At 41.5% G+C, this 72089-nt stretch overlaps 1 protein-coding gene and 1 long non-coding RNA gene across 3 annotated transcripts; both read right to left on the reverse strand.

Moving 5' to 3' along the window:
* Window positions 1–10938: 10938 nt before the first annotated feature.
* On the reverse strand, window positions 10939–15361 carry LOC131529065 (uncharacterized). 2 transcript variants are annotated; one of them, XR_009267994.1, is made up of 3 exons: window positions 15232–15361; window positions 11973–12035; window positions 10939–11344 (listed from the first exon to the last, which is right to left on the reverse strand). It is a non-coding gene; the product is annotated as an uncharacterized LOC131529065 (long non-coding RNA). The 2 variants fall into 2 exon arrangements; XR_009267993.1 differs by lacking the exon at window positions 15232–15361 and adding an exon at window positions 12293–14680.
* Window positions 15362–26288: 10927 nt separating this feature from the next.
* On the reverse strand, window positions 26289–50416 carry LOC131528285 (uncharacterized). Its single transcript, XM_058757341.1, has 2 exons — window positions 49208–50416; window positions 26289–26298 (listed from the first exon to the last, which is right to left on the reverse strand). The coding sequence occupies exon 1, from the start codon at window positions 50412–50414 to the stop codon at window positions 49605–49607; it is 810 nt and encodes a 269-aa protein (XP_058613324.1). The 5' UTR covers window positions 50415–50416; the 3' UTR covers window positions 26289–26298; window positions 49208–49604.
* Between the last annotated feature and the right edge of the window lie 21673 nt (window positions 50417–72089).

The raw sequence follows: 72089 nt of genomic DNA on the forward strand, positions 1-72089 counted from the left end.
GAATGGGATCTTGGGATGCTGGTAATTGAACAACTCACCCCACTTTAGGACTTCTCCTGTCCTCCAGGATAGATGGGGATCGTGCTGCACCAGCCACGGGCGCCCAAGAATGATGTCTACAGTGGAACCCTCCAGAACCAATAGATGGATTTCTTCGTGATGCAACTGCCCTATTTGCAGGCCGATAGGACCAACACTATGGCGGACGTAACGTCTTGTTAGCGGTTGACCGGTTATTGACTGGACCTCGTAAGCGGTCTCCGTAGTCGAGGTCGAGAGTCCGAGCTGCTTGACGAGGTTTCCTGAGATGAAATTCCCCGCAGAGCCTGAATCGAGGAGGGTGGTAACTGAAATCATAGAGGAGCCAGCAGTAAGTTGAGCGAATGTAGCTAGAGGGTTCAGTTTCTGGAAGTGAGGGCGGATGGTACTCACCACGGCTCGCGGAGGTCGAAGAGGGCACTCCAGGATCCTGTGCCCGCTCTCGCCACAGTACAGGCACAATCAGGGCTGGACTGGGACAAAAAAAATCGGCCCTGGCATTTTTTGGTCCTGGCAGCCCACCACCATATACCATTCAAAAGTTTTTGAACAGTAAGATTTTTCTTTTTTGAAAGAAGTCTCTTCTGCTAACCAAGCCTGAATTTATTTTATCAAAAATACTGCAAAAACAGTAATATTGTGAAATAGTTTTACCATTTAAAATAACTGTTTTCTATTTGAATATATTTTTAAATGTAATTTATTCCTGTGATCAAAGCTGAATTTTCAGCATCATTACTCCAGCATCATTACTCCAGTCCCATCTTTTGTAACATTATAAATGTCTTTATCATCATTTTTGATCAATTTAAAGCTTCCTTGCTAAATAAAAGTATTAATTTCCATAATTTCTTTCCCAAAAAAAAATTATACTGACTCCAATCTTTTGAATGGTGTATTTTATAATGTTACAAAAGCTTTTTTTTATTTCAGATAAATGCTGGTCTTTGGATCTTTCTATTCATCAAATAATTAATGGGGGGGGTACTCGACTGTTTTAAATATTGATAATAATAATAATAATAATAATAAATATTTATTATGAGCAGCAAATCAGCATATTAGATTGATTTCTGAACGATCATGTGACTGGAGTAACGATGCTGAAAATTCATCTTTGATCACAGGAATAAATGACATTTTAACATATATTCAAATAGAAAGCAGTTATTTTAAATAGTAAAAATATTTCACAATATTACTGCTTTTGCTGAATTTTGGATAAAATAAACGCAGGCTTGGTCAGCAGAAGAGAATTCTTTAAAAAAAAAAAAATTCAAAAATGTTCAATAACATTTGACTGGTAGTGTAGATATGTATCATTGCATCTAGTTGTTTTGGATAATAAAAACCGTCAGGTTTGACAATATCGTGTCTTTTTTCGAATTTAAATCTAGATTTATTCGCATTGGCCCATGGAAACCTCTATGAACACACTTGACATGACTTGGCCAAAAAATGGCGGTGGATGAATTTACGTTTTATTAAGAAGTGTTTGCGTATTCTGCACTAATGGCGCGCGCACACAGGATAGATGCAGACTCCGGTGCGAGTCCCGATCAAGCACTTTACGCCGCATCACTCACCGCAGAGCAAGCCTGTTCTTGATGAAGCTGCTGCGAAAACGTGGAAAAAGCCGACGAGGAAGAAGCTGGGATGAAGCCTTCTATAGGCGGAGGCTTTGTCTATAGCGCATTGTGACTGGGTGGTTTACGCTGTCAATACAGGAGACAAACCAATGGGCCACTGGCTGCTCGTAGTCCCTGCGTGATGGTCCTTGGCAAAGAAAAAAAAAAAAAGAAATTCTGTCGGCCCCTTCAGTGCGTCGGCCCACCGGGAAAATACCCGATATGCCAGATTACCAGTCCAGCCCTGGGCAATCCTTCGCTGCCTTTCTCTTAATGATAGGCGGGTGGAGTCAGTTTGCATCGGTTCTGGAGGGTCACTGGTCTCTGGCTGATGGGGAGGAGATGCAATGGCTATGGATGTTTCTGTATTGCAGGATTGAATACGGTTAGAGCACCGAATGGCCAGTTGGATAAATTTCACCAGACCATAAGTGTCATTGTATGCGGAGAGGTGTAGGCGAAGAGATGGATTGAGCCCTTGTCTGAATGCTGTCAAGAGAGAGGGTTCACTCCACCCAATGGCTGCGGCGAGGGTACGGAATAGGAGAGCATATTGATGAATGGGCATTGTACCTTGTCGCAGTCGATAAAGCTTCTCTCCCACAGTCAAGTCTCCAGGGGAGCTGCTGAATACCTCCCTAAAGTGATGGATGAAGTTTGCAAAAGTTTGAGTAGCAGGTCCAGCCTGGTGAAGAATGGTTTCCGCCCAGCGGAGTGCAGGCCCAGTTAGGGAGGTGACCACAAAGGCGATCTTGGACTGGTCGTTCAGGAACATATGGGGGTGAAGGTCGATGGTGAGGTTGCATTGTAAGAGAAAGCCATTGCATTCCTCCACCGAGCCAGAGAAGGGCGCTGGTCTGGCAATCGGACTGGTGAAGACAATCGGAGAAGGAGTGTTGGCGTTAGTGCGGGCTGGTGGTGGCGGTGGAGCTGATGGTACCGGTGGCGTGGGTGATTGAAGTAAAACCTTCTTAAGTGATTCCACCAACTCCTGGAAGGGATCTGAAGCAATCATCCTGTCTGTCGATTTGAGCGGCCCGATCTTCTGTCACAGTTTGGGCCGGACACAAGGTGAGTGATAACACAGTGTTTGAGACAGATGAATGGCAATGATATGGAGTAGAAACGGAGGCTGGCGCTGACACACACACTGAACTCTTTTCCAGGGACGAGGAGAGGGATTCTTTGCAGGGAGCACGGATCCGGGGTTTGACGATCTAGGAGGAGGAGGGGAGGAACACAAGGAGCAGAAACAGAAGGTAAGGCTTTCAAGGTAAGTAATATTCATAAAGAATATCATTCTTTGTCTTAGCAGATTGCTGAGTGAAGAGTCCAGGTCTAGCTGACAAGATCAGACAGTGTGTGTGACTGGTGATGGGGTTTTTATCTTCAGTGATGGTGATGAGCGGATGAGGTGCAGGTGGACGTGATTAGTACTCAGGTGAGGTGGAACGTTATGATTGGTGGAGAGTTGGGCCTGGCCGATCCGTGACAATTATACCTTATATCTCTAAACCTAGCCATAACCATTTCTTTAAAAATATATACAATATGAAGACAAATGAGACAGAACATCAAGTATAATAATAATAATATATTCCAAAAATGCAAAAAAAGTGATTACTTTCATAACAGAAAATAGATCATACTTATAGACACTTGCATCAGCCAGTTAATAAGAATGTTAAAATTAGTTTAGTTTACCTTTATTGTCCGTTCTGCTTGTCACGGAGCGGAAGTTTGTCTTTGACACTGCTGACATAAATACATTCACATTAATACTTAAAAGCACATCACACATGAACAGCACAACATAAAATTACACAAGTTTAGGCAACTGACTCAACCCCAAATATGCCATAAACATTACAAATCATCATCAACAGTAATATATATATATATATATATATATATATATATATATAAAACCAAAATGTGTTCTTGTCTTAGGACAACTTTAATAAACATTTTTTGATCTACATCAAATGTTGACTACTGTATATATATATATATATATATATATATATATAAACAATTTATTCCATTAAATCCATTAAAACACTGTGCTGCCAACCACTCTCTTGCATTTCCCTCAAACAATAATCTGATTTAAAATAACAACTGCCATTGGGACAAATTATTTTTCATAAGCATTTCTTCTGGCCAGAGAAATTTTAAGCCTACTTCCTGATACAAGCATTTCAAAAATAGAGTGGAGGAAATTAGTGTGATCTTTAAAAATACCAATTGCTGTACTTTTTCCATAATACAATCAAATAAGACCTGAAGTGAATGTTGTTTATAGCCAGTAATCTTATTTGCCAGTAATCTAATTATTTGTGAGAGTTTGTTCTTTAGTTGTTACAGTACCGTACCATGAAACAATATTATATGTAAGAATACTCTCAATCATTGACCTGTATACCATAGTTAGAGTCTGTGTACTAACATTAAAGCTCCTCAATTTTCTAAGAAGACTAAGGCGCTGTCTTGCCTTCTTTTAGACAGACTCTACATTACTTTCAAAGTTGAGTTTATCATCAATAATTGTTCCTAAATATTTAAAATTCGATACCTGCTCTACAATTTTTCCTTTTTTAATGACTGGTTTATATGGGCTTGTATCTTCTATTCTTGTTTGACTTCACAAGCATAGCTCTTTTGTCTTTCCAATATTAAGATGTAAAGAGCTACTATCAAACCAACCAATAATACTATTGATATACTCAATATGAAGGGCTATTCATTTCTTTCTGACAAGTGTAACAGAGTGAAATACCTGTCACAGTTTTTTCATATCCATAGAGTAATGGAATTAAACATTTCTATGTCTAGTAATACTACATGGCACTAGAGGGTTCCCGTTAGACACACCTGGATTATATGATAGTTGCCTGGTTGCCTGAAGAAGTAGTTCATTTGTGGTAGAGGGAACGCATGTTTCTTTGTAGCTACTGGGAACTGTTTCATCTTTCGTAGTCCTGGTTGGGAAACCTTTGGTTTTAAGCTCAGCCTTATGGAGTTTCATTCACTTCCTTAAACCATCTGCCAGTAGTTATGTCAATGCAAAAGCAGATCATCATATTTCAATGCACTCAATGTTTTTTAAGGATTTAAGGAACGGATCATCATCCAACAGCTAAGACATTTTTTTTTTTAAGAAAGGTTTCAAAGACAAAGTGTGTGTTTGTTTGTTTTTTGTTGTTTTTGTGTATATATAACTTTATTCTTCACTTGTACATATTTTGCACGTAGGAAATAAAAAAAATAAATAAAAAATAGAACGAGAGTTTGCTGGAGTTTGTATTTCACTTTGGTGAACCCTCACATGTGACTGCTTTGAGTAAAACAACGAGAAGTCACACAGGAAACCAGTGCCATATCATCAGCATACTTTATGAGGGAGAGATAATCATCATCACACTGAAGTTCATTGATGTATACAGAGAATAATATTGGAGATAATACACATCCCTGGGGTACCCCAGTATTTAAAACCAAGCAGTCAGGCATGACATTATTAATACAAACATGCTGTGGTCATTTATTTTTTTTTAAATTCCTTAATCCATGAAATCAACCAACTACTAACACCTAAATTGTGCAGACGCTTTTAGGTTGGACATTATTAAAAGCAGACGAGAAATCCATGAAAAGTATTCTTACATACATATTTGACTTATCTAAATAATGATTAACTTTTTTCAAAAGAGTAAGAGAGGCATCCACTCTGCAGGGGATTGATAAAACTCTCAATTTGGGATGACAATTCCTTACACACCATGCGTTCCATATATATATCATCATGTGTATGAGTTTTATTGTTGCATAAGTCAATCATGTCAACACCTATATGAGGTGGTTTTTAAATGATATGATGTTCATAACCAGCTACTTTTCATAGTTAATCTAATGTTTAGATTCTAAACAAATAGATCTCACATCAAATAGCGTGGGATTTGTAACTTTAAAAAAGTCATAGAACATAATATGTTGTTACTAGAAGAGCTTCATGGTAAATTACATCTTGTTTTGTTTGATTTCATTGTAGCTGATATTGTTTTTGTAAATCCATGTGCAGAGTATCAGTTGTCAGTGTTTTCTTCTTAGTTTACGATTAGGTGGTTGTTGAAAGCAGGTGTTTTTTAGGACTTTTTGTTACGTGACAAAATGAATTGAATTCACATAAATATTTAAATTGTTGGATGATTTGAGTTATTCAAAAATCACTCAAGAAGTTCAAGACCTCTTTCGTGGGGAAAGCAAAAATCATTTTTGTAAGAGGAATAGACATCTGAAACAAGATACGTTATTTATTTTATAATAGTTCATCAAACATAGGTATAGTTCTTACTTTATTGGGATTTGTGCCTGCAATATTTCCATGTTTGCACCATATTTGTGGAATGTGCTGCAAGGTAAATCGTGCACATCTGCTGATGTTGTTTTTGAGCTAAACCAGTATGACAGAAGAATATTTGTTTTCAGTGTTTTGTATGCAGCAGGTGGCTCTTTGGGGTGTGATAGGATGTTTTTGAAAATCAAGTTACTTGCATGCCCCTCAGATGATCATGAAAGGCTTTTGTTAATCTTGTCCTGCACTTAATGTGGAAATATTAACTTATTTTCTCTTGTGTAAATTGAGATTAATTGTCTTTCAAAGTTATGATGTCACTTGCATGACATATACATGTATTTGCATGTCTGGGTTTCAGGAAACATCCCTGATTTTAAAGTGTGAGAGTCATCCAATGAGTTGAAAGGCAGACAGTCCAGATACAGTATCATATATGAGACAGATATATGAATATAAAAACTTTGTTCATTTATTTATTTATTTCAAAATTGCACGAAGCATATCATCTTTACAGAGGAAAAAAGGTAAAGAGCTTATTACTGTCTGATTGGGCCAAAAATAATCATTATTCTGTTAATAAGGATAATATTCTGAACATTTGAAGACTAGAACTGTTCTCTTTTCTCTTTTCCTAATGTGGCAAGTAGTTTTGATCAGGTTACTGTGTACAGAATGTTTTGTTTTACTAACACTTGTATCTCAATCATAGATCACAGTTCTGTTTTTTGACTGCATACAGTGAAGAGATGGACATCTACAGTGAGATCTTCACCATTGCTGGGTCAAACTCTTCAAGTTACTTATTTCACAATGGCACTGAGGTAGAAGATCATTTCCGTGGGATCCCAGTATTGTATCTCATCAGTGCGCTTCTGGGTCTTCCTATCAACAACTATGTGATTTGGCTTATAGTGACAGGAACAGGGAATGGACTTGCAGCAGAGTTCTTCAGTCTCAGTCTCGCTGTCTGTGAAATCTTCATATGTGTGCAATATGTTTTTAATTTTCTCTCTTATGAATTTGAAATTCTCTGGATAGTTGTGAATTGTTTGGATGGATTCTCCACCACTGGTCGTCCTCTGTTTCAGTGTCTGATGTGTGTTGAGCGTTACCTGGCAGTGGTTCATCCTGTAACCTTTCTGAAGTACAAACCTCTCAGATATAGAGTGATTTGTTTTGTTATTGTCTGCGTGGCAAGTTTTGTCTCTGGTGGTGTCAATTTAATGTTTTTAATGCTACAGTCCATGTGGGGTTTCCTTGTTTCTTTTTTTGCACAGTTCTTCCTCTTCCTCTCTTTTCAGTTGTTCTGCTGTTTTGCTGTTCTCAGAGCTCTGAAGCAGTCAGGACCAGGAGAGAGAGGGAGAGAGAGAAGCGAAGAAAACCACATGAAGAGAAGAGCGTTTTATTTCATTCTAATATCTACTGTGACTATGCTTATCTTATATACTCTCTATATAAATGTAGTAGCTAATTTTTGGTTATTGGAAACTGAAACAAGCTGCTTTATTGTTTCTGTTTGTTTTATTTTGGCTGGTTTTGTGCAGCCTCTTCTCTTTCTCTACCGCACAGGGAAACTCCCCTTCAATAAATATTAATAAGTCAACTTTAATCATGATGATGAGTTCTGTATAATCCATATTTTATAATCATACTAAAAGATACAAATAGAAGGTTATGTAATGCTGATTTATAAAAATGTTATATTACTTATATTGTTTGGTTTAGAGTTAGAATGCAGCTTTGGTGCTGCCATCTTATGACCAGTTGTGTCATGCCAATTTTGTTGTATAAACAGGTATAATGTATGTAACTCTACATTTTTATGATGTAAAAGTAATAAAACATGGTGTGCTTTGTCATTCAAACACATAATATCTAAAGATTGTCAATGATTTTATAAGTATATATTCAACCCAGTCTCATTGTTTAAATATGTAACATTTATAGGGACTTTTTTGAATGATTGGGTAGATGCTGAAATGTTCAGAATGCACAAATTCTGTATATTTTGCTAAATGATGATGTCATCACCCCATGTCCCGCCCCTAGTCAGACACCGCTACGTAATGTAACAGCAACAACATGAACAAACACCGAACGATTGTCACTTTATTAACTAACATTAATAAATGTAGCGTTCCATGTTCGTTTTATTGTGTCTATATACAGTTAACATTTATGCATTTAGCAGACACTTTGCGACTTACAGTGCATTCAGGATATACATTTTATTTATTTTTTTTATCAGTATGTGTGTTCCCTGGGAATTGGACCCACAACCTTTTGCGCTGCTAACAGACACAAAATTCGGGGGCGAACGCTGGCGCGTCTTAGCTGCCGCTGTTCCCAGATGTTTATTGTTTTAATTGTTTTAACTTTTTATTGAATTGTTTCTGATGCTGCAACGGTCTGGTTTAAGTTTTTAAACTATAAGCGCTATATCCGGAGAAATCCGTGTCCGACTCTTTTAAACTCTGCTGTTACACGGAGTGTTTGGTTGCTCTCTGTGTTATTTTCGGCTGTTTAAGATCGGAAAAATGAGGCTCTACGCGATGGTTCCATGGAGCATCTTGAACTGGATGATCTTACTTATGCCGAGTTCACACTGCACGATTTTCAAACTCGTCGGATCGCTGTTGTGTTCACACTGCGTGACTATCTGGGGAAGCATTCAGTCGCTGCTGTGTTCACATTGCACGATGGATCGGCGACAGGGGCTTTCACATTGCACGATTTCACAATAGGAAGAATCGCCGACAACTCTGTCTGATCCGCAAACTACGTTTCACAACAAAACACGCGCGAGAAGTGATACGCGAGAACCTGCGTGCGTCAGCCCGTTGTTCTCGAGCTAGACTGGAAGTAGCTATTAAAACAATATAGCCCGCAAATGCACTGATTCCCAGCTACAAAAACAGATTGCAGGAGGGAGATGCAGGGAACAGGGATTGTGTTCTGCAAAGAGTGGTAAATAATAATTTTGCAGTAACTGTTATGCTGATGTTGCGGCTGGTCAAGCGTTTGTGCTTGTTTCTGTATGATATAATTGTACATATTAAAATACTGATATGGTCTATAACTCCTCACCGAACTTCCCTCTGCCTTGTATCTTTGTCTCTCAATGGCTGAAGGTCATCATGATGTAGTTTTCAGTCAGAAATCATTGCACACAGCCTGATTGTGAATCGCCGACAGCTCCAGATATTTAGCATGCCAAATATTTCACAGGCGTCGGCGACGTGTCGGCGATTCCCTCAGATCGCGTCTGTGATAATTCAGACTGCGCGATTGTCACTCGCGTGAACGAGATGTCGGGCATTTGTCGGCGATTTATCAAAACCTGTCGGCGAGTGAAAAATCGGGCTAAAATCATGCAGTGTGAACTCGGCATTACACTATTTCAGCCTGCTGTGTCGGTACTTCAATATAGTGCCGAAGAACTTCTACAGTTTTGTTTCAATCACTATCCATCTCCTCTGGATCTTAATTTTTTCACTGACATTCCTAAGCCTCGTCGCAAATATATTCATTGCGGATCAAGACGGAATTAGAATTATGATGACTCAAACTCTATAAAGGAAATCGAAACGAACCGCGGATCACTCTGTCCTAGCCCATCTAGGCAAGTCAACAATCACTGAATCTACAACGAATGTTTTTACGTTTGGATTATTTAACATTCGTTCAACGTTTTAACTTTATTATGTTCTGTTTCTCCGAATGCGATTATGGTTGGTGATTTTAATATCCATGTTGATAAAGCTACTGCTACTGATACAAAAGACTTTCTATCATGTTTGGATAGCTTTGGACTGAAACAGTTTATTGATTTTCCAACTCATTCAAAAGGTCACACACTTGATCTTATTTGTTGTACTGGAATAATACCTTTTGATTGTAGTTCACGTGACCTGTCTATATCTGATCATAAACTTGTATGTTTCAGTGCCAAATTAACTGTATCAAAAATTGCTCAAAGCCGTACTATCACATTTCGCAATATTAAGAACATTGATTTGTCTGTGTTTTCCAATGAAGTTGATAACTTGTTGAACACTGGTGGATTACTTAGCCTGGATGAGTTGACTTTTTATTTCAACGACCAGTTGCAGAATGTTTTAGATGTCGTTGCACCTGCCCACATAGCAATTTTTCTCTGGCCCAGCTCCGGCCCACACAATCAGCTTTTGCTTGGCCCACATACCGCAATGACTTACGGTCCTAGTGTGTACCAAGTCTGGATTCCAGACAAGGGCCACACATGGGCCAGAACTGGCCCAAGTCTCAGCCAAGTTAATTACCTGGTACTTGGTACACACTAGGACCGTAAGTCATTGCGGTATGTGGGCCAAGCAAAAGCTGATTGTGTGGGCCAGAGCTGGGCCAGAGAAAAATTGCTATGTGGGCCGGAGCTGGGCCAGAGAAAAATTGCTATGTGGGACCATACCTGTATGACCATAGCTGGCCCTATTCTGGCCCAGACAGCAACATAGTGTTGGCCCAGATCCTAGTGTGTACCAGGTCTGGATTCCAGATAAGGGCCATAACTGGCCCAAGTCTCAGCCAAGTTAATTACCCATTAAGGGTAATTACATAGTTCTGGCCTATGTTTGGCCCTTGTCTGGAATCCAGACTTGGTACACACTAGGACCGTAAGTCATTGCGGTATGTGGGCCAAGCAAAAGCTGATTGTGTGGGCCGGAGCTGGGCCAGAGAAAAATTGCTATGTGGGATCTGAGGTCCTGTATGATCATAGCTGGCCCTGTTCTGGTCCTATATGCTGGATCAGATGGGTTCCACATGTCAGCCTCAACAAAACCATAACCAAGCCACTTGATACACACCCCTCCCAGATGAATAGTCACAACAACAACAATATTCTGAACAAATATTTAATCATGTTTAATCAGCAAACCAAGTTGAATGAATCTCACACCTAACATACAGCATTGTCAGTTCACACTTTCACAAAAACTATAAAAACATGCTTATTTGTTTTGCTTGGTCAGTGTGTTCACCATGTTGGAGTATGGCAGTGTGAATTGGCTTTTAGGTGCTTTGGAATAAAAAACAAAAAACAGTAAAATAAATATATATTTGTTTAATGTTCACGCAATTAACGCAAAATTCTTAAATAAGGTAGTTTCTCTATTTTTGCAGTATTCAAGTGTTCATGTCCCTGAATAACATCTGCATGAACCTAAGTCTGAAGAGTACACATAATATCTAGTAGACAGCAATCCTTGTGAGTGAGAAGTCTGGTGTGGAGGCTGGATCTGGAACCGACTTCTGTCCAGGTTATCCGTCTTCACGAACTGCCCTGAAATACAATTCAAACAAACAATGTAGTGTGAGGCTCTTACATTCACAATGCTCATTTTTGGCCTCGGTGGTGAAGTGTGCAGAAAATTCTGCTGGACTGAAATTTAGTATTTGGTGAACAGTATTCAAGAGTGCAAATAATATTTTAAGTTTTAAGTGTCTTTCAGGCTCGCGTGAGGTTTCCACGAGCAACAAAGTCTGCTTGAACAAAAATGTCACTACATTTAAAGTTTAGAAAATAATATACAGACCATTACAGTTTGAAGTGAGGTGCGTTCACAGTACTGGTTCTGTCTTACCGTTATAAATTTTAATTTCAAAAAACTTTTTTATTATCATCTGTGTCTTTTTTTTTTTATTATAATTGACCCCTCTGTAGGTTGTTGTGTATGAAGTGTCCTCAGAGCAGAGTTAAACAAGATGGCCTTGTAGGACATACAGGAACCCAGACAGCAACATAGTGTCGGCCCAGATCCGCCCACATCTGGCCCGCGTGAAATCCATGCGGGCCAGATGTGGGCCGGATCTGGGCCGACACTGCTTGCTGTCTGGGAAATATTTGATATTTATTTGATATATTTTTTTGAATATTCGACAAACTTTTGAATGTTTGAGGTTTTACTTACTAGTCAGATGGTTCATGGTGCTTTGGAGATGTTCTTCGACAGGAGATCTGCTCCGCTCCAGCTCTGCAGCACAGCCATCAGCATGGAAGAATAGAAATAATATGTCACATAGCCAACAAATGTAGTATTCAATGTCAGGATTATTAGAAATAAACACACTACAGCAGAGGTGAAATGCAATAATAATAATAACAATAATATACAAAACATCTTAAGATACCAGAATTCATATTTTTAGGTTTTACAGATGCATGCTGATATAGTTGAAATATACTGTGAAAAATTCATATAAAGTTATTTAATAAGATTTCTCAGATCACCTGTGTTTCCTGTATCTCTGTCAGCAGCTCACATTACAAATTTTTTTGTAACTTCCCGTTTTAGGTATTTTATTCTGACGCTCCTGAAATCATAGTACAATTTATCAATATTTGTTTGCAATCAAAGTTCAAATCGTGTTTGAATTAGTTTCAGCCCATTAGTTCATTCATGTAAGTGACGTCACCGATTGACCCCACAGTGCAGACTTTTAGGTTAAATTAATTAGCTTATACCCAGACAGCAAGCCAACATTGAATAAACATTGTTTTTCCATCTGAATCATCATTATGGTTGATGTTGAAATTTCAATGCAAAATAAATGTTGAATCACCATTACCATATCGATGAAAACCTGATGTTATTAATGTTGATGGCAACAATATTGGAACAACATTGATCTATAGTTATCTTTATGATTGATTAAGCATTGATATTTGGTTTACCGGGCGATCGCTGAATGTGTTGAAAAGTCATTGATTTATAGTTGACCGGGAAACGACGCTGTTGTTGAAGAGTCATCGGCATATAGTTGACCGGGAAATATGATTGAAAATGCATCGATATATAGTTGACTGGGAAATATGATTGAAAATCCATCAATTTTTGGTTGACCGGGAGATCAACACCAACGTACTGCACCGGACACAGATCATTTCTGGACCTTGGCACAAGCGTACAGGTAAGCATGCTTAATGTTCGATATGAATGAATTGTACCAAATCAAATACTGTTAGGTTGATCGTTAACATGATGGTTAATGTAGTAACCGACGCAGTGCTGCAGTCACTGAAATAGATTTTTGTTTTAGCCTACCAATGTGTCAAAATCTGCCAAAAGTACTTGATCTCTTTTAGGTTATAAAGTTAGCAAAACCTCATTGGTCCAGTCTATTTTTGTGACAGCTAGCTCAAAATACATGTCTGTACCCATTGCTAGTGTCGTGAAATCTATTAACACAGCACCGCTATTTCTTCTGACCGCCGGAGAACACCGGCGGAACCAACGCTAGCATAGTGCTCTACCCACAGCAGCGGCGGGCCAGAATTACACAAAAGACATGGTTTACCTTTACTTTATTCAATGCAGAACTGTCTCGAGTTGTAATGTTAACTGGAAATGCCGATTAGACCATCTCGTAGCCTACAAATCCAAAATATGAATAATCCTCGAGCAGGGCTGCGATGTGCAATACAGTTTTGTAACTCCATTGTGTTTGTTTTCAGAAATGATAACAGTCGTTTCATACTGCTTATGCGATATCACGATTTTTGATGATCTTCTGCACCTTTTCTGAGCGCGGGGAAGCGCTGTTATACAGCGCCTGACAACCAGGCCTGGCGTCTTAGCCCCACATACTTCATTTAGAAACAATTAAAATGCCTCGTTAATTTATTAGCCTGTTTTTGCGGTGAGATTTATGCATATTCCTCCATGCACCCAGTATTTAAGCAGAAATTAATGTGCAATTTAGCCAACCAGAAAAATCTTTTGTCTATGGTAACTCTAATCAATACATTTACTATTTAATTAGTTATAAGTATCCAGTTATTTATATTTAATTTGTTGAGTTAACAATTAGTTCTGATTTAATAAAATAATAAACATGATTTTTTTTTTTAGAGTCACTTGGCCTCATAAATTGTCCTTATGAAAGATGTCACTGCAAGCTAATCCTTTGCCTCCCTTTAATTCGAATACATCCATGAACATATTGGGCAGTTTTGAAAAGTGCTTTGAATGTAGTCCGTCTTATACAGCCTCAACAAAAATGCGTTTCTACCCAGAAATATAAAATGATTTACCTAACTATGAGATGGCAAGATAAGAGAGGGGGTAAAATCTTTGCGTGGCAGGTGGATATATGTTCCATTCAGACATTATAGCACATGTGACAGAAAATTACGTGATGTGACGTGATATAGGTATCTTGTACTTAAATATAGTGAACGGAGTCCATTATTCATGAATAAAAATTGTTCAGTCTTTAGAAAAACCTTTCAGTGGATGATTCTGAATTGCTGTTTACTGACACTGTGATTTACTTTTTGTCCTTTTTTTCAGATCATTAATCCACATCGTTTTTCAAGTAAGCAAGTCTTTAGTATAATAAGCCTCATCTGAAGTGGCTGCAGCAGACAGACGCAGCAAGAGTTAGCACTTTAAAAGAAAAAGAAAAAAGAAATAATACAATAAAAATGATTGTTTAATTTTTAAAGAATGCGTGGGGTGTCATTTGTGCTAGTCTAGGTTATAGCCTAAAGGTATTTCTATTTTCTATATTTTGCTAGCCCATCCTGGCTGTCGATAAAGCAGGATTATAGCCTAATAATAATGTTTTTAATATTATATTAAAATTACAGACCTTCAGATTAAACCTAGCTGTGGTATACTAAAACACCATTGAAGTTTTGTTGATATGCTGGGATTTCAACATTGTTTCAATATCCATTGTAATCGAAATACCATTGAAATTCTGTTGATCTCTAGGTACGATTTAAACGTTGTTTCAATGATAATAGAGGGTGCAACATGATGAAGAATCAACATCAGAGTTCGACGTTGATTCAATGATTTTATCGTTGACAGTGGGATGTTGATTTAACATCGTTTCAATTACTATTTGCTATCTGGGTAGTGACTTCCATTTATCTATTGACAAATTATCAGCAAAACATTTACAAAACTATCAAAGCCGCTCATCTACACATAAAAGGTGATTAAAAGCTCAAACGTTCATTAATAAGAGCTTAAATGTATAAGTTAGCTTCCCTCTAATTGTTAGCCTCTATAGTTAACGGTTGTGATGCTAACGGTCTTTTTGAAGACACTATACCACTCCTGTAAAGTAAAGATTCAACAGAAACGTGTCAGTAACATGTAAGAAAGTGTCAGGAACAGTTGTATGTATTATTTGTGTAACTTTAGGGACTAAACTTACCGGAAAGCAGTGAAAAGAGCAGAGAGACAGCTTCTCGCTACTTGTCAGCTGAGTGAGTTGACGCCCTGTTACCATGGTAATCTCCTCCGCTACAGTTTAAATGTGATTTGAATGCTCAACGCGCGCGCTCATTGGCCGTCCACACGAACGCGGTTATTTTCAAAACAGCAGCTTTTTCTATGCGGTTTGTTCCGTTCGTCCTCACACAAACGCTGCAGCAGGTCACTGAAACCGAACATTTTGAAAACTCCTGCCAGGGAGAAGATTTAAAAAAACTCCGGCTGCAGTGTTATCATGTAGACAGCTAAACCGGAGTTTTTGGCTTGTGACGTCGGAGCCTGCGCTGTTATCTCCGCCTACTGGAAACTTTGTCAGGCTTCTGATTGGCCAACATGGCCAAAAACACATCAAAGTTACGCATTTACATAAATAGTACAAAAGTCAAATAAAATGTCCTGAAATTTCATCATGTATTGTTTAGTAGGCCTACATCAAACTGTAAATTGAATGAGAATATGAAAGCAGTGAATGCAAAACATTGTTTGAAGTCAGTTATATAGGCTACATAAAACAACAGGATATACTATTCTATAATATAACATATAATATAATATCATATGGGGCATGAATATAAATTCACATGCAAACACAATTAAACACACAATATGACCTTTATGTTATGCATTTTAAAAATATATTTTCAAAATGTATTTCAATATATTTAACAGTGTTTCACATATATGTGAATATATTACCTTTCTGTATGGGAAAACATTGGGATTTTAGTCAAAAATATTTGAAATGGATTTTAAATGTGGGTCAAGATCGGCAATACTTATGTGGCCCACATATCTACATCTGACATCTGGCCCATGTCTTGTGTGCCGTCTTAAACCCGGTACCACCTCTGCCAAACCCAGGCCATGTTTGGCCCACATGCTGTATGCCAGTGCCGGATGAATGGCAGATGAATATATATATATATATATATATATATATATATATATATATATATATATATAAAACAACAGAATATATTATTCTATAATATACTATATAATATCATATATTATATAATATCGTGAGGCATGAATATAATTTTGCATACAAACACATAATAACACACAGTATGAGCTTTATGTTATGCATTTTAAAAATATATTTTAAAAATATATTTAACAGTTTCACATATATGTGGATACATTACCTTTCTATATGGGAAAACATTGGCATTTTACTCAAAAATATTTGAAATGGATTTTAAATGTGGGTCAAGATCGGCAATACTTATGTGGCCCACATATCTGCATTTGACATCTGGGCCAAATACTGCATTTGACATCTGGCCCATGTCTTGTGTGCCGTCTTAAACCCGGTACCATCTCTGCCAAACCCGGGCCATGTTTGGCCCACATGCTGTATGCCAGTGCCGGATGAATGGCAGATGAATATATGAATATATATAAAACAACAGAATATATTATTCTATAATATACTATATAATATCATATATTATATAATATCATATGAGGCATGAATATAATTTTGCATACAAGTAAACACATAATAACACACAACATGAGCTTCATGTTATGCATTTTAAAAATATATTTAACAGTTTCACATTTATGTGAATATATTACCTTTCTGTATGGGAAAACATTGGCATTTTACTCAAAAATATTTGAAATGGATTTTAAATATGGGTCAAGATCGGCAATACTTGTGTGGCCCACATATCTGCATTTGACATCTGGGCCAAATACTGCATTTGACATCTGGCCCATGTCTTGTGTGCCGTCTTAAACCCGGTACCATCTCTGCCAAACCCGGGCCATGTTTGGCCCACATGCTGTATGCCAGTGCCGGATGAATGCCAGCTGTGCCAGATGCATGCCAAGTCTGGGCCAAATTTGTTTGCTGACTGGGTGTTAGAACTCGGATTGTCTCATTTGCTCATACGGCTCCATGGTATACTTCTGAGTTACGTCTGTTAAAAGCTAAGGGGCGTCAACTAGAGCATTTATATATGAGATCTGGTTTAATTGTGCACAAAGAAATGTATGATCACCACATCAGAGATGACAAAGATGCCCTTTATACCGCTAAAACAAATTATTATGCCAATTTGATAAACTCTGGTGGTGGGAATACAAAAATACTGTTCTCTACAATGAATAATATTTTGCGACCACCAGATGCTTTCTCATTACATTCGCAATTTAATACTACATGTGATACTTTTATGAACTATTTTAGTGATAAAATCAAAACTATTCATAAGAATTTAACACCCAATAATGGGGCATGTGGTTCATTCTTCTCTCTTTATGATGCTTCTGCTCTAACTGCTTTTTCTAGTTTTTATTTGCCTACAGCGAATGAAATAGCTGAATGTGTTCAAAAATCTAAATCTACTACCTGTCAGTTAGATCCTATTCCCACACATCTTGTTAAGTTTCGTCTATCTTCTTTATTACCCTTGATAACTCAAATTATACATTCTTCTCTTATTACTGGTACTATTCCTTCATCCTTTAAAGTAGCGGCCATAACTCCCACACTTAAGAAACCTGGTGCGGATTGTAATAACCATGAAAATTTTCGACCCATATCTAATTTACCTTTTCTTTCTAAATTACTGGAAAAAATTGTTGCTCAACAGGTACATACTCTTAATGGAGAATAACTTGTTCGAGCCATTTCAGTCTGCCTATCGTCCCTATCATAGCACGGATACAGCACTTATTAAAGTCACAAATGATTTGTTAATGGCTGCAGATTCGTGACTTTTATCAATACTCATTCTTCTTGATTTAACTGCAGCTTTCGACACTATCTCACATAGCATTTTATTGGAGAGGTTGATTTCTATTGGGATCACTGGTATATCCCTTGATTGGTCTAAATCATATTTATCTGGTCGGACTCAGTTCATTCAAATAAAAAAATGTAAATCGCGGATATCTCAGATAACCAGTGGTGTGCCTCAAGGTTCAGTCCTGGGTCCTCTTCTGTTTATAGTGTATTTATTACCTCTAGGACAGATTTTTCGTAAATTTAATATAAATTTTCACTGTTACGCAGATGACACCCAGCTCTATATATCTTCGAAGCCCAGTTCAGTATTGCCGTATTTTGCTCTGTCTTTCTGAAATTAAATCATGGTTTGCATGTAATTTTCTCAAAGTTAATAGTGCGAAAACTGAAATTTTATTAGTAGGTACTAAATCAAAACTGCGTAATTGTGGAAGTTTTACACTTACTATCGACAACTCTGTTATCTCTCCTTCTTCTCAGGTCAAGAGTTTGGGTGTCATCCTTGACAGTACTCTGTCTTTCGAGGCACATGTAAATAATATTACACGGTCCGCATATTACTATCTGCAAAATATTAATCGTCTTTGACCATCTCTTTCTGTTAATGGTACTGCTGTTCTCGTGCATGCATTGGTTACCTCTCGAATTGACTACTGTAACTCTCTGCTCAGTGGTGTTTCACAGAAACTTATTCATAAACTTCAGATGGTTCAGAATTCAGCAGCTCGGATCATTACACGAACACCGTTGAATGAGCATATTACTCCAGTTTTAGAGCACCTTCATTGGCTTCCAATCAGATATCGTATTCAATTCAAGATTTTACTTTTTACTTATAAGGCCCTTTATAATCTAGCACCTTCTTATCTTAGTGAACTTCTTCGTGTGTATGTACCTACTCGATCCCTCAGGTCTTCTGCTTCTGTGACTCTTGTTGTACCATCTGTACGTTTAACTACCATGGAAAGTAGATCCTTTAGTTGTATTGCTCCGACACTTTGGAATACATTACCTCAAGATATACGTAATAGTCTTAGTCTTTCAATTTTTAAATCGCGCCTTAAAACTAATTTTTTTAGATTAGCCTATCCTGAGTGATTTTATTTAGGTTATTGTGTATTGATTTTTTGTATTATTGTTTGTGTTGTTGTTTCTTCCCTTTGTTTAACCCTTTCGCACGTGAGTTTAAAATATTCTAGCTGAGTCCCAGGCGTGAGTTTTTTTAGGCGACAGTTATTTTAGAACTTATAGCCTTATTGTTTCCATGGCGACGCGTCATGCTTGTCATGTGACACACCGCAGCCGTAATAGAGCTGTATGACACATGGATTGCTTTTATTTCGTTTTTCCTTTTTTTATTATTAATATTCACAAACATACTCGCTATATTATGAAATATCTGATATTCCGATTCTGAAATATGTGCAAGTAAATGTGTTTGGTTGTTTAAACACGTTTATAATGATCGTGTTAGTTGATCTATACCGGGTGATGGGCGCCGCCATGTTTGCTCGCGCTGAATCCAGCTGTGGGATTTACAACACGTAAAGTCATCCTCTCCTCCCGAAACACGTTAAAATAAGTCTCCAGTAAACTGGGAGAAGAGCAGAGTAAACTTTATTGTTACCTACACTATGTGTATATGATATCAATAAAACATGTCGTCAGATTATATTTGTAAGGATCATTATTGCTGCTTCCATAGACATCAGCGCATATTTTACAAACTATAAATGTATGGCTTTGCTAGTACTTATGTGTATTTAAATGTCTGAAATCTTAAATAAGCATTATATGGTTGAAAACACTGAATAAGTGATAATATTACAAGCGCTCGAGCGTCTGATCTGGCTCCGCGCCAGAAAGCAGATTTGAATTTCAGCAGTTGATGACGTGACTCACTGAAAGTTCTAATCACACCGGTGTGATCGTACGCTCCTGGGACCAGCCAAGACTGATCACACCGGTGTGATCGTACGCCTTAAAGGGTTAATTGTGTATTTTATTATTGTAAGGTGTCCTTGAGTGTCTTGAAAGGCGCCCACAAATAAAATGAATTATTATTATTATTATTAACGCAATGTGCTACCACTGAGCCACAGGAACAACAATCAGGAGACAGAAACACAGGTTAAGGCTAGAGGGGATATGTATGGTGTATAGGCATGCGCACATCAATACAGTGTAATTTTTGTCACACTGTATAACAATTACAATTTTTTCATTATTGTAAAGGGTAGGTTTAGGGTTGGGGTTGGTGTAGACATTAATAAAACACAATCTAATAGGTAGAAAATGTATTTCATTGTTTGTTTCCGGTCGGAACTGTATCCCTTCTAGCCACAACTTTTGTATACAACGGCTGTTTCTCAAACGGAAGGCTGCATCCTCCGGAGGTCGCATTTGTAGGCTGCATACGTCACAAAGAAGATCTTATTTTAGTATATTAATGGTTATAAATTTGACCATTATTCTTAGTTAAGTGTAAATTGTTGTAATATGGTTTTGACTCGCAAATGTAATGCTTAGTTAACTGAAATAAACCAGGCTTGATGACGTATGCAGCCTACAAATGCGACCTCCGGAGGATGCAGCCTTCCGTTTGAGAAACGGCCAGCGTGTAAGGTTTATGCACATGCTCCAAGTCTTCTTTTCTATTTTTAGTGTATCTCTGTGGCAGAATTACAGTGCCACATACTGGACTGGCATGAATACTACATCGTTTTGAGTCGGTTTCGTGGTGTTAAGGAAAATGAGCAATTGTCCTATTGCAAGTTTGCCTTTTTATTTCTTTAATACCTTTTTATTGTAACTACACGTTATTATATGTGTTGGTTTATTAAGAAAGACACAACACATGGTATTGTATTAAGCATTTATTAAGAAAGTGTTATAGCATATATCAATAGAATGATAGCCAGAAAATAAATATGTATTAGCCAGAGCTTTAACCTCTTAACTGTCACTGTCCCCTCTGTGGGGACTATGTTTACTTCACTATTTTACAATTAAATCCTAATCTAATCATGACAAACTATATATCGTTGGAAAGGTCTAAGACTCCTAAATAGGTATTTTACCACTTTTTGTGTAAAAAAATTATGTAGGAAAAGTAATAGATTAATTTATGACAAGAGTGCACCTGAAAAAAATCTACATCATAACAGGAGTTCTGACCTTTGTCACAGAAAGTCTTCTTAGTTGCCTTTTTCTCTATCACGAATTAGAAATCAGAAGAAATTATTTATCAGTAGAAAACTTAAAATCTCAAAATTCATCCTTTGAAATCCATTTTAAAATCAGACATTGCATTACCATGGAAATGGTACATTAAAATAAATGTTACAAAATATTTTCATTCATGAATTATAAAAAGTTAAGTTTGGATAGTGCACTATAATGTCTCTGTTCAAAACTGTGAGTGACAGTTAAGGGGTTAAGGAAAGGAATGTTACTGTTGAATGATGTGTTGCGGACGCAGCGAAGGAGACATCTTAGAAAGTCCCGGAGAAGAAAAATGAGAAAATGGAGGACTTTATATAGGAGTCTTCGTAGGGAATTTCCAGACCTCATGACCTCAAGACATTGGAATCCACCTGTTGTCTATAAAGGACTGAAGTACGATGAAGAGAATCAGATGCTGGTTCTGTGTGACAGCTTCTCCGGTGCCAGGCGGCCTTGCCAGAGATACCTCAAGACAACCAAGCTTGTAAATCTTAGTTTTTATTTCTGTTTTTATATTTTATTTGTAATGTATTTAACCTATATGCAATAAAACTATATTTAATAATAACTAAGAAGCTTGCCTGCCTGAAGAGTCTGATTTATAGACTTGCGCAAGAACAGACCACGGAGAAGTCTTCTGAGACCTATTTTGTGAGTATGAAAATGTACATGCTTATAGGATAGGACAGATTCGACTTTCTTTACCTAACCTGAGAATAAATAAAATAAGGTAGAAGGTGTATGGAATTTAGCACCGCAAAACAGTGGGTACGCAGATATTTCTTGAAACGAGGAAAAAGTTTGGATAGGGAAAGATCTGGCTTTGTGTGGCCTGTGTGTCACAGATATGTTCTGTCTTGGTTTAGATTTCCCTGTGTTTCTGTCTCCTGATTTAGTTCCTCATTAGTTTCAATGGTTTTTGATTAATTAGCTCCACCACACCTGTTTAAGTTTTCCCTACACTCTCAGAAAAAAAGGTACAAAAGCTGTCACTGGGGCGGTACCTTTTCAAAAGGTACACTTTTGTACCTATTAGGTTCAAATATGTACACTTTAAGTACTAATATGTACCTTTAAGGTACCAAAATGGACCCTTCAGGTACAAACATGTACCTTTTGAAAAGGTACCACCCCAGTGACAGCTTTTGTACCTTTATTTCTGAGAGTGTAATTACCTTTTCTAGTATTTAAGCCCTATTTTTTGTCCTAGCTCCTCAGTTCTGGTATTGAAGTTGATTTGTGTTTCTCCTGCCTGTGGATTTATTAAAGGGGTCATAGGATGCCCATTTTCCACTAGTTGATATGATTCTTTAGGGTCTTAATGAAAAGTCTTTAACATACTTTGGTTAAAATTTCTTAATGGTAGTGTGAAACAACACCCTTTTTACCTAGCCAAAAACAGCTCTTTTGACAGCAACCCGTTTTAGTGTATTTCTATTTACATTTAATCATTTAGCAGACGCTTTTATCCAAAGCGACGTACAATATGAGAACAATAGAAGCAATTAGACCATCGAGAGTGCAGCAGTATACAAGTGCCATGACAAGTTTCAGTTAGCCCAGCACAGTGCACATAGCTAGGGTTTTTTTTTGTTTGTTTGTTTTTTTTAAATAGATAGAATAGGTAAGTGTTAGTATTAGTTGGTTAGGTGCTGGCGAAAAAGATGCGTCTTTAGATATTTAAATGCTAATAAGCTCTGTTCACCCCGCCCCTCTCTTCTCTTCCCTCTCTCTGAGACGGTTTACTTTAGCCACGGAACTTCCTAACTAGCACGTTATTAGGAAAGGTGATTTGCAAAGATTCATAAAAGAACCTTACTCACTTCTTCTAACATAGACACATTTAGGTAGATGGGGGGGGGATTGACACTGAACAGCATCAATAGCCGTGTTTCCACTGTCGGGCCAAAAGAGGGCGTGCTAGTGCGTGCCCAGGCCAGTCGCATTTCCATTGTCACTTCCGGGGCTTGATTGTGCCTCGTCAGTGCTTACTCAGGGCCAACAGCCCGGGTTTTTTGGCCTGACGAAAACCTTGGGCCAAAGTGGGCCAGCTGGGGCTAGAGGAATGGTTATGCACAAAGGTGGAGTTTATCTGCATCTGGAGAGCGTCAGCGTCATCATTTCATAAATTTAACAGCTATAACACCAGCATTAAAGACTTTTAAAATAATTTTTGCTCAAAACTCACTTTCAGACAACAGAACAGGTGCAATCCTACTTCATGATTCATATTTTGTCATAATAATTCATGTAAGGTCGCAAGATTGTTGTATTTTTTTAGAAAGACTTTGATAATAGGCAGGTAAAAGTGTATTGGGATTGAAGTGATGTGGATTGGTAAACCTTGTAATGCTAGAATAAAGGCTAATAATGCCTGAATAAAAACAAAAGAATAATGATAAAAGAATAATGAGGAATGTCTCATACCTGGTGGAGGTGTGAAAGGTTCGTCGAGTGAGAACAATAGAATGAATGGGGCAGTTTGCCAGGCCAAACATGAGGCAACAGCAAGCAGGAAAGCTTACAAGGGGCCATAAGTCAGTTTTATTAGCCTTCTCTAAAAACACACGACATAGAAAATGTCTTAGAAAATGTTTCATAAAATTTGCAGTTGTAGAGATAAAGTCCTCAAATTTGAAACGAAGCACGAGTAGACTTGTGACTTTAGCTTCATTGTGTTTCTAAAAATATTTACCACTGCAACATGATTTTTTATACATTTAAAAAGTATATTCTTAATATTTTTATTTTTGTTTTTATGTTTGAGCTAATATATCTCTATATTCATAACAGTCCGAGTAATTCTGATTCTTGATCAGTAAACTTTGAAGTGCTAGCTTTGTAAACAAGTAGTCAATATGGAGTACACTATGACAAAAAGATTTATGGCTTTGACCTTTTGACCTTTCCCCCTCCCCCACACGGTCCACCCACGTCGTGTTGACCCCGTGACCCGTTAATGCATTCCAGATGTGAGGACCAGTATGTGTGAAATTCCGATGTCATCTGGGGATGAGATATGATGTTTGTACAAGTGTCCGTCCGGTGGTAAAACCATAAATGAGCTGTCGAGTAATGTTTTTGAAGATTTTATGCTCATCCGGGGGGTTTGCCCATCTGTGGACCGAGGCATGGTGTATTATGGACTCTTTTCTATGGGTACTGTATGAAAAAAGATATTGGATTTAACAAGGACAATAACAGAATAAATAAAACAATTTTAACAGGTCAGTTTTAAGACACACATATATTCTGATGACTGTATAAATGTAATTAAATAACACTCCTAATAATTAATTGGGAATGAAACAATAAATAATGAATTAAAACCCTCTTACATTTTTCCAAGAGAGAATGAATTCCTCCTTGTGCAAGGATGACCATTCTTTGAATGAGAGGTTTACAAAAAATTGTGTTTATTTGGATAAGGTCCTATCTCTCTCTCTGTCTCTCTGGGGTCGGTGAGAAAAACAATAATGAACAAGCAATATTAAACAGTAAAGGAAATTAAGAGATCAGTTTTAAGACACACACATATATTCTGTTGGTTGTATAGAACGAATTTAAATAAAATAGGTAACATGACTAATGCTGAAATGAAAATAAATCAATAAACAAAGAACTTAATTATTTTATAGACCTATTCTTGTTTTATGTATTATATAATCGTTCGTTCCTTGTTCATGTAATGGACGATGCTTTGGCAATGCTGTGCAAGTCATGCCAATAAAGCTAATTTGAATTGAATTGAAATGTATAAAAATTCCCTTACACATTTCTTTGAGAAAAAAGTCTTCCTCGTGCGAGGATGACCATTCTTCGTTTGAGAGGTTTACAAAAAATTGTGTTTAGTTTAAGCTGGAAAAGCTCCTTTGTCTCTCTTTCTCCCCCTTACCATCTCTCTGTCTCTCTCAATTCAATTCAATTCAATTCAATTCAATTCAAATTAGCTTTATTGGCATGACTGTGTAGCATCACAATGTTGCCAAAGCAATACATATATTATACAGATAAATAAAATCATGAGGAAACACATATGTCCATATTATACATGTAGGTAAAAAAAAATAAATAATAATAATAATAAATAAAAATAAATAAATGATTAAATGAATACAGAGAGCAGCTATAAATGGAAAGGAGGGATCAGCCTTTGTCCCTCATTTTAAGGCAGGAGGACACATACTGCGCTGCCAGGTGGATACACTTTTCCTTTTCTCCCAGAATATAACAGAGTTTGTCTAAGTTACTTTTATGGTTAAATTCATCTCATTCACTCTCTCTCTCTCTCTCTCTCTCTCTCTGTCTCTGAGTGCATGCTGGGAGTGAGTGGGCGGAGTTGGCGTGAGAGTGGTGCGGCACGAATGAGTTTCTGTCTCTTCTTTCTAAAAATCTTTTCCTTTATTGTGTCAGTTTTTAAAGGTTTCCTGAACGTTTTCTAAGGGTTGAGTTGGTGTGTAGAAAAGAAAGTTTTCTGTGAAGTTATACGTCGTGAACACTGCCTGTCAGCGTTTGCTGGCGAGCTATGGGGGCTGCGATGGCGCCGGCGTTTTCCGGTAATGCAGCGTTTGAGCGTATTTCACGGAGGCACGGAATTAAAATCGTGCCGGTGATGAACTGTTCTGTTGAGGAATGTATTTTGGCGGTGGGAAAGGTCGTCGGGTATGAGAGCATCTTGTCAGCGTCGAGAATGAATAGTGCTGTCGTTGTTTTTCTCAACGCTGTAGAGAAAGTGAACAATGTGGTTCAAAATACTTTTACCCCAGTAAGGCCTTTGGTTCAGCCAGCAAGGAAGATAACACTGTCAAATGTTCCTCCTTTCATAAAAGATGATTTATTATTGGCAGAACTATCGAGGCATGGAAAAATAGTCTCTCAAATGAAAATAATTCCTCTAGGCTGTAAATCATCTCTTTTGAAACATGTTTTAGATGCCAGGTTCATATGATCTTGAAAAGTGAAACAGATGAACTTACTTTAAATTTAAGATTGATGGATATGGCTATATTGTCTTTGCATCATCTGAAACAATGAGATGTTTTGGATGTGGACAGGAGGGGCACATAAGATGTGCCTGTCCGGAGAAAACAGATGTTGTGGCTGCTGAGGATGGTGGTGTAATTGTGGAAAAGCAGGTACAAGATAATGCGATAAATAGTGAAAAATCAACAGAGCAGGTGGTTGAACAAGTGAATGACACAGAGATAAAAGAGACAGATGGGGGTGAAGGAGACGTTTTAAGTGCTGAATCTAGTAATGTGGTTGAGGCTGCAGAGACAGTTTTAGAACAAGGAGGAACGGACAGCGAATCGGGGAACGAAGAGGAGATTTTTAAAACTCTGTCTATTAAAAGGAAAAGGGCAAAGTTAAACATGGGAAGAGCTAGCACCAGCAATGATAAATGTGATGAGAGTGAACAAAGTGCATTAGATGATTCTGACAGAGAGGTAAATGACAATAGAAACATTGGAAAACAGAGGAATGATTATTCATTCAGAAAAATCAGGGGTTTTCTGCAAAAGACTAAGAACTTGAAAAAAGTACAAATTGTGGATTTTTTTCCTGATTGGAGAATGTTTATCGAGTCAGTTGGAACACTGATGAGGAGTGAAAGAACTGAACAGTTTACAGTGCAAGAGATTTATAGGCTTAAAAAGTTTGTTGCTAAACTGAGACAAGAGCTACAAACAGAAAATGGTTTTGAAACAACATTAATTTTTTGGTTCTTTTTTTTGGAATGTTTTGTGTTTTATTTTCTTTATAATGGGTGCAGCGAGGGTGGGTTCACTCAATATAAATGGTACAAGAGATATACAGAAAATAATTTTGTTGTTTGAATTAATTAACTCTTTCCCCGCCATTGACGAGATATATCGTCAATTAAGAGACAACGCTTCCCCGCCATTGACGAGTTTTTACGGCAATCCATGTTCTAGGTGTATTACGGTAAGGAAAGCCCTAGCGCATGTCCTGAATGAGGTACGGGACTTCCGGGTCTTTAGGGTACGAATAGAAGACGATCGGCATAAGTGGAAGGATCAGAGAAAATGTAGATCATATATAGATCATATAGCCTATGTAGATCATGTTTTGACCATTTTGAATCTGATCGGGACGAAGTAGTCAGTGAGAGAGATTTACAGACATTTACAGACACAGAAACATCGATAGTTGTACACGATTCGTGGATCTGAATAGGGGGGTGTGTGTGTGTGTGGGCGCGATCTATCTGTATAGATTTATCTATATATCTATCTATCTGCATGCATGCATGTATGTATGAATGTATGCATGTGTGTATGTGTGTGTGTGTGAGTGCACAGTATATGTATGCATATGTATGTATGTAGCCTGTGTGTGTGTATGTGTGTGTGTATAATCATATGTATGTATATGTTTGTGTGTGTGTGTGTGTGTGTGTCTGTTTGTTCTGTTTATTGAATGCAATTTAAATTATTCATATAATTATTTACAGGTGAAAGAATATGACATCTGAATGTATTTTGCTAGAAAATGCACTACTTTGATAAAAATGCATTTTTCTCAGTTTTTTGTCCAAAATGTCACATTTTTGATGAAACCTATCTGCATTCAAATGGTGATAAAACATGAACACACGAAGATAGAATAAAATTGTTTATTTTGTTTAAAAGCAGAGGCTTGGTTCTTTATTTTGATATATAATATATTCTTATATTCATAGCAGAAAATATTCTGAGGACAGTCAAATTTAGGTGAAAATCATCAAAAATGCTGGCGGTGGCTGGCAACTTTTTTTAAAAACGCTGGCGGGGAGAGAGTTAAACAGAAGAACATAGATGTAATGTATGTACAGGAAACTCATAGTGATCGCATCAATGCTATTGACTGGAAAAGAGAATGGGAGGGAGAAGTTTTGTTAATACATATGAGTTCTAATAGAGGTGGTGGGGCTCTTTTGTTTTCTAAAAAATGTTTGCCTGTATCATATCAGGTGGAAGAAGTAATAGCTGGAAGACTTATAATAATACGGGCTGAATTTGAGAAATTTAAGATGTTTTTTATAAATGTTTATGCCCCTACAAATGGTACAGAAAGAGTTATTTTTCTAAATAGTATATATACAATTTTACAGAACTGTAAAACTGATGAATATGTGTTGTTGGGTGGAGATTTTAATTGCACAGAGAAATTTAAGGAGGTGTTAAATTTTGTTTCTTTTGGAATCAATTTAAGTTAAGAAAGCAATGTTTTAGTGATTTGAGACAATGGTGGGATTATGGAGAGATTGAAATAATATTGCTTTGTCAACAGTATGGTTTCAATGTTTCTCGAGATATTACACAAGCTATGAAAAAAATGGAATCTGAAATAGTTAATTTACAAGATTTGGCTGATGTTAAAATAGATTCAAGGCAAGTTGAGACATTAAAGTCCAAAAAATCTCTTTTAGAGAATATGCTTGGTATAAAGGCACAAGGAGCTTTGGTAAGGTCAAGGTACCAGGATTTAACTGAAATGCATGCTCCATTTAAATTTTTCTTCAGTCTGGAGAAAAAAAATGGCCAATGCAGGTATATTCACTCTTTATTGTATGAAAATGGTCAGGTGTTGACAGAATCAGATGATATAAGGAGGAGAGCCGTAAGGTTCTATGGGGAGCTGTTTAAGAGTGAATATGAAGAAAACAACTTAATATCTGCCAGTTTCTATGAAGGATTGCCCAATGTTGCTGAAGGTTCAAATGCACCATCATCGGAGGTTAATGTCATTATGTAACCATGACGCAAGTGCTTAGAACACACACTGGAATTACTCAAACTTTCTGTATTTTTTATTTTTTTTTTCTCACCAGCATTTTTACCTGTATTTCATTTACTCATTTCACTGTTGATCACAGTGGACCAACAGTAATGACTAACAATCATAAGTACAAACTAAAAATCAAGCCATATCATAAACAATTATTGAACAAGTGCAACCTGCAACTTAATTCTTATATGAAGTGCGTACTGCTAGGCACCTCTCAAGTGTTACCAGCCGATGTGCCGCTTAGCTGGCTAGCTGTTTCAATAGTTTAAGCGAAGTTTGATTAAACGAAAAATGCATGCCTTTCATCATTCACTTTTTAAAGGCTGCCAAGTAAATTTTAAAAATAACTACAATTGTTGCTAGTTGCTTTGAAAAACAAGTCGCTAGGGTAGTCTGAGAAATTGCTAAATCTAGCAAAAAAATAAAAAAGAAATAGTTGGCAACTCTGCAGGCTACCAGGACATTTCAGCATGTCCCGCCAAAGTCACAAACCACTCCCCTTTTTCCTTACAGCAGCAGAAGCAAGCATGTGGCTGCCTCTGCTTGCAACGCAGGCCTTCACATCTCAGACTTTCCTTCTACTTCCCCTACTTACCCCTTTCCTTTTCAACGGCTTCCAACTCCCGCAGCAGACACTAGCACGAGGCTGCCCCTGCTAGCAGTGCAAGCTGCACAGGCTCTACAGCTTTTTTCCCAGAATGTCACAAACCCCCATGGTCTGCAGCTGAAGCAAGCGTGAAGCTGCCTCCGCTTACATCACAGTCCCTCACATGTCTTTTCCCCTGTTACTTCTAACCCCTCTTCCTTTCCAGTTTCCTCTAGCCCCATAGCAGACACTAGCATGAGGTCGCCTCCGCTAGCGGTGCAGAATACTCAGGCTCTGCAGGATGTCACAAAACCCCATTCCCTTCCCATGATCTACAGAAGCTGAAACAAGCATGAGGCTGCCTCCGCTTTCAACACAGGCCCTCCCATGTCTTTTCCTCCAGTTACTTCTAACTCCTCTTACTTTCCAGTGACCTCCAGCTTCCATAGCAAACACTAGCGTGAGGCTGCCTCCGCTAGTGGTTCAGACCCATCCACTGCCTTTTCCTTACCCCACTCCCAACCCCCTCCCCTACCCATGGCCCACAGCCCCACTGTCCAACTCTATCACGAGGACGCCTCCGCTTGAGGCACAGGTCCATACATCTCAGTCTTCTCTGGCTGCTACTAATAACCCCTTTTCCTTTTCAGTGACCTTCAGCTTCCAATATCAGACGTTAGCGTGAGCACGCCTCCGCTAGCGGCACAGACCTATCCACAGCCCTTGCCTCACCCCACTCCCCTACCCATGACCTGCAGTGAGCATGCCTCCGCTAGCAGCGCAGACCCATCCCGCAGGAGCCTTTTCTATATTCCTCCACTGCCGCAGAAGTGACTTACAATGCTCTTATTACAGAGACCCCGATCCCCCTGCAGCAGCTCGGAGTAAAGACACCGGTGATGACGACTGCGGAGATCGAACCAGCAACCTTCTGCTGACCAGTTCATTACACCACAAAAGTAATGAAGCTATATCAAAAATTAGCATGTAATTGTAAACATATGAAATGAAATTTGTCAAGAAATGGAATGCTGACAACATGATATGTAAAATGTTTTGCTCTGTGTAAATGTGTTACAGGTAGCTGTTCTCATAGAGAGCAGGCACACAGATGTTTGGAGCAGACACAGCAGCAGCTAGATTGTCCCGCACGCGTTCTTCTGCTCTTGTTCAAGATTGTGTGGTACAGGGAGCCTCATCCTCTCTGTGCTCTCAGACAATGATAGCCTCGATGTCTCTTTCTCATCCATGATCAGATTCAGTGTGACTGCAGTAGTGAGGGATGGACAGCAGAGACAGGTGAAGGTGGACGCGGTGGTCAGCTGCTTCATCAGAATAAAGGGTCCCACTTTATATTAAGTGGCCTATGTACTTGCATTTAAATTAATAATTTGATACAATGCACTTATTGTGTACATACATGTTCTTACATTGTACTTATATTGTTAATAATACCTTTATGTAATTACATCTGTAATTACATTTATAATTACACTGTTGACCCATCCCTTACACCTTAACCCACCCTTAAACCTACCCATACCACTTAACCTGTCCCTAACCTCACCCGTATCCCACCTCAATAGCAGCAGAAATGTTTTGCAATACAATATGAACACAATAAGTACATTGTACTTATTTTTTGATGTCCTTGTAGTACATAGTATTTAAGGCCACCTAATATAAAGTGTGACCGAATAAAGCTGTAGAACTGGCTCAGCTGTGTTGAGATGGCAGTAGAATGTGGGTTCACCGTCTGTAAATACATGATTAACAGAACACGGGGACAGAACAGGCGCGGGGTGACGGAGTCCGGGGAGTGAATTTCGAGGGGGGACGGCGTTTCATTTCTATGTTTATTTGGAAATTAAAGTGATTTCTATATTTTATCCATTCAAAAGACTACGAAAGCGATCCCAGTTCTGCATATAAACATAGCGCTGTGTTTATGGTCAGCTGCGCAATGCTGTCTTTTGCCATTTAATATCTGCAGACTGCAGCCAATAGAAATGCTTCTCTATCGCTGCGCGTGCTGCTCCTCACAGCACAGAGCGTGAAAGCAGACTGCAGTTGGTGTCATCATTGTAACAAACAAAGTGTAGAGACGATGTAAATAATATATTAAGTGTGTAGAGAGCTTCATTCATTAAAATGGAAGTTTGTGAGATAGCGATGAACGGAGGGTAACAGCTTTTTAATGATTATAGAGAGTTTGCAAATGTGAAATTTAATTTATACAACAGTTTATACATTTTTGATTTTATACAAAAGTTAATATTAAGTGACTTACATTTTAGGACCACTGTCTATTTTGCTCTATTTCGTCAACAAAAATATATATAAAAAACAAAGTTGCAGCTGAGCCTCTGCGCAAGCCTTTAACACAGCGCTGTTTCGTTTTTGAATTAATCTTTGCTTTTGAACAAATCTAGTGAGTCAATGATTCAATGATCCATTCATAAAGAGAGTCACTTGCTTCGTTCCTAAATGAATCAGCCGTTTGAACAAATCGATTGAATGAATGATTCAGTGACAAAGACAGTGATTTGATGCCACCTACTGGCAGTTTCTGTTTCATTTTTAAAGTATAAATTGAGTCATTTAATTCATTGAAATTTATATATTTAAAACATTAATTCTGTAAATATTCCTTAATGCCACATTTGTGCTCTTCTGTGCCATGCAAAGATGAATTGTTGATGCTGATTTCATTTGACTGGAAACTTATTCTTCCTGATTGTTATATCTTATTATTTTAATTGAATTTATTGTGTAGTTAAAATTTTTGATAAAAGTTTATATATATAATTTTTTTTTTTTTTGGCACAAAAGATGACATACATTTAATAAAGTTAGAAAAATGGCATTACAAAGTTTTAAAAAATAAATAAATAAAACTTCAAGGAGTCAAATAACAATAGGAAGGTTAATTTCTGGGTCATTCCTGGGATTCGGTAATATTTCAGTCCCCCAGAGTTTCTAAAGTGGTGGTTCATCAAAATGAATTGTTAGAAGCTGTTCACAAAACGGGATGCCCATTATAATTAATAAAAATAATTATTGCATTTTTATATTTTTAGCATAAAATAATGTCTTATATCTATCTTGAACCAAGCATTTTGTAATGTCCCTGAGTTTGTACAAAATGTGCATAGTGTCTGTGATTTTTGGCAACAATGTAAGCATTTACTTGTGTTCCTTTCTTGTAAAAAATATTTTTCTAAAAAAAATGCAAAATATTTGCTAAAAAAAACAGACTGTAAAGTTATGTCTCTCAGTCTGAACTCAACCCTGTCACACTAACCATTCTTCGCCCATAATAATTTAGTCTCCACTCATATGTGACTTCATCCAGGTCTCTTTAATAGTGGTGCAGAAAATGGTTAGTGCAATCATGCTTTTTATTCATATTTTTGAGGCATGTTATAGTCAGGGAGCGTACTGTCAAGCTTAACAACTCAACCCTGTCATATAAAATTAAGATGGAAAATTATTACTTTTACAACATTTTATTTTCATTCATAAGTATATACAATGTGTTTATTTTATTGCTGCCATATATGGTCTACTCTCCTACACTACATGAGCAGTAGTGGCCACAACCCGTCACACTCAACCCCATCACAAATATATGTATTTCTCATTGTTACAGGGTTGAGTTATTTGCTTAATTTATTAATAATTTTAATGAATGGTTTCAGTAAATATATATACTCCAAAATCATGACAACTCATATTTTTGTTTTAAATAGAAGTTTTGACATAATATGTCGACTTAAACGTGGACAAGCATCATACATCAGAAATTGTGCCCACATTTGCAGCAGAAAGAAAAAAAAAAGCTGGAAAAAAACTCAAATTGATAAAAGGTCTTTAATGCCTGAGGTGGGAAAATATGATATTCTGAATATGATATATTAAAATGTGATGAATATTTTTTGGAAGTTTGATATGTGCCTAATGATGTGGGGTATTTAGAAGTTGAATCACATGTAGTTGAAAAACATGTATATTCCAAGTTGAAATGTTACGAATCCCAGGAATTACCCTCCTGTCATTGATCAGGAGGTCTGTTCCTATTTTTATTTATTTATTTATTCATTTTAAGTAGGAGCACTAGTGCTCCTGAAAAGAAATGTAAGCATAGAGTCCTCAAGAATGTAATATTAAAAACTAACTGCAAACGTTTATCCAACGTAATATGTACAAATTCACACACAACTTATCTTTAATTTGGCCTGAATTGCAGGTGCTTGTCTAAACTTGAAAGTTTAGAGAAAATATTAAATACCCCCTTGTGGCGTAACAATGAAACTGCACTGACTGACAGCCCGTCTAGAACACCCGTCTAGAACAATATCAACAGATAAAGTATTGTCAGTCAGATTCGAGGATCAACTGTCATCAATATATATATATGCTAACAATATACTAACGATCTTATTTTCAGGTTTATGTTTTGTTATGTGGACCATTATTTTGTCATTATCTTATGTTTACTTCACTTCCTGTTTCAACGCGATTTAGTTTTGGTTTCATTGGTTATATACATATATACATATAATTTATGTAAACCGCATACCGCGCTATTGAGCCACTCAAAATTACCGCAAGGGAAATTTCTTAACCGCAGTTAAGGAATCATATGTTGTTTAAGCCCTACAGTGGTGTTATAGGGATGCTGCCTGTAATGTGGTGGAAGGAGAGTTGTGTTTTGATCTGTTGTGGAATTAATTTTGTTATGAGGTGAAAAAGCGATGTTATAAAGTTGTTTTGTTAAAAATAAAAATATCTCTCTCTCTCTCACACACACACACACACACACACACACACACACACACAGACACACACGTTTGCTTAACTATCTTAATGGTACATTACACAGGTTCCTATTGTTTTTTATCTACAGATAATTATACATTTTACAACCTAACACTAACCCATCACAGAAAACTTTACATCTTACAAAATAAATAATTAATGTGTTTTATAAGTAATTTACCCATGGTTTTCAATAAAATGCCCCATGCAAAGTCAAAATGTTCATGCTCCTCTCTGAGAGGACGCTTGGCCCCAACAACGTAGGTTAAACAAGTACACAAACACACATTCAATCGTCCAAGTCTTATTCTCTTTCATATTTCAATTCGATTCACGTTTATTTATATATTTGTATTTGTATCACATAAAATTAAAGTTTCTACATCATATTTACACACTTTTATATTCATATTTACATTATATTAATTAATTTTATATTAAATCACACCCCTAAACCTACCCATCATAGTAAAGTTTCTGCATTTTTTTATTTTCATAAACATCATTTTATATGCTGTTATAATCTGTTATAATCGTGGGGACAATTATTTACAGTATTACTACACACATGGTTTTTGGGGACCCTCCATTTAGGTGTAATATTTGTATTTTTTATTTATTTATTTATTACTGTACAAACTGTATACACTGCACACCTACCCATCACACATACATTTTTAATAAAATATTGTTTTAAGCGATCTGAATTATGAGGACTCAAGAAATTCCATCATAAACCACATTTACATTGTTATATCAGTGTAATACCCATGTCATTATACAAATACGTATCTTTTATATAATTAAGATATTCGAATCAATGCATTTTTATCATTTTATCTATAGGCAATTTAGACTTTTAGACCCCTTAACCAACCCCCAAACCTAAACCTACCCATTTTACAGCAAATATGCATTTTTATAATTTTATTAATAAGCAATTTAGATTTTAGACCCCTTAACCTACCCCCAAACCTAAACCTACCCATTTTATAGCGAATATAAAAGGATATAAAACGCAATTGACCGTAAGGAAAATAACATGCAGGAAAATAACCATTTTAGTAACAATATAGCATTAAAAATGTTTTTATAGTCGCTAATCCCACTCCTGCATCTAAACCTAAACATATATATTTATGTACAGTATAAGAAAAACATGACAGACAGGTAAATACAATTACAATCATTTATTTATTGCAAAAATGTCAAAAGTGCTACCAAAAGTAATCCAAATGACGATGCGTTGCAGCCGCAGTCCTCGCTGGCGGAATACAGTAGGTTTGTGTGAGGTGCAGAGCAGAATTTATGTTGTTAATCGCTGAAAATATGATCCAGATTTTCCTGATCCTCTCGTTCTCTCTGAACTTGTGAAAGTGCGCGCGTGCTAGTATCATTCAAATGCGTGATTTTTTTCCCCCAAACCAGTTAGGCGCAAACCACGTCCCCTACGCAAAAACCCCACCCCAGCAGCTATGACTCACGTCTCTGACTCGATTTCATTGGTCAACCCTGTCACCTGAGAAGAGTTTAGACGTCAAGGTCGTTGATGGACTACACACCTCACCAGAAACACGGCATGTCGCAATCTGTGACGAATGCAGGCGAGAGCCAATGAGCGTTCGATTATCCTGCCGTAAAACCTGTCGTTTGAAGCGGCAACATTTGAATTTGTAACGAACGCGTCAGTCAGAGCAGGCTTTGCTGTTTAAGGTCGCTGGACTTGCTGCTCTGGATGGAGATGAAGATCGTCGAATAAAGGCTTGGATTTGGGTCTGTTCCTCGCAGTCGTATGGATTCTGAAGGTCTGGATTACAGCGCACAAATTAAATCGTTTCATTTCGTAATTATGTTGCGGTTTTGGTGTTTTTTTTTAATAGTTCTGCATGTCGGAGAAAACGCCTTTTGTGGCCCATGGCAAACAAAGTACATGACAAGTAATGGTTAAACGATTTAAAATGTTATTTATTTTAAGGTTTAAAGTGAAGTCTTGTTTAACATTATGTAGGCCTATTATTGGAAACGAGCTGGCAGCAGAAATCACACAACAAAACGAAATGTTATCATTTCGTATTAAGTAAACGAGTAAACTATTTAATGATGCAATTGAAAACAAGGTAATTGAAAACAAGGTAATTGATATGACAACTAAAAACAACTAATAATAAAATTAATGCCGCGATTTCAATATTCGTAAGGATTCATTTTTAGATGTCGTCAATACGTCAGTTTTGTACGTTTAAATGCTTAAAATATGTAAGTATTTGTATGTTTAGATGCTGAAAATACGTAAGTATTGTACGTTTTAGTGCCTGTAAAAACGTAAGTAAATGTACGTTTTATAGAACCACATTTTACGTAAAATATATAAGAATTATCATGAGATCACGTTGCTCATTATGCTATATTATCACCAAATATTCAATCTGTCAACTTTTCTTTCATTTAGGACGATTAATCAGATGCAAATAGAAACACAAAACCAGTCCTACATGAAAGAAAACAAGTTGACAAAAAGAATGAATCCAGTATATGGTGATAATATAGCATAATGAGATATTTAATATTAATAATAATATTAATACATTTATATTGAGATATTAATAAAAAAAATTCTGAGAAGTACTTACAGTATACCCTGTGTGAACAAAGTCAGTAAGTTTGAGTCCAATACGATAACATTAACTAGTATTTTCAGGGAAAAAGAGCTTTGAACCGAACACAACCAGAGGGTTAAAGACATATTTCACAGCTTTATTGTCTTGTGCATAAAATTCTTACAAACCAAATAAGGTGTCACCTAATTTATTTGCATGTATACCTGCGCCACTCCCCGTGCACACGGGTATAAATAGGCGGCAGGTGCATCCACTCATTAGATTTTTGCTTCGGAACCGAGTGGATGAACGTGTTGATCTCCACAAAGAGCCATTCATCATCTGTCTGGAAGCTGTTCTGGTTGGCGTTACGGTGCGAACAGCGGTGTCCCTGTCTGCAGCGATTCCCCTGGGCACTTCAACTAAAAAGAGCAGATTTCCTAAAAGAGCAAATCACGGTCGGTTCGCGTCTTTTTAAAGACGCCGTTCCAGCCGTGTCCTCTTGGTTGCGGTCGTTTCCTATCCTCCATCCACGGCCACGATCGTTGTCTTCAGTGTCTGGGCATCCAGCGCGCTGAAGCTGCGTTCGTGGATGGTTTATGCGTTCGTTCTGAGCGTGTAACCATGGCAGCGCTGCGATCGCGCCTCTCTCTCCTCACGGGGATGGGAGGGGCTCCCTCTGTCACTACCCGCGCTGGCTTCTCTGCCACGAGCAGAGAACCATCGGCTAGTGCTCTGGGCGATCTGAGGGTTACAGTGAGAGCCTTTCCGCCGGGCCAGTCCCCACGGACCTCTCACTCCTCCCGCAGCAGCTGTTCTGTGCGGCTCCCCGGTGATTCTGCTGTGCCGTCTCACGGCGTGCCCAGCGTTTCATTTGGTGCGCCGATAGAGGATCAGACGTCGATCGCAGCATCGGGGGATGGGCAATCGTCCTCTGAGGATGAAGATTCGGCGGGGCTGCCTCCCTCGGGAGTCGCGGCCGCCGCCGAGTCGGACCCAGAGTTGACGGCCGTGCTTTCCCGGGCCGCCGCGAGCATCGGGCTGGAGGCGTGCACACCTCCTAGTCCTGAGCCCTCGCGGTGAGATGATTGGTTCCTCGGCACGGGCCGTGGCTCGGTGCTCGGTGCTCGGTGACTGACTGTGCCCTTTGGGCGATGGAAGTCACAGCGCAGTCCCTCGGGGAGGCGATGTCCACACTTGGGGTCCAAGAGGGCCATCTATGGCTCAGCCTTGAGAAGAGCGGTGTCGCCGCTCTCGTCTCCCAGGCTGGACTGTTCGGCGACACTGTCGAGGACTGTGCCCAGCAGTTCTCGGCAGTACAGAAGCAGACCGAGGCCAATTGGGTAACAGGTAAGTAGCTTGCCCCGGCGTGATGCACCGCTCCGCCGCAGGGCAAGCCCCAGTCTGCTTGTCGCCGTGGGCGCCCTCCCGCATCCTCCAGAGCTGCTCCGCCCCATGCTGAATTGTCCCATATGCCGGTGCGTCGAGCCTCTCGCAGGAGTGCGGCGCCCCCCGTGTCCCAGTTGGCCCCTAATCGCCCAGATAGGCGACAAAGCGGCCCTGACACGGGCAACCCAGTGATGTGGGAAGCTGCTCTTTCTCAGGAGACGGCAGGGACAGCGCCGCTCTTTCCCCCGGAGGAGGGCCGGGTGGAAAATCTCTGGTTCTGTTCCGACGCTGGCTCAAGGGCCAGCGGCCCCCACTTTGTCAAAAGAAAGAGCAATTTCCCTTTCCTCCGGGTTTTCAGGTCCACGGGCCAACAATGTGCGACGCGTTGCCTCCTCACTCTCGCCCACGACCCATCTTGCCAGCGGCCAAGAGAGTGCGGTTCAGGGGACGCAGTGCCTCCCCACGCACCTCTAGCCAGTCCCTCTCTGGGACCCAGGGAGTTTTGCGAGGATGCCTCAGAACGCACAGCCTTCTGTACCATCCAGCTCTACTCCCTTTCGCTGCACCACCGCAGGTACGTCGATCGCGCCGTTGGAGCCACTTGCACGGCGTCTGGAGGCGTGGCTCACGCTGCCCAGCCCGTCTCGTTGGCTCACGGGCATGATTCGACTCGCCACGCCGATTCAGTTCGCCAGGCGACCTCCCAAGTCCAGCGGCGTTCTCGAGACTTCAGTGGTAGCTCGGAACGCTCCTGTCTTGCGCGAGGGGATTGCTGTCCTCCTGGCAAAGGATGCAATCGAGCCGGTCCCTCCAGTCGAGATGAGGCAAGGGTTTTACAGCCCTTACTTCATCGTACCCAGGAAAGGCGGTGGTCGTCGACCAATCCTGGACCAGCAAGTCTTAAACTGGGCCATGCACAGGCTCCCGTTCAAGATGCTGACGAACAGGCGCATATCAAATGCATCCAGCCCCAGGATTGGTTTGCAGCGGTCGACCTGAAGGACACCTGTAGACACAGACCGCCTACAGTTTGTGTTCGAGGGTCGGGCATGGCAGTACAGGGTCCTCCCCTTCGGGCTGTCCCTGTCCCTCCCGTGTCTTCGCGAAGGCACGGAGGGCGCCCTTGCCCCGCTACGGGAAGTGGGCATCAGGATCCTCAACTATCTCGAGCATGGCCCGCGTGCGAGAACAGTTGTGTGATCACAGGGACCCAGTGCTTCAGCACTCAGCCAGTTGGGGCTTCAGGTCAACTGGGAAAAGAGCAAGCTCTCCCCTGTGCAGAGAATCTCTTTTCTTAGTGTGGAGTTAGACTCGGTGAGTATGACGGCGCGCCTCTCGGAGGATCGCGCCCAGTCAGTGCTGAACTGCCCGAGTTCCTTCAGAGGCAGGACTGTGGTTCCTCTGAAACAGTTTCAGAGGCTCCTGGGGCATATGGCATCCGCAGTCGCAGTCACGCCGCTCGGATTGCTTCATATGAGACCACTTCAGCACTGGTTGCACTCCCGAGTCCCGAGGTGGGCATGGCGTCGCGGTACACTTCGTGTGAACATCACACAGGAGTGTCGCCGCTCCTTCAGCCCCTGGACGGACCTTGCCTTTCTACGGGCCGGGGTGCCCCTAGAACAAGTGTCCCGGCATGTCGTTGTCACGACGGATGCCTCCAGTACGGGTTGGGGCGCTACATGCAACGGGCAGGCAGCCTCGGGGCCCTGGACAGGGCCTCGACTGCTTTGGCACATCAACTGCCTAGAGTTGTTGACAGTGCATCTAGCTTTGCGGCAGTTCCGGCCACTGCTGCTCGGCAAGCACGTGTTGGTCCGTACGGACAACACTGCGACTGTTTCGTACATCAACCGGTTGGGAGGTGTACGATCACGTCGCATGTCACAGCTCGCCCGCCATCTCCTCCTCTGGAGTCAGACGTGGCTCAAGTCGCTGCGTGCTGTCCATATTCCGGGGGAGCTCAATCGTGCGGCCGACGCGCTCTCACGACAGCTCACGTTCCCCGGAGAATGGCGACTCCATCCCGAGACAGTCCGGCTGATCTGGAGTCGATTCGGGGAAGCTCAGGTAGACCTGTTTGCTTCCCGCGAGTCCTCCCACTGCCAGCTGTATTACTCCCTGACCGAGGGCCCCCTCGGCACGGATGCACTGGCACACAGCTGGCCTCGGGCTCTGCGCAAGTATGCGTTTCCCCCAGTGAGCCTGCTTGCACAGACACTGTGCAAGGTTAGGGAAGACGAGGAGCAGGTCCTGCTGGTCGCGCCGTACTGGCCCACCCGGACCTGGTTTCCCGAACTCATACTCCTTGCGACAGCTCTTCCCTGGCGCATCCCTCTGAGGAAGGACCTCCTTTCTCAGGGGCTTGGCACCATATGGCACCCGCGTCCAGATCTGTGGAACCTCCACGTGTGGCTCCTGGACGAGACGCGGCAGACTTGAGCGGTCTCCCACGGACTGTGGTAGAGACCATCACTCAGGCTAGAGCTCCTTCAACAAGGCAAGCCTATGCACTGAAGTGGAGTCTGTTCGCGAACTGGTGTTCTTCTCACCAAGAAGACCCCCGAAGATGTACGATTGGAGTAGTGCTTTCTTTCCTGCAAGAAAGGTTGGAGCGTAGGCTGTCACCCTCCACCTTGAAGGTGTATGTGGCTGCTATTGCGGCCCATCACGATGCAGTGGACGGCCGGTCCCTGGGAAAGCACGATCTCATCGTGAGGTTCCTGAGGGGTGCCAGGAGGTTGAACCTCCTAGGCCACCCCTGATACCCCCTGGGATCTCTATTGTCCTGGCTGGGCTTCAGAGGGGTCCCTTTGAGCCGCTGGACTCAGTTGAGCTTAAGTTCCTGTCTGCTAAGACAGCGCTCCTGACCGCTCACTTCCATCAAGAGGGTCGGGGACCTCCAAGCATTTTCGGTGAGCGAAGAGTGCCTTGTGTTCGGGCCGGTCTACTCTCACGTTGTCCTGAGACCCCGGCCTGGATACGTGCCTAAGGTTCCCACCACGCCCTTCCGCGATCAGGTGGTGAACCTGCAAGCCCTGCCCTCGGAGGAGGCAGATCCAGCCTTGGCGTTGCTGTGTCCCGTAAGAGCATTGTGCATATATGTGGACCGCACCCAGAGCTTTAGAAGCTCTGAGCAGCTCTTTGTCTGCCACGGAGGTCAGCAGAAAGGGAAGGCTGTCTCCAAGCAGAGGTTGGCCCACTGGATAGTGGATGCCATCGCCTTGGCGTACCAATCCCAAGGCGAGCCGTGCCCCCTAGGGGTGAGGGCTCACTCCACACAGAGTGCTGCCTCCTCCTATGCGTTGGCGCACGGCGCCTCTCTGCCAGACATCTGTAGAGCTGCGGGCTGGGCGACACCGAACACCTTTGCGAGATTTTACAATCTCCGCATCGAGCCAGTTTCTTCCCGTGTGTTGGGTAACAGGTAAGTGGCGGGAAGAGCTGGCCGGTGTCACGCTTGCTGCGCCATTCCCCTCACCCGGGATACGAGCGCGTTTTCCTCCTCCAGTTCAGTTCCCCGGACGGCGAACCCTCGTGGAGTTCCTCCAGCACCCCCGGCAGTCAGACTGGGCGGAGCAGTCTGACGCCAGGCCCAGTATTTGTGTTAGCTTGCCCGGGTCTCCGGTCAGCCCCTGTACTGGGCTAGGTGTCCGTATGGCTTGATTCCCTTCGGGTAATCCCATATGTGTATTCTACCACGGTAAGGTTTCCCTCACGGTAAACCCGTGTCTTCCCTTTGACAGAGCCTTCTGTCAGGCCCTGCTGGCAGCTCTCCTCCCTACCCTTAGGTAGGATCTGCCCCAGGGTCCAGTCGTATGTAGTACTGCCCCAGGCCTGGGTCAGTCCATATCAGTGTCTCCACATGTTACCTCCCTTCGGGCAGGATGTGGCCTCCGTAGCGCCCTTCTCTGGAAGGCCCGCTTCCCCGTCGTTACTGCCAAGCTGTAACAACAAATAGGAAAGACTTGAAGCTATCTTTCATTGAAGGTCGAAATCCCTTCCGACTTCTGTGGGAAAGGAACAGCGGCTTGGCTATCTCCAGCAGCGATGTACTCAGTGGTCCCTGCGGGCACCAAGGTTAGCGAATTTGCGCTGGGGCGATGGGAAGGTTGCGACCTTTCGCATGGCATTTGTCTGTCACGCGCTCGCTTGTCAGCATCTGCATGCCACAAGGTTGTGACGGGGTTCAGGTTGTGGCGCTTTCCATAAGACCCCTATGTCGTCACGACATAACTCGTAGTGACCGACAGATAGGGAACGTCTCGGTTACGTACGTAACCCTCGTTCCCTGATGGAGGGAACGGAGACGTTATGTCCCCATGCCACAATCTTGAACCATCGCTGGTTGCCAGGGACTCGTTCTCGGCTCCTCAGCGTAAAACCTAATGAGTGGATGCACCTGCCGCCTATTTATACCCGTGTGCACGGGGAGTGGCGCAGGTATGCAAAATCCACTAGCCAATATTCATTGGCGTTTTCTCTTAAGTCAGAGATGATTGGGGCTCCCAAGTAAATCCCCTATGTCGTCACGACATAACGTCTCCGTTCCCTCCATCAGGGAACGAGGGTTACGTACGTAACCGAGACGTTGTAGTGACTATAGATATAACTCTTTCTAAGAATTATTTATTTAAAACTTTTTTTATTTTTTTAATTGCATGAATTACTGTATCAACTGCGAAGAGGTAAAGAGTTGATTGTTGCTTGTTTGAGCAAAATAATTAAACATATTTTTTGTTAATTAGAATAGCATTTTGAACATGTGACAACCAAACTGTTCTCATTTACTAATGTGTGCTATTTAAAGTAGTTTAGATCTCATTTACTCTGTACAGACCCAGAATGTTCTGGTTTACTAAGACTTTGTTTCTCATTCATAGATCACAGTTCTGTTTTTTGACTGAAAACAGTGAAGTAATGAACATCTCCAGTGAGATCTTTGTCACTGATGGGTCAAAATCTTCTGATCTCAATAGCACTGAAGTGGAAGTTGGTTTTAAAATTACCTCCTTGATAGATATCAATGCCATTCTGTTGGGTTTTCCTATCAACTCCTATGTGATTTGGCTTATAGTGAGAGGAACAGGGAATGGACTTGCAGCAGAGTTCTTCAGTCTCAATCTCGCTGTCTGTGAGCTCCTCATATGTATGAAATCTGTCTTAGCTCTTCTCATTTATAAATATGAAACTCTCTGGATAGCTGAGGAGTTTTTAGATGGACTCGCCATCACTGGTCGTCCTCTGTTTCAGTGTCTGATCTGTGTTGAGCGTTACCTGGCATTGGTTGATCCTGTAACCTTTCTGAAATTAAAACCTCTCCGATACAGACTGATCTGCTCTGTTATTGTCTGGGTGGCAGGGTTTCTTTCCTGTGTATTCAATATTATGACTTTGTTGTTCCTCTATAATTTATACTTTGCTTTTTTCTTTGCACAATTCTTCCTCTTCCTCTCCTTTCAATTGTTCTGCTGTTTGGCTGTTCTCAGAGCTCTGAAGCAGTCAGGACCAGGAGAGAGAGGGAGGGAGAAAGAAGAGGAAAACCATATGAAAAGGAGAGCGTTTTACCTCATTCTAATAACTAATGTGATTTTGATTATGTTATATTCTCCTTATATTATTTTTGCAGCTCCACAATGGATTTCAGCAAATAATACTAACAAACTCTCGTCTATTAGTTATGTTTTTTCACTTTGACTAGTTTAGTGCAGCCTCTTCTCTTTCTCTACCGGGTTGGGAAACTACCCTTCATCAAATGTGAATAAGTGTGTTCATTGTAAACACTGTAATTTTTGTTCTACCATTCACCTGATATAGCCTTTCTAATGTAATGTTGCTTTCAAAAATGTTATTAGGTGTCTAGGGTTGTATATATTTACAATGCATGATATATTCCACAGTGCACATTTTGTTACTACCTTAAAAAGTTTTTTGCACTATATTGTTTTCAAAAGTCTGACTGTGCAATGAGATCCTACTTTTTTTTTCTTTCTTTCTTTCTTTTTTTTCATGCAACAACTTGAGTAACAATGGTTGAAGGTTGATTTTTATGAATGTAGTCAGCCCTAAAATTAGTGTAAAAATAAGGAAAAAATGAATGAGATCATATTCTTGTCTTCTTCATGCAATGTGCTGCAATGTAAATCATATATATCTGTTGTTTTAGCTTGACTGTCATGACGCTGATGTTGTTTTTGATCTAATCCAGACTTCAGAGTGACAAGAGTATCTCTTTTCAGTATTTTGAATGAGTTTGCTTGTGATTATGGTAACACTTTACAATAACAGTACATGAATTATCATGTACTAATACCTTAATTAATAATTACTTGACTATGAACTAATGAAGAGTTAAGACATGTATTAATCAAGAACTAATGAAGAACTAACTTAACTACGACATGAGTCATATGAATTACCGCATGAATAACACCACCTTAATTACATGTTAGTTCCTGCATGTTAGTTAATGTATTAATTAACACTTTGGGGTAAACTAAATCAAACATGCTCTAGAAGAAAGATTCATGAAAATGGCACACTGCAAAATTGTTTATAAATTTTCCACCTGCAGCTATGTCACAAACATCAGTGAATGACAGTGGATTACTTGCAATATTTACGTTTAACCTGACTCATCCAACGCACAATGATGCATTCATAATTAAAAACAACTTCATCTCATCCTGTTTTGAGTGATTCCACTGCTGCCCTCCTACAATAATGTATTCATTAAGCAGATGCAATTTTCCAAATTAAAATCAGTGTTAGAAGAGATGATGGTTATGTTATGGATTGGTTTACTGTCTTTATATCATAATAATGCACTGAAATCAGACGTTTGTCTTGTGTTCTTGCTCTTCTTTTGGGCCACTATTGCCCCTTCAAAATGTTAACCTTCCTCCTACCCTTCAGTTCCTTCTCCATCCAAATGCAGCCACATGACCTCTGCTCTTCCACTTTTTTACAAACCACCAATAAACACCAAATATCTGATTTAGATGAGCTGAATATGTATAAAATATGTAATTGATAACTTTTTAAAGATGTGCCCCTCCAAGACAAGTCATGACATGATACATTGACAACTCATGAATTCATGATAAGTTATAAGTAATTAATGATGAGTTAATATTGTGCCCCCAATAATAATATTGTAAACCCATAAATTTGCATCAACCCCTCCCTCCGGAACATGCCAAAGAGGGGGCAAGGCCATGTTCTGCGGCTTTTTCGAAGAGGAAGAGTTATAGTGGAGAGTTGTAGCCATGCCGTCGAAACGGTGTTATTTTCACCCAGCTGTCAGGTCTTCTGTGTTTGGGCTTCCTACAGATGCTGTAGTTCGTCAACAATGGTTAAAATTTATGTTTGATTATGTTCCTGACAATTACAATCCTAATTTAGCTCTCTGTGCTGTGCATTTTACAGAAGACAGCTTCCAGAATCTACACGAGTTCAATGCCGGATTCACATAGAAACTATTACTAAAACATGGAGCAGTTCCAACTTTAAAACCAGAGGCAGCAGTTGTTGGGCCACAACCTGTAAGTAAGATTTCATAATTTTAAATGTATTTGCATGTATAATTTCAGACGTAATGTTTTAGTTTTATCAAGGACGTAAACAAATGCCAACGCTGGCTTTAGTAGTCAGTTAGTTAAATGCTATTTCGTGTGTCTTTGACAAACGCGTACAAACATTTTGGACCCGAATTTGTAATTATGTACTAATTTTGTAAATGTATTTTCCATGTATACTTTATGACGTAATTTTTCGATTTGATCAAGAACGTAAACACAAGCCAACGCTGTTTGGTTATAGTAGCCAGTTAGTTCGATGCTATTTTGTGTGTATAAGACAAACACAAACTTCAAAAAATTATATGTAATCACAACAGCAAACTTCCATTCAGAAACGTTTTGTAAGAGCCGTGCTTGCGGAAGTTCTGCTCGACTCTCTTCATTACCGCTTTCTGGGTCTGATTCTGGCTCAAACTGATACGGCAATATTGACACCATTATTTACATTTGACCGGAGCACATGCAACTGTCGCCCCTGAAGGTAATGGGCGTGAAGTTTCCGGACAATGTGCAGTACGCAGTTTAGCCAATCAAAACACACCGGCCCAACTAACCAATCTGAGCCCATTGCCTGTTTCTGAGGGAGTGGTTTCATAGAATCAGGAAGTCAACCGGTCGTTCAAATGACAGAGTCGAAAGCGGCTTACAATAAAGGTGAAATATATGAAAAATAAGGCGTTTTTTAACAAACGAAACACGAAGACATGTTATATCGCACCCCATAAACACAATCAAGCAAAGAAAAAAAGCAGTAAACCACCCCTTTAATAATATCGTGCCCCAAGTAAAGTCATGGCATAATGATACATTAACAAGGCATGAGTTTATGTTAGTTAGTCTATGAGTTGTTAATGATTTATTAATAATGTGTACAGTCAAGTAAAGTCCAACGTGATCTCATGATAATTCATATGTATTTTACATAAAATGTGGTTCTATAAAATGTACATTTACTTACGTTTTTACAGGCACTAAAACGTACAATACTAACGTATTTTCAGCATCTAAATGTAAATACTTACGTATTGACAAAAATGAATCCTTATGAATATTGAAATCGCGGAATTAATTTAATTATTAGTTGTCATATCAATTACCTTGTTTTCAATTGCATCATTAAATTGTTTACTCGTTTACTTAATATGAAATAATAACATTTCGTTTTGTTGTGTGATTTCTGCTGCCAGCTCGTTTCCAATAATAGGCCTACAAGTTAAACAAGACTTAACTTTAAACCTTAAAATAAATAACATTTGAAATTGTTTAACCTATACTTGTCATGAAATGTTTACTTTGTTTGCCTTGGGCCACAAAAGGCGTATTCTCCGACATGCTGTGACTGACAATAGAACTATAAAAAAAAAAAAAAAACACCAAAACCGCAACATAATTACGAAATGAAACTATTTTATTCGTGCGCTGTAATCCAGATCTTCAGAATCCATACGACTGCGAGGAACAGACCCAAATCTAAGCCTTTATTCGACAATCTTCATCCCGAGCAGCGAGTCCAGCGACCATAAACAGCAAAGCCCGCGCTGACTGACGCGTTCGTTACAAATTCAAATGTTGCCGCTTCAAACGACAGGTTTTACGGCGGGATAATCGAACACTCATTGGCTCTCGTCCTGCATTCGTCACAGATTGCGACATGCCGTGTTTCTGGTGAGGTGTGTATTTGAATGATGCTAGCAGCATGCGCATGCCTTCACGAGTTCACTGAGAGGGAGAGGATCAGGAAAATAATCTGGATAATATTTCCAGCGATTAACAACATAAATTCTGCTCAAATGAAGATATCGATCTTTCATTTGAAAGCCATGTTTCTAGCATCTGTAAAACTGTGTTTTTCCATCTCAAAAACATATCTAAATTGCGACCTATGCTCTCAACGTCAAATGCAGAAATGCTAATTCATGTGTTTATGACCTCAAGGTTAGACTATTGTAAATAAATGATTGTAATTGCATTTATTTGTCTGTCATGTTTTTCTTCTACTGTACAGAAATAGCTATGTTTAGGTGTAGATGTAGGAGTGGGATTAGCGATTATAAAAACTTTTTTAATGCTATATTGTTACTAAAATGGTTATTTTCTTGCATGTTTATAAAATGGGTAGGTTTAGGTTTGGAGCTAGGTTAAGAGGTCTAAAAGTCTAAATCACTTATTGATAAAATTATAAAAATGCATCGATAAGAATATCTTAATGATATAAAAGATACGTAAATATTTTACATTTTGTCATGACATGGGGGCACAATATTATTAACTCATCATTAACTTAGCATTAACTCACGACTTGTTAATGTATCATAATGTCATGACTTTACTTGGGGGGGGGGCACAATATTATTAACTCATCATTAATTACTTATAACTTAACATGAATTCATGAGTTGTCAATGTATCATGTCATGACTTGTCTTGGAGGGGCACATCTTTAAAAAGTTATCAATTACACATGTTTTATACATATTCAGCTCATCTAAATCAGATATTTGGTGTTTTTGGTGGTTTGTAAAAAAGTGGAAGAGCAGAGGTCACGTGGCTGCATTTGGATGGAGAAGGAACTGAACTAGGAGGAAGGTTAACATTTTGAAGGGGCAATAGTGGCCCAAAAGAAGAGCAAGAACACAAGACAAACATCTGATTTCAGTGCATTATTATGATATAAAGACAGTAAACCAATCCATAACATAACCATCATCTCTATGCTAACACTGATTTTAATTTGGAAAATTGCATCTGCTTAATGAATACATTATTGTAGGAGGGCAGCAGTGGAATCACTCAAAACAGGATGAGATGAAGTTGTTTTTAATTATGAATGCATCATTGTGCGTTGGATGAGTTAGGTTAAACGTAAATATTGCAAGTAATCCACTGTCATTCACTGATGTTTGTGACATGGCTGCAGGTGGAAAATTTATAAACAATTTTGCAGTGTGCCATTTTCATGAATCTTTCTTCTAGAGCATGTTTGATTTAGTTTACCCCAAAGTGTTAATTAATACATTAATTAACATGCAGGAACTAACATGTAATTAAGGTGGCGTTATTCATGCGGTAATTCATATGACTCATGTCATAGTTAAGTTAGTTCTTGATTAATACATGTCTTAACTATTCATTAGTTCATAGTCAAGTAATTATTAAAGTATTAGTACATGTGTAACGAGGCTGACGAGACGTGAGTCATGCGGATCCATCTGCAAGCTTTTATTCATAGGCATGGTCATAAATACAGGCAGGGTCGAGCAATGGCAAACAGGTATGGCAGAGACAAGACAAAGAGTAATCCTAGGGCAAGCAAAGGTCGACGATCGGCGAACAGAATCCAGAGGGCAAGGCAGAGAGATAATCCAGGGAACACGGGCTAGAATAAACACGGGAAAACAATCCAAGACAGGCAGGGGAACACTAGGGAAACTAACAGGGGCTCAGAGAGTTGCTACAGCTATGAGAGCAGTAAACGCAATCAATACTCGGCCGAGAGGCAGAGAAAGTCCAAGGCTTATAAAGCGTGTGTGATCAGTATGTGCATGGGATCAGGTGTGCGTGTGATTAGTGCAATGAGTGATTGGTGACAGCTGTGATCAGTGTTGGATGATGGGAAATGGAGTCCATGTGGTGTGTGGTGTGAAAGTCCATGTGGTGAGCGAGTGACCTCTGGTGGTGAATGGACGGAAGTGCAGACCAGATTCGTGACAGAGCCCCCCCCCTAAGAGCGGCTTCCAGACGCTCCACACAGTCTTTAATCCAGGAGGGAGGTGGAGCGGAGGCGGAACAGGGGGAGGGATGGAGGGCCAGGTCCTTGTGGAAGCGGAGTGATCTGGGACCGAGGTAGAGCCGGCAGAGCAGGAAGCCAGGGCGGAGCAGGCGGGACTGGAGCCCACCAGGGCGGAGCAGGCGGGACTTGAGCCCACCAGGGCGGAGCAGGCGGGACTTGAGCCCACCAGGGCGGAGCAGGCGGGACTTGAGCCCACCAGGGCGGAGCAGGCGGGACTTGAGCCCACCAGGGTGGACCCAAAGATCTCCACGGCGGTGCAGAAGACCACCAGAGCCCGACAGCAGACCACCACGGCGGCGCAGATAGAGCACGAGCCCACCAGGGTGGCGCAGAAGACCACCAGAGCCAGATAGTGGACCACCACAGCGGAGCGGGTGGAACAGGTGGAGCAGAAGACCAGAGCGGAGCAGACGGACCCGAAGACCACCACGACGGATCAGGAACCCACAGCAGAGCCTGGGAACTAGGGAGAATGGAGACACAAGGAGGAGACAGAACATGCACAGACACAAGGACTGAGGTAGGGAACATAGGAAGTTTATAATTAGTCTCGATAGCAGTGACAGGATAGAACGAGAGTTCATTGACGGCCTCCTTCGCCGTAACAGGACAGAATGCGAGTTAAGGGACAGCCCTTCTGGCTGCGACAGGACAGGACGAGAGTTCATTGACGGCCTCCATAGCCGTGACAGGACAGAACGAGAGTTCATTGACAGCCCTTCTGGCTGCGACAGGACAGGCAGAGGATTCACAGACGGCCTCCATAGCCGTGACAGGGCAGAATGAGAGTTCAGGGACGGCCTCCTTGGCCGAAACAGGACAGGACGAGGAATCAAGGACGGCCTCTGTGGCCGTGGCAGGGCAAGATGAGAGTTGGTGAGTGGATACCACTGACACCTCCGGAGGTTCTGCAGCGGTTGCCGCCACCTCTGGAGGTTCTACAGCGGTAACAGTCTCCTCGACCGCAACTCGACAGACCGAGAGAACATTGCAGGGCGCCACCACCATACAAGAGGCTGAGGCGAGCCCGGCCGCTTCGGAAGGTTCTGCAGCGTGTGCCGCCACCTCGGGCAGTTCTGTGGTGGTGTACGCAGCCCAAACGCAACATAAAGTGATTCCCATCAGGGGAAGTGCCTCGGACAGGGGAATATGCATAAGAACAGGAGGGTTAGTGAGAGTAGGTTTGGGGATACCAGCCGTGTGTGCAGACACCAGCGGTACATCCCTCAAACTAGACATCAAATTGGGATAGTGGAAGACTGACCTTGATGATCTGGGTGTGTCAGCCCGGACGTGACGTGACTCTGGAAGGTCAGCCGTGACGGGCTGCTGTGACTCTGGACGAGCAGCCGTGACGTGAACAGCTGAGACGTGCTGCTGTGACTCTGGACGAGCAGCCGTGACGTGCTGCTGTGACTCTGGACGAGCAGCCGTGACGTGCTGCTGTGACTCTGGACGAGCAGCCGTGACGTGAACAGCTGAGACGTGCTGCTGTGACTCTGGACGAGCAGCCGTGGCGTGAACAGCTGTGACGTGCTGCTGTGACTCTGGGCGAGCAGCTGTGGCGTGCTGCTGTGACTCTGGACGAGCAGCTGTGACGTGCTGCTGTGACTCTGGACGAGCAGCTGTGATGTGACGTGACCTTAGGAGATCAGCTGAGACGTGAAGTGACTCTGGACGAGCAGCTGTGACGTGCTGCTGTGACTCTGGACGAGCAGCCGTGACGTGAACAGCTGAGACGTGCTGCTGTGACTCTGGACGAGCAGCCGTGACGTGAACAGCTGAGACGTGCTGCTGTGACTCTGGACGAGCAGCCGTGACGTGAACAGCTGAGACGTGCTTTGACTCTGGACGAGCAGCTGTGACGTGTTGCTGTGACTCTGGAAGGGCAGCTGTGACGTGCTGCTGTGACTCTGGAAGGGCAGCGTGCTGCTGTGACTCTGGACGAGCAGCTGTGACGTGTTGCTGTGACTCTGGAAGGGCAGCTGTGACGTGCTGCTGTGACTCTGGACGAGCAGCTGTGACGTGCTGCTGTGACTCTGGACGAGCAGCTGTGACGTGCTGCTGTGACTCTGGACGAGCAGCTGTGAGATTCGTGACAGAGCCCCCTAAGAGCGGCTTCCAGGCGCTCACACAGTCTTTAATCCAGGAGGGAGGTGGAGCGGAGGCGGAACAGGGGAGGATGGAGGCCAGGTCCTTGTGGAAGCGGAGTGATCTGGGACCGAGGTAGAGCCGGCAGAGCAGGAAACCAGGGCGGAGCAGGCGGGACTGGAGCCCACCAGGCGGAGCAGGCGGGACTGGAGCCCACCAGGGCGGAGCAGGCGGGACTGGAGCCCACCAGGGCGGAGCAGGCGGGACTTGAGCCCACCAGGGCGGAGCAGGCGGGACTTGAGCCCACCAGGGTGGACCCAAAGATCTCCACGGCGGTGCAGAAGACCACCAGAGCCCGACAGCAGACCACCACGGCGGGCGCAGATAGAGCACGAGCCCACCAGGGTGGCGCAGAAGACCACCAGAGCCAGATAGTGGACCACCACAGCGGAGCGGTGGAACAGGTGGAGCAGAAGACCAGAGCGGAGCAGACGGACCCGAAGACCACCACGACGGATCAGGAACCCACAGCAGAGCCTGGGAACTAGGGAGAATGGAGACACGAGGAGACAGAACATGCACAGACACAAGGACTGAGGTAGGGAACATAAGAAGTTTATAATTAGTCTCGATAGCAGTGACAGGATAGAACGAGAGTTCATTGACGGCCTCCTTCGCCGTAACAGGACAGAATGCGAGTTAAGGGACAGCCCTTCTGGCTGCGACAGGACAGGGCGAGAGTTCATTGACGGCCTCCATAGCCGTGACAGGACAGAACGAGAGTTCATTGACAGCCCTTCTGGCTGCGACAGGACAGGCAGAGGATTCACAGGCGGCCTCCATAGCCGTGACAGGGCAGAATGAGAGTTCAGGGACGGCCTCCTTGGCGAAACAGGACAGGACGAGGAATCAGGGCGGCCTCTGTGGCCGTGGCAGGGCAAGATGAGAGTTGGTGAGTGGATACCACTGACACCTCCGGAGGTTCTGCAGCGGTTGCCGCCACCTCTGGAGGTTCTACAGCGGTAACAGTCTCCTCGACCGCAACTCGACAGACCGAGAGAACATTGCAGGCGCCACCACCATACAAGAGGCTGAGGCGAGCCCGGCCGCGGAAGGTTCTGCAGCGTGTGCCGCCACCTCGGGCAGTTCTGTGGTGGTGTACGCAGCCCAAACGCAACATAAAGTGATTCCCATCAGGGGAAGTGCCTCGGACAGGGGAATATGCATAAGAACAGGAGGGTTAGTGAGAGTAGGTTTGGGGATACCAGCCGTGTGTGCAGACACCAGCGGTACATCCCTCAAACTAGACATCAAATTGGGATAGTGGAAGACTGACCTTGATGATCTGGGTGTGTCAGCCCGGACGTGACGTGACTCTGGAAGGTCAGCCGTGACGGGCTGCTGTGACTCTGGACGAGCAGCCGTGGCGTGAACAGCTGAGACGTGCTGCTGTGACTCTGGACGAGCAGCTGTGACGTGCTGCTGTGACTCTGGACGAGCAGCCGTGGCGTGCTGCTGTGACTCTGGACGAGCAGCCGTGGCGTGAACAGCTGAGGCGTGCTGCTGTGACTCTGGACGAGCAGCCGTGGCGTGAACAGCTGTGACGTGCTGCTGTGACTCTGGGCGAGCAGCTGTGGCGTGCTGCTGTGACTCTGGACGAGCAGCTGTGGCGTGCTGCTGTGACTCTGGACGAGCAGCTGTGATGTGACGTGACCTTAGGAGATCAGCTGAGACGTGAAGTGACTCTGGACGAGCAGCTGTGGCGTGCTGCTGTGACTCTGGACGAGCAGCCGTGGCGTGAACAGCTGAGGCGTGCTGCTGTGACTCTGGGCGAGCAGCCGTGGCGTGAACAGCTGAGGCGTGCTGCTGTGACTCTGGGCGAGCAGCCGTGGCGTGAACAGCTGAGGCGTGCTGCTGTGACTCTGGACGAGCAGCTGTGGCGTGTTGCTGTGACTCTGGAAGGGCAGCTGTGACGTGCTGCTGTGACTCTGGAAGGGCAGCGTGCTGCTGTGACTCTGGACGAGCAGCTGTGACGTGTTGCTGTGACTCTGGAAGGGCAGCTGTGGCGTGCTGCTGTGACTCTGGACGAGCAGCCGTGGCGTGAACAGCTGTGACGTGCTGCTGTGACTCTGGGCGAGCAGCTGTGGCGTGCTGCTGTGACTCTGGGCGAGCAGCTGTGAGATTCGTGACAGAGCCCCCTAAGAGCGGCTTCCAGGCGCTCCACACAGTCTTTAATCCAGGAGGGAGGTGGGCGGAGGCGGAACAGGGGAGGATGGAGGCCAGGTCCTTGTGGAAGCGGAGTGATCTGGGACCGAGGTAGAGCCGGCAGAGCAGGAAACCAGGGCGGAGCAGGCGGGACTGGAGCCCACCAGGGCGGAGCAGGCGGGACTGGAGCCCACCAGGGCGGAGCAGGCGGGACTGGAGCCCACCAGGGCGGAGCAGGCGGGACTTGAGCCCACCAGGGCGGAGCAGGCGGGACTTGAGCCCACCAGGGTGGACCCAAAGATCTCCACGGCGGTGCAGAAGACCACCAGAGCCCGACAGCAGACCACCACGGCGGCGCAGATAGAGCACGAGCCCACCAGGGTGGCGCAGAAGACCACCAGAGCCAGATAGTGGACCACCACAGCGGAGCGGGTGGAACAGGTGGAGCAGAAGACCAGAGCGGAGCAGACGGACCCGAAGACCACCACGACGGATCAGGAACCCACAGCAGAGCCTGGGAACTAGGGAGAATGGAGACACAAGGAGGAGACAGTTATTAGCAACGTCGAGATATTCCAGGATAAAGTCCTCAAGTGATCGCATACCCTGCTTGAGGGCTAATAATAGTTTTGCAGTGTACATACCCGGCCAGTATTGTTCATGAAAGCCGCTGGATCCTCGTGCGGCCGAGTATTCTGTAACGAGGCTGACGAGACGGGAGTCATGCGGATCCATCTGCAAGCTTTTATTCATAGGCATGGTCATAAATACAGGCAGGGTCGAGCAATGGCAAACAGGTATGGCAGAGACAAGACAAAGAGTAATCCTAGGGCAAGCAAAGGTCGGCGATCGGCGAACAGAATCCAGAGCTCCACTCTCTGTGGTCATTAAAAATCCCAGTATGTCTTTCGAAAAGAGTAGAGGTGTGACCTCGGCATACTGGCCAAATTCGCCCATTGGCCTCTGACCATCATGGCCTCCTAACAATCCTCATATCTGCTGATTGGCTTCATCACTCTGTCTCCTCTCCACCAGTAAGCTGGTGTGTGGTGGGCGTTCTGGCGCACTATGGCTGCCGTCGCATCATCCAGGTGGATGCTGCACACTGGTGATGGATGAGGAGTCATCTTGTGACTAATTGCCAACTTTGCAAAAGTTGTGTTTGGGAGTGTGATTAGGGACACAATAAATATTCAGAATGTAACTATTTATAATATATAAATAATACAACATTAAGCATTTTATTATATAAAACAGCCTATGGTGGTTAAACACATTTCTGTGTTTATGTCATTCAAACATGTGATAATACCTGAGACTGCAGAGGGTTTCATAATAAACATCTGCACTAGTTGCTTACTCATTGAAACTGCTGTTTGTGACATTAATAATGTTTTAAAGGCTTATTTGTTTAAAAGCTGCAGTAGACATGAAAAAACATGTCCAAATTGATTCATATCTAAGTCAATTTAGTAGCTTAGTTGTTGATTTATGTTGTTTTTGATGTAAACCCATGCGTTCTGAGTATCTGTTTTCAGTATTTTGAATGAGTCAGTTTGTACGGATTGAAGGTTATTGAAAGCAGGTGGTTGTTATTTTGGGGTGCGCAGTGATTCTTATGACAGCGCTCCTATTGTTTTCACAACTGACAATGAAGGAAATATTTACATGCATTAGACATAATTGACTTATGGTACACATTTACATTATTAAACTGTGGGATTCCCAAGAAATCAAATCTGCCATTAGTGTTTGTAGAGATTAAAATATTTATTTAGACTATTTTATTATTATTATCTGGGCGAGCAGCTGTGGCGTGCTGCTGTGACTCTGGGCGAGCAGCTGTGAGATTCGTGACAGAGCCCCCTAGAGCGGCTTCCAGGCGCTCCACACAGTCTTTAATCCAGGAGGGAGGTGGGCGGAGGCGGAACAGGGGAGGATGGAGGCCAGGTCCTTGTGGAAGCGGAGTGATCTGGGACCGAGGTAGAGCCGGCAGAGCAGGAAACCAGGGCGGAGCAGGCGGGACTGGAGCCCACCAGGGCGGAGCAGGCGGGACTGGAGCCCACCAGGGCGGAGCAGGCGGGACTGGAGCCCACCAGGGCGGAGCAGGCGGGACTTGAGCCCACCAGGGCGGAGCAGGCGGGACTTGAGCCCACCAGGGTGGACCCAAAGATCTCCACGGCGGTGCAGAAGACCACCAGAGCCCGACAGCAGACCACCACGGCGGCGCAGATAGAGCACGAGCCCACCAGGGTGGCGCAGAAGACCACCAGAGCCAGATAGTGGACCACCACAGCGGAGCGGGTGGAACAGGTGGAGCAGAAGACCAGAGCGGAGCAGACGGACCCGAAGACCACCACGACGGATCAGGAACCCACAGCAGAGCCTGGGAACTAGGGAGAATGGAGACACAAGGAGGAGACAGTTATTAGCAACGTCGAGATATTCCAGGATAAAGTCCTCAAGTGATCGCATACCCTGCTTGAGGGCTAATAATAGTTTTGCAGTGTACATACCCGGCCAGTATTGTTCATGAAAGCCGCTGGATCCTCGTGCGGCCGAGTATTCTGTAACGAGGCTGACGAGACGGAGTCATGCGGATCCATCTGCAAGCTTTTATTCATAGGCATGGTCATAAATACAGGCAGGGTCGAGCAATGGCAAACAGGTATGGCAGAGACAAGACAAAGAGTAATCCTAGGGCAAGCAAAGGTCGGCGATCGTGAACAGAATCCAGAGCTCCACTCTCTGTGGTCATTAAAATCCCAGTATGTCTTTCGAAAAGAGTAGAGGTGTGACCTCGGCATACTGGCCAAATTCGCCATTGGCCTCTGACCATCATGGCCTCCTAACAATCCTCATATCTGCTGATTGGCTTCATCACTCTGTCTCCTCTCCACCAGTAAGCTGGTGTGTGGTGGGCGTTCTGGCGCACTATGGCTGCCGTCGCATCATCCAGGTGGATGCTGCACACTGGTGATGGATGAGGAGTCATCTTGTGACTAATTGCCAACTTTGCAAAAGTTGTGTTTGGGAGTGTGATTAGGGACACAATAAATATTCAGAATGTAACTATTTATAATATATAAATAATACAACATTAAGCATTTTATTATATAAAACAGCCTATGGTGGTTAAACACATTTCTGTGTTTATGTCATTCAAACATGTGATAATACCTGAGACTGCAGAGGGTTTCATAATAAACATCTGCACTAGTTGCTTACTCATTGAAACTGCTGTTTGTGACATTAATAATGTTTTAAAGGCTTATTTGTTTAAAAGCTGCAGTAGACATGAAAAAACATGTCCAAATTGATTCATATCTAAGTCAATTTAGTAGCTTAGTTGTTGATTTATGTTGTTTTTGATGTAAACCCATGCGTTCTGAGTATCTGTTTTCAGTATTTTGAATGAGTCAGTTTGTATGGATTGAAGGTTATTGAAAGCAGGTGGTTGTTATTTTGGGGTGCGCAGTGATTCTTATGACAGCGCTCCTATTGTTTTCACAACTGACAATGAAGGAAATATTTACATGCATTAGACATAATTGACTTATGGTACACATTTACATTATTAAACTGTGGGATTCCCAAGAAATCAAATCTGCCATTAGTGTTTGTAGAGATTAAAATATTTATTTAGACTATTTTATTATTATTATTCTGTAAATAAGAGAACACAGTCTGTCCAAATATGATGTCATGTAACACATTTGCATATCAGAGTTTCAGAGCCCACCCAGGTAAAGTTGTGCAAGTTATGTCTTTATGTGACTCTTTTTTTTTTTTTTTTTTGCTTTTCTTATTCACAAAACAGTTTACATTGTATTTCATAGTCATACTGTTATGCAAGAATCCATTGCCATATTTAGGTTTGCATTGGGTTAACCTATATTTGAATTGTGATGGCATTCTGATAAAGGCTTTTTCATTTAATTATTCATGTGCAACTTGAATGTTTATTTTGAGATAAAGTTGCATAGAGTGTTGCACAGCAAAAGTGTGTGAATGGTTTTAAGTGTCTAGCAGACTTCTGGTTAAATTTGTATCCCACTTTTTTTATGTATACATCGAAAAGAAATGAAAATTCTAAGTGAAAACTGCTTAAATGCCAATTTTTTTGGTATACATTTACAAATAAACAATATCAAAAATATAGAATATTTCGGCTATACATCTATCCTTTTTTCGATATTAGCCAATTTGTTTGTAGATGATCCTTATTTTAAGTAATATTAAAGCAGACTCACTGTACTTTGATATAATGTGTAGAATTTAACCAACAATGATAATGGTATTGGCACATTTAGTGTCTTCTATTTTGTATTTATTTGCATATTGTATTTTGATTGGCCCTATCACATATTTAGTTTATCTATTCATATTCACAATAAACAAATCTATGCTTATCCACCATGGAGACAGCGTGGCTCGTTATTTGTTTTACAAAATGTGCCTAATCCATATAGAATTCCCTATTTCACTAAAGATAATCCCTGATAAACCATTACACATTACTGACTAGTGTATACAGATTAACTCCTGCATTGTTTCTTTAATACCCCTGCCTCACCTTGTGTAGGTAACACTCTTAAAACAAACACTTTTTAATAATCAAATATGATGTCACTAAATGTATTTGCATTCAGGTCTCCAGATATGAATATGTTGCATCCTCTTGTGAGACAAATGGACTGGGAAGGTAAATTTGTGTGACTGCATCTTTAACTCTCACAGGTCATTTTTCTGAATTCATCACTGTAGACTACAAGAAAAGGTAATAAGGCTGATTTATACTGTTTGTTTGACATTTGACATTGATGCAGTGTTTTTTCGATATAGGTCAAAATGTTTACTTTGTCATTTAGTAAACATTTTAGTAAATCTTTACTTCTAAAAGTGCAATAAGCTGAATCTGAACATGTGTCTCTTGAAAATTTGAATTTTTAGAGTAGTTTTAATTACAGTCCCATAATGTTCTGTTGGACTAACACTTGTATCTCATTCATAGATCACAGTTTTTTGACTGCACACAGTAAAGAGATGAACATCTCCAGTGAGATCTTCACCGCTGCTGGGTCAAACTCTTCTGATCACTTCTTTTTCAATGATACCAGGCCAGAAATGGGTTTTGAACCGATGGTAACAGTATATATCATCGCTGTTCTGTTGGGCGTTCCTACCAACTCCTATGTGATTTGGCTTATAGTAACAGGAACAGGGAACGGACATGCAGCAGAGCTCTTCAGTCTCAGTCTCGCGGTCTGTGAGATCCTCCTCTGTTTAAACTCTCTCTTCACAGTTTTCACCAACTCATTTATAATACTGACCCTACTTATTTTTTCTGGACAAGGACTCGCCTCCACTGGTCGTCCTCTGTTTCAGTGTCTGATCTGTGTTGAGCATTACCTGGCAGTGGTTCATCCTGTAACCTTTCTGAAGTACAAACCTCTCAGATATAGAGTGATCTGCACTGTTTTTGTCTGGACTTCAATTTTTGCTTCCTGTTGGGTCCTTATTTTGCTTGTGTGTTTTTTACTCATTGGGTTGGTATTTGTTTTTATAGTGTCATGGCTCATCCTTTACCTCTCCATTCAGATGTTCTGCTGTTTGGCTGTTCTCAGAGCTCTGAAGCAGTCAGGACCAGGAGAGAGAGTGAGAGGCAGAGAGGAGGAAAACCACATGAAGAGAAAAGCGTTTAATGTCATTCTAATAATTACTGGGACCATGATTATCATATATGCTCCCAATATAATTTCAGTGCTCCTTTCCATGAGTTCAGTTCACGATTCTGGAATAGTCTTAACTATCTCACGTATTAGCTTTTCATTGGGTGGTTTGGTGCAGCCTCTTCTCTTTCTCCATCGGTTAGGAAAACTGCCCTTCACCAAATGTAAATGATCCTAGTTTTATAATAGTTTGAGCTGTGTACAATTTTAAAGTTATGGGAACAATTAGTTCAGTCATGTTTTTTGAGCTGTGAGTGATGTATCAGACTGCAAAAAGTATTTGTATACAGTTGTTGAACAATTACTGTGAAACTAGTCCAGCTACTACCTAGTCATAATGTATAGCTAAACTAGACTCAGTCTACACTTCAGAAAAATAGTTATTATAGCTATTCAGTTATTAAGATTACGCAAAACATTTATCTTCCATAATTGTTTGTGTTTGATACTGCTCTGATTGGGATCCAGCAATTTAACGTCAGATGACATATAGTTTACAAGCTGTTTTATTAATGTATTTCCATGTTTGAAATGCTAATTGAGCAATTATATGAACGATGACTCATTTTACTAAGTTCTTTCAACATACCTTCTGACGTTCAACCATGCTTCTTTTGTTGTATAATTAGCAGGAAAGAGGATGAGATGATCAGTTTTCGCGCACTCCGTGCTGCAGTTTAAAATGAGGCAGATGACATGACTCACTCACTCGATGCACATTAAGCAGACTGATTTATCCAAAAATAAATACATAAATAAAATAACAGAAAAAGCCCCCCCCCCCCCTCCCCCACTATTAGAAAAGCACAAATAATTCTTGGAAATTAATTATCCAAATGGATCGATTCACACGTCAGACATTCGATATTAAGAAATGTTATGTATGGTAGGCTATACGGTACTTTGAGCTCTCATTCTAAGACATGCTGCATTTTGAAAAACAGTTCATCTTACTATACTACAACGATAGCTATGCTACTTTTAGTTACTCCAAAAAAACGTTTTCAAAGGACTGTGATTGTTAAGTACCTTAACATAGCGGACAGCACATCACAACCCATTTGTCAAGTCGTCATATGCTTCATAGAATAAATAATGGAATAAGGTTTATCAGTAATGTGCACCATTGGCCAAATGATAGTCATGCATCATGTTTCTCAATAACCCAATGATAATAACCTTTTGTGTCATTCATACAGAAGCAACAACTGACAGTACCCACATCAATGCAGGTTTCATATTAGCTTTTTATGTAAAAATAAAATAAGGTTTTCATTTAATTCATTTTGTTTTAAACCAATTTGCCTGTATATGTAATCGAGAGGGATCATATCTTGATTTTGTTTGCATGTTCAAAACTAAGTCTTGGAGATTCACATGCCATTTAATGAAATCCACAATTTTTCCATGCAAATCATCTCTGTAGATGCATGGACGTTTTTAGCAATATTTATTATTAATATAATAAGCACAAAGACAGGACACAGGTTAAAGGGACAGTTCACCCTAAATTTGTTCCAAACCTGTAGTAGTATCTGTTGAATAAAAAAGAAGATATTTTGAATAATGTTGGTAATCAAACACTTGCTTGGTAGCCATTAACGTACTATACTTAAAATACCGTGGAAGTCAATGGCTAACATCAACTGTTTGTTTATGTGCCGGGGAACGAACATGCATGCATCATGGTACTCTCGATAACGGTGTAATACATGATTTGGAGGAGAATAATTGTTGAATACAATGGTTATTTTTGTTTTCTTTGGGCACAAAAAGTATTATTGTAGCTTCATAAAATTACAGTTGAACCACTGATGTCACATGGACTGTTTTACCGATGTCCTTGCAACCTTTCTGGCTCTGGGAACATTTCAGTTATACTGCTGTCTATGGAGGGTCAGAAAGCTCTCGTATTTCATAAAAAAATTATAAATATCTTAATTTGTCTTCTGAAGATGAACAAAGGTCTTGCGGGTTTGGAATGACAGAAGGGTGAGTAATTAATGACAGAACTTTCTTTTTTAGGTTAACTATCTCTTTAAATCTGTAGAATATGATGTGTAGGCCAGAACATCTTTGAAGCACCACAATATTGAACTTAAAATGCTATTTTGACACATTTTGCATCTCATGAATTGAAAATTACAGAAGGCTATACTGTGATTTCGATTAATTGTTCACCCCTACTGTTAAATAAACAAATGAACAAACCTAATAAACCACTTACAAATGGAAATACAGCCTTCATGAAGACTCACAACAATTAATGTCAATTAGAATAAATGGATTTGCACACAGTACATCAACACACCTTTCCTTTTATGTGGCCGCACTGTAGTGGGAACTGGACAGCCTCCTTTTTCCACACCTTCATCAGTTAAAAACATGGAAAAAATTAAAATAAATATATATATATATATATATATATATTTATTTATATATGATGAATGCAGGGATGTCCAGACTCTGAATTTGTTTACAGTATCACATTACACAAAGTAATAGTATGGTTTTGTGCGGTTTACAACTTATTTTCAATAATATTCATATAGCTCCTTTTCTGCTTACCTTTACCAATAAGGGCGGCTGGTGGTCCAGTGGTAGCTGCTGAGGGAGCCACTGCTACCTGTGGACCTGGTGTGACCATTCGTGGTCCAGTGGTAGCTGCTGAGTCTCGGCATGAAGCTTGGTCACTGCTACCTGAGGATCTGGTGTGACCATTGGTGGACAAGTGGGGGGTTCAACCTGGGCTGATGAGGGTTCACTGAATTGTTCAGCAGCACCTTGTGCAGTCCAGCCTACATTGTAGAAGTACAGAATTATTTAGAAAATACTGATCAGCCTATTTTCACAATTTTATGACATTTTATGGACTAAAAATGTAATTGATTAATCGAGAAACAAATTCAACAAAAATTATAGTAAGTTGCAGTTGTAATAGCAACCAGAGATATAGACCTAACAAGTGCTGATTGTTTTACCAAACTACTTCTACCAAGCAGTACTGATTTATCAGGGGAATGGTCCTAAGACATGTGATGGATGTTTAAGATAGTCTGGTGGTCGGGTGGTTGACCAATTATGCCACTTTTTCTACTGGATTTGTACAATTAAAATTATGGCATGGGTAATTACATTGTCTCTCAATTCAATGTCATAGTTTATGTTATAAACAAACAAATTATAAAATACAGTCTAGCGATTAAAGGAAAGCCGTGGTCACACTATTTTGAACATACACCGGCCACAATATAACGTCAGCATCTTTTAAAAAACTGAAATTTAACACAAATAACAATATGTCTAAAATGTAAAAACATACAATCTACTCCACTTTTCTGCAGCACTGCAGTTTTAAATTCATGTACTTTTAATTCAGCTACGAGGTCATACTGTGATCATGTATTGATCTGCAGTTGATCACACGTTTTCATGTGATAGGAGTTCGCAGGTCAGAGTTAATGCGCATGGAGCACTAGGTTTGGGGCCAAGTGCTGTTTTAAGGTGTTGCCTTCACTTCATTTCAAATGTGTGGATGAAATAAGGCAGCATATCTGCATGCATTTGTAAAAAAAGTTCAAGCTTGGTTCAGTATAAAGCCAAGTGTGTGGCCCTGAATCTGGACTGGATCATCTGGTGTGTGCATTCTATTCTATTTAAGATTAAAATGAAAACCAAGCAAATGCAATTATTACAATGTTATTTTATTGATACTTAAAAGTAAGTAGCTAAATAGCTAGCTAGGCAGCTTTTAACCTCTCCCAATTAGTTTCAGTTGTAAGCCAAAAGCATCAATGATAATCTGAATTCTCCATTAGTTGAGAGTAGGCAACCACAGCCTTACCTGTGACAGGGACACAAGGCATCAAATACATGACTTTTTAAAACAAATATATATATATAACATAATACTCTTACATTGACTAACAATATCATACAGGTCCTTAATTCTTTCTAGGCATTTATGTGATGTCTCTGTCTGCCAAAACCTCAGACACCCATTCATTTGGCCTTCTTCCGGACTTTGACAGCAATGCAACAGCCCTTATTCCCAGGGCCTGCGATTTTTCTAGCTAAAATTACAAGGACACACACACACACAAATAACAGATATTGAATAAAAGGTATTAAATGTACATAGCAACTTTTGAAAAATAACCTGCATTAAAAACAATTGCATACCAACATATATGCTTCATCCTGTAAATGAGAGGTGGTCCTGTTTTTTTTTTTTTCTGGGCATGCACCCAGCTCTCCCGCTTCTGATTAAACTTGTCAAGTTTTTTTTTAAGCCTCAGCTTATGTGGTTGCTCTCCTTGGCAAATTCTGCAGGTTTTACAGGCCACATTAATTTGTTTATGGCACACCACACATTTCTGAATCGTTGACCCCTGGCCTGGCATTTCTATCAGAGATAGAGTAAGCGGAAGACACAAAGAGATTTTGAGAAGTCCTTCTGTCACTGAAACAAACCAGGACAAGATGTAAAAAACAAAAAACAAATAAACAATACTTACTTGAAGACACTGGAGCTTCTGGAAGAGGGGGGCAGTAAGGTAGTTGATCAGAATTCATAGAAATGAGTGACATATATAGTTTAGCCTATAGAATAATTCTCTAATTACTGCAAGTTTATGACAATTTTAAGCAGGACTGCGTAACAGAGCAGAGAAAAGATGTAACTTTAATGCAAGTGCACATAACATATCAGCGAGCAGGGAGGTTTACAAAATTAAAAAGAATGCGCTGGGCAAATAAATAACTGTAATTCTATCTAAGATTTCGATTACTGTCACGAATCCTATCCACGCACTTCCGCTCACTCACCACCAGAGGTCACCCACTCATCACATGGACTCTTGCACTGCACTACACTACTGTTGACTCCAATTCCCATCATCCATTACTGATCACAGCTGTCACCAATCACTCATTGCACTAATCACATGCACACCTGATCCTACGCACACACTGATCACATGCCTTATTTAAACCCTGGACTTTCCTTCCGTCAGGGCCAAGTATTGTATGCATTTATTGCTGCCCTACAGAGCCCTGTTAGTTTCCCTAGTTTCACCTTGTCTAGCCTGTTTTCGGATTGTGGTTTCCCCTGCCTGGACTATCGCTTACGATTTGGATTACCTCTCTTGTCTAGCCCTCTTGATACTGTTCGCTGTCGCCTGACCCACGCCCGTTTCAGATAACTCGTTGCATTGCCTATGTTATACCTGTCTGCCTATGTTCGACCCTGCCTGTTAAAACCACATCTCTGATCAATAAAAGCTCGCACATGGATCCGCCTGTCTCTTGTCTCGTTGGCCCCCGTAACAGAATACTCGCCCAAACAAGGATCCGGCGGCTGTTCAAGTGGATCATGGCCAGGTATGGACACAGCGATCTTGTTGCTAGCCCTCAAGCAGGGCACCCGATCACTCGAGGGTTACATTGTGGAATATTTGGCTTTGGCGAATGGCTCAGAATTACCGGACAGTATGTTGATAGACTTTTTCTGTGATGGCCTTAACCCTTTAAAACCTAAGGGTAAAATAGGTCATTTTCACACATTTTGTTTATTTGACAGTAAAATTCTAACAGAATGTGCTATTTTCAAGTGCAAGGTGTCTTTTTTTTTCAGAAAACAAATGGCTTTCCAAAAAGTACAGTTTTTGACCATTAATCTTGTGTTTTGAGTTTGTGAAGAGAATTTAAATAGACAAAAATAAAAAAAACAGAATTTTTTTTAATTATTATTTAGAAAAAAAAGAGAAAAATCATGATCGAAATAATCCAACACTTCTTACTTCAAAATTCAACTATAATACATATATACAAGTATTTTTGGGACACTGGGTTGAACAGTTTTCATTCAGGAGGCTTTTTTGTTCATACACGTACACATGCATGTACATGCGTGCACCCATTCATTTACATGCACGGACTCATTATAGCGACGCACACACCACATGTGAAAGTCTCACTCAGCCTGCTCCCAAAGTCTCATCAAAAATCATCCTAATCGACTCTTATGCTGTTTACTCCTCCTTGACCATGTTTTTGTTCATTTTGTTTATTATTTTATGCAATAACAAACTCCGCGCTCCCTATCTCTCCATTCAAATTCTCCCTTCCCGCTCTCCCGGAAATCTGCTGTCATTTGTTGACGGAGCGCAAGAAATTATCTCCCAGAGTCACAGCACGCCTACGCTGATCTCCCAGAGTCACAGCTCGCCACGGCGGTTCGCCCAGAGTCACAGCTCGCCACGGCGGTTCGCCCAGAGTCACAGCTCGCCACGGCGGTTCGCCCAGAGTCACAGCTCGCCACGGCGGTTCGCCCAGAGTCACAGCTCGCCACGGTTCGCCCAAGTCACAGCTCGCCACGGTTCGCCCAGAGTCACAGCTCGCCACGGCGGTTCGCCCAAGTCACAGCTTCGCCACGGTTCGCCCAGAGTCACAGCTTCGCCACGGCGGTTCGCCCAAGTCACAGCTTCGCCACGGCGGTTCGCCCAGAGTCACAGCTCGCCACGGCGGTTCGCCCAGAGTCACAGCTCGCCACGGCGGTTCGCCCAGAGTCACAGCTCGCCACGGCGGTTCGCCCAGAGTCACAGCACGCCACGGCGGTTCGCCCAGAGTCTCAGCACGTCTCCGCTGACCTTCCAGAGTCGGGTCACGTCTCCACTGACGCGCCCAGATCATCAAGGTCAGTCTTCCATTTTCCCAGGTTGATGTCTAGTTTGAGGGATGTACCGCTGGTGTCTGCACGCACGGCTGGTATCCCCAAACCCATTCACTGTAATCCCCCTGTTCTTGCGCATATTCCCCTGTCCGAAGTGCTTCCCAGGATGGGAATTGCTTTGTTGCGTTTGGGCTGCATACACCACCGCAGAACTGCCCGAGGTGACTGCACCCGCTGCAGCTCCTCCAGAGGTGGCAGCACCTGCTGCAAAACCTTTAGAAGCGATGGGGCTTGCCTCAGTCCCTTGTATGGTGGTAGCGCCCCGCAATGTACTCTCAGCCTGTTGTGTTGCGGTCGATGAGACCGTTATTAAACTCTTCTTGTGTCCTGAGGTTACCGCTGTAGAACCTCCAGAGGTGGCGGCAACCACTGCAGAACCTCCAGAGGTGTCAGCGGTATCCATTAATGAACTCTCGTCCTGCCCTGTCACTGCTATGGAGGCCGTCAATGAACTCTCGTCCTGCCCTGTCAAGGCTATGGAGGCTGTCAATGAACTCTCGTCCTGCCCTGTCACGGCTATGGAGGCCGTCAATGAACTCTCGTCCTGCCCTGTCAAGGCTATGGAGGCCGTCAATGAACTCTCGTCCTGCCCTGTCACGGCTATGGAGGCCGTCAATGAACTCTCGTCCTGCCCTGTCACGGCTATGGAGGCCGTCTGTGAGCTCTTGTCCTTTTCTGAATCCGGTTTTGAACTGCCTGTCTGTCCAGTTCCAATCACCGAAACGTCTGTCAGTCCAGTTACCCTCAATGAGTCTGTTCTTGAACTGTCTGTCTTGCACATTTCTGTCACTAAACTGTCTGCTTCTGTCTCTGTCTATGTCCCAGATTTTGAGTTACCCATCAGTCCTGTCCCAGCCACTGCATTTGTTTGTGAACTGTCGTTCTGTCCAGTCCTAATCCGTGAACCTATTGATGTTTTTTTTTCATGTTCCCTACCTCAGTCCTTGTGTTTGTGCATGTTCTTTCTCTTCCTAGTGTCTCGGTCTTCCCTAGGTCCCAGTCTCTGCTGTGGGTTCCTGATCCGTCGTGGTGTGCTCCTGCTCTATCTGCTCCGCTCTGGTGGTCCTCTGCTTCGCCGTTGTGGTCTGCTGTCTGGCTCTGGTGGTCTTCTGCTCTGCCCTGGTGGGCTCCAGCTCTGTCTGCTCTTCCCTGGTGGGCTCCTGCTCCACCTGTTCCATCTGCTCCACCGTGGTGGTCTGCTGCCCGGCTCTGGTGGTCTTCTGCTCTGCCCTGGTGGGCTCCAGTTCCGTTGACTCTGCCCCGGGCTTCCTGCTCAGTCGTCTCTGCCTCAGTCCCCATTCTCTCCGTTTCCACATGGACCTGGACCTATGTCACGAATCCTATCCACGCACTTCCGCTCACTCACCACCTGAGGTCACCCACTCATCACATGGACTCTTGCACTGCACTACACTACTGTTGCATTTCACCGGACTCCAATTCCCATCATCCATTACTGATCACAGCTGTCATCAATCACTCATTGCACTAATCACATGCACACCTGATCCTACGCACACACTGATCACATGCCTTATTTAAACCCTGGACTTTCCTTCCGTCAGGGTTGAGTATTGTATGCATTTATCGCTGCCCTACAGAGCCCTGTTAGTTTCCCTAGTCTCGCCTTGTCTAGCCTGTTTTCGGATTGTTTTCCCCTGCCTGGACTATTACTTACGATTTGGATTACCTCTCCTGTCTAGCCCTCTTGATACTGTTCGCTGTCGCCTGACCCACGCCCGTTTCAGATAACTCTTTATTTTATCTTTCTTATATTCTTTCTTTTCAGGATTTCTTAAATGACCGCGCTCGAAGAAAAACATATGGTTTAAATTATGACCCAACCGGGCCGTGACCGGCAGGTTCTTAGGTTGCGTCCAGGCACTGACCTGTCTGTGGCCTAATATGGTGATGTCATATTGGTAAAGTTATAATAAAGACCTAATATCAACACAAAAATCATAAGCTTACCTTGCGAGGGGATTTTTGGAGAATGCACTAAATCGCTTCTATTTGGTCCGTAGGGAGTTGTTGGCATTGAGATAATGATCGCCCCTGCTGGTACTCTATTGGTAACTTCACCTTCACGCATGCGTGTAATTTTCACGCCTAGAGGAGGCAAAGCGTGACAATTACATGCATCCTCGAGTGGACCAGCGTGTCTTCTACACGCTTTGGCGTGATACCGGGTTGGAACACAGGGGTGTTCCCAAAGCGTTCTGACGCAGCGTCTCGTTCCCTCGGGGAACCACGGTTACATACGTAACCTGAGACGTTCTTTAGCCTGAACCTCGCTGTCTGTGAGATCTTCATATGTGTGGAATCTGTCTTGAATTTCCTCAGCTATAAATTCAAAGTTTGGTGAGAACTTTTCAGTTTTTTAGATGGACTCATCACCACTGGCCGTCTGAAGTACAAACCTCTCAGATATAGAGTGATTTCTTCAATTATTGTCTGGGGGGCAAGTTTTGTATCTGGTGGGTTCAATATTATTGTGACTTTGTTCTTTTTTTCATACTGATTTATATATTGTTTCAGTCTTTGGGCAGTTTTCCATCTTCTTCTGCATCCAGTTGTTTTGTCTTGTGGCTGTTCTCAGAGCTCTGATGCAGTCAGGACCAGGAGAGAGAGCGAGAGAGAGAAATGAGGAAAACCACATGAAGAGAAGAGTGTTTTACCTCATTCTAATAACTACTATGACCATGCTAATCATGTATTTTCCCTTTTTGATTTCAATAATTCTAAGTAGTTTAGAAGGAAATATAGAAACATTCTCAAATATAGGTTACATTTGTTTCTTTTTGGCTGGTTTGATGCAGCCACTTCTTTAACAAACTGCTCTGTTGCTTAGTTATGCACATTCTATCACCATTTAAACTGTCCTTTCAGTCATCAGTATCAATAGTATTTCTAATGTAGCCTAAATTAAGCTTTCATTCTTTAGCAGCTAGCCAATTTGGGGCCTAATGTTGGTTTGAAGTTCTTGATAAACTTATATTTCCTATGAATTAAATAACACATTTTCCTACAATAACTTGGGTAACAGGGTTGAGTGGTTGAGCCACCTGGGAGTGAGACAGACTAAAATCACCATTTAGCCACATGATGAATCACGTGTGCTGTTCTGGTTTGAATTCATTGAAGTATACTATCTTGTAACACTATAACATAACCCAGTTGATATTTTGAAGCAAATATGATGTCACTTAGTGAATTTGCATGTAATTTTCCATCTTTAGGAATCATGGCTGATAAAGAAGTGCAAGTTTCATCCCATTAACAGAATAGCTTGGAAGGCAGACAGTCCAGCTATAATTGACTATAGATATAACTTTATCCACTATTTTTGAATGATTCAATTTGCTTATTTATTTTCTTTCCCCCCATTCCATCTTTGTAGACAACACCACAAGACCCAGGTAAAACCGCCAAATAATTGAAAAAGAAAACTTTAGTTCTAGTTCTGTTTAAAACTATTTTTTTCTATTGTGTTTTTTTTAAGTAGTTTTGATCAGTTTTACTCTGTACAGTCACATAATGTTCTAATTTACTACAGCTTGTATCTCATTCATAGATCACAGTTGAAGAGATGAACATCTCCAGTGAGATCTTCCCCACTGATGGGTTAAATTTTTCAGATGACTTCTTTTACAACAGCACTGAGGAGGAAATTGGTTTTGCAGTGATTACAGTGGATATCATCATTGTTCTGATGAGTTTTCCAATCAACTCCTATGTGATTTGGCTCATAGTAACAGGAACCGGGAATGGACTTGCAGCAGAGTTCTTCAGCCTCAACCTCACTGTCTATGAGATGCTATTTTGTATACAATGTCTCTTGAAACTTATCAACTACAAACATGGAAATTTTTGGACAGCTGAGGATTTCTTTAACTCACTAGGTATCATGGGTTGTCCTCTGTTTCAGTGTCTGATCTGTGTTGAGCGTTACCTGGCAGTGGTTCATCCTGTAATCTTTCTGAAGTACAAACCTCTCAGATACAGAGTGATCTGCTCTGTTATTGCCTGGGTGGCTACTTTTGTTTTCAGTGGGATCAAAATTGGTACTGTCATCTTGTTTCTGAATTTTTATTCTATTTTCATCTTGGCACAGTTTTCACTCTTCCTCTCCATCCAGTTGTTTTGTCTTGTGGCTGTTCTCAGAGCTCTGATGCAGTCAGGACCAGGAGAGAGAGCGAGAGATAGAAACGAGGTAAACCACATGAAGAGAAGAGCATTTCTAATCATTCTAATAACTGCTGTGGCCATGCTAATTAAATTTTTACCACATATGATTTTAATGTCTATTCCTTTTTCAGTAGATAATACTGAAACAGCTGTGTGCATTGCTTATGTTTGTTTTACTTTTGCTGGTTTGGTGCAGCCTCTTCTCTTTCTGAACCGTGTAGGGAAACTTCCCTTCATTAAATGTCAATAATTGTTCTTGAATTTTCATTATGGAGTCTCTATAATCAATTTGTCTGCAACTGCATTATTAATATACAAATTTATGCTACAAAAAATGAGTTAAAATTTTAGTTTTTTCTTAATTGCAGCGAGTGACATTTCTACATATATAAAGCACATTTAAAGGGATAGTTCACCCAAAAATGAAAATTCTGTCATTAATTACTCACCCTCATGCTGTTCCAAATCTGTAAGACCTTCGTTCATCTTCAGAACACAAATTGAGAAATTTTTGATGCATTCCGAGAGCTCACTGACCTTCCCATAGACAGCAAGGATCCTTACACGATCAAGGCTCAGAAACATAGCAAGGAGATTGTTAAAATAATCCATGTGACATCAGTGGTTCAACCATAACTTTACGAAGCTATGAGAATACTTTTGTGTGCAAAGGAAACAAAAATAATGACTTAATTCAACGATTCAACAACAATTCAGGCAGCCATATCACCCTGTAGCCCAAGACTGGTTACCCACTGATGCTAAGCAGGGCTGAGCCTGGTTAGTACCTGGGTGGGGGATCTCTAGGTTGCTGCTGGAAGAGGTGCTAGTGAGGCCAGCAGGGGGTGCTCACTCTGTGGTCTGTGTGGGTCCTAGGGCCCCAGAATAGTGATTGAGACACTATCAACAAGCACCATCATTCAGATGAGATGTTAAACCGAAGTCTTGACTCTGTGGTCATTAAAAATCCCAGGATGTCTTTCGAAAAGAGCAGAGGTGTGACCTCAGCATCCTGGCCAAATTCGCCCATTGGTCCTCTGACCATCATAGCCTCCTAACAATCCCCATATCTGCTGATTGGCTTCATCACACGGTCTCCTCTCCACCAATAAGCTGGTGTGTGGTGGGCGTTCTGGCACACTATGACTGCCGCTGGATCCTCCAGGTGGATGCTGCACACTGGTGGTGGATGAGGAGATCCCCCCTGACTGCTTTGAGTGAAAAGCGTCATATAAATGTAATTTATTGATCTGTGTTAAGCGTTACCTGGCAGTGGTTCATCCTGTAACCTTTCTGAAGTTCAAACCTCT

Source organism: Onychostoma macrolepis, chromosome 21 (genome assembly GCF_012432095.1).
Source record: "Onychostoma macrolepis isolate SWU-2019 chromosome 21, ASM1243209v1, whole genome shotgun sequence".
Taxonomy (NCBI): Eukaryota; Metazoa; Chordata; class Actinopteri; order Cypriniformes; family Cyprinidae; genus Onychostoma; species Onychostoma macrolepis.

Coding starts and splice junctions, on each gene's coding strand:
- LOC131528285 (XM_058757341.1), bottom strand. CDS start 50,414: ATGAACTCTCGTTCTATCCTGTCACTGCTATCGAGACTAATTATAAAC.